We start from the raw sequence: 72,089 nt of genomic DNA, 5'->3' as shown, positions 1-72,089 counted from the left end.
TCCTACCATCTTGACCGGATCTTAAAAGACACCAGGCTAGGTTTCACTCTTTAAGATTCTTTATTTAGGCAGATCAATTTAAAAGGAATGGTTTTGATTTATTTCATACATATTAAAACAAAACTCATAACATACATTCCATAATCTCAATTACAATCACATATTGCCCTAAACGGGTCTTTTAAATAGTGCATACCTCCATAGGGGTATAAAATAAGTGACAAGTCCACGCAGGGACTAACATAAGATAAGTGTCCATGCAAGGACTAAAAGATAAGTCCACGTAGGGACTGAAATACGATAAATGTCCACGTAGGGACTTCTTTTAAAGTAGAAATTACATTAGTACAACTATTAAGGGCTAGTGGTCACGTTTCTTCTTTTTGCCCTTTAGTAGGTTCGCCAAGCCCTTGAGAAATCCTCGGTGGCTCTTTTTCTCTTCCTCAAACTCTCTCTCCACACGATCTAGTCGATGGAGTATCTCTTCCTGTTCAGGAGGAGAGAATCGTGGTTGTGGCGCTTGTTGCGGAACTGGAGGTCTGGGAGGTATTGGATACCCATGAGCTGAGTAGTCCGGTGGTCCCATGTTCCCATGAGCTCCGTCGGGGTAGCGCGCATTATATCTAGCCGACACCACATATGGGCCGCGCTCATAATTATAGTTGTATTGTGCTTGTGACGGTTCGAACGGGTTGTAAGCCGTTGGACCCGTGTAAGCAGGTATGGGTTGGTCATACCCAAATGGCGGCGAATTTGGTGCAGCTGGTGCGGAGTTCGCCTCCTGTATAGGACTTGAAGGTCCTTCTTCTTGTAGTGGCGGATAGTGGCTACTACTAGAGTGTCGAGGGGTGCTGAAGTGGATACCCCCTCCTCCTCGTGTGGACATACGAGCATTTGTCCTCCTACGCCTTGGCGGATCAGGCATTACTGGTTGCGCCGGTGGCGGAGGTGGTGGCGTAACTGCCTCAAAGCGTGAATCCTCAGAGGGATCCTATGGATGTCGCGGTTGTTGTGATGTCTGTTGAGGTGGCGTGTAGTACCACTCATGTCGGTCGAACAACGCTTGGAAACTGTCCGGTCCCTGATAGGGTGTGCCATGGAAGGATGACTCATCAGAGACTTCTATCGGATGCGTGGGCGTACCACGAGCAGGTTCAGTTGGATCAGTATCTTCATCCATATGGTCTTCGGAGAAGTGATCTTGTGGCCCTAATGGAACAAAGCCTGAAGGTTCCTGTATGTAGTCAGCTGGATTAAACTGACCTATGAAGTATGGAGTAGGGTCGTCATAATTCCGGTGCGATACCGAACGTTGTAGAGGTATGAAGGAAGGTTGTGGGTTGTTGGGATCATTTTCTGAGTTTGGCCCAAAGGAGTGCCGGTAAGATGGCGTCGAGCTGTGCGAGGTGGAATGCCTCGCAGGTTCGTAAAGATCTCTTCGTCGTTGTGGTTCTTCGCTCCTTGTCATCGAAGGATGTCTTGTACCTGATGGTCCAGCTTCGTTATCGTGATGTGTCACGACATCTCCTCTTCCTCGGAATATAACAGGTGGCATTTTCCTGCTTTATAAAACTTTAAATTCCAGTAATAAAAGAAAAAGACAAAATTGGAATAACAATTCGAATTTGTCCTAAGTTCTTGTCTAGACTCAAGTATGTGCAATTGTGTCATTGAGATTAAACACATTAGGATAGTGTTTAATTCACTCAATGTTGGCTCTGATACCAACCTGTCACACCCCGATTTCCACGTGTATCACCGGTGGGCCCGGTGGGGGATTACCGTGACGATGTTGGCAACAATATAGTCAAACCACACAATTATATAAATGCACAGCGGAAGCTTAAAGATAAATATATACTTCAACCTCTGGTTGTAATATCAAATGTATTACAGAAGTCGAATATATCCACAGCGGATTAAATAATAATAAAATATTGTTCATTCAGACACGGCATCGAGTTTGCGAGACTATTCGTGATGCTTTAGGAAGCTAATACCCGCCCATTTCGTATAGTACCTGCACTTAATCTTTTTGGGGAAAATACGTCAGTTTACACTGGTAAATACATTCAACTGACACATTTGAAAATGTTTATTAAAATTGATTTGAATGCACAAGGCACAAACTCTTTTATAACTTGGGAAAATTATTAAAATCTTGTGAACGTTTTACATGTTCTTTTATGCGTTCAGTAGCCCGGGTCGTGCCGGGTTAAAGATTTATAGACACACCACATTGTGTAAAACCGTAGTATAAAAACCAACGGCTACGTCTTTTTAATTTAATGTCGACAATATATACCGGGTGTACGCCTACACCGGGATGTCGATGGTCGTGGCCATTTCGTAAAATGATGCCAAGGATATCCGGGACAACGGTCATTAAACCCCCCAAAGGCTTTTAAGAAACAAAACTGTTTAAATGAGCCGATCATATTATTTAATTAACCACCTAAGCGATGGAAAAATATAATGCTCAATCAAGTGGTATTAACATACCGTAACCCAAGCCCGTATAGGGGAAATAAGTTAAAGTATTTACCTTTGCAAGTATATATCCTTAGTTCGATTAAATCGCCGATAGCTTTTACCGGGGCTCCTAATCTGGAACGAAGGTTTTAATTAACCTCTTAGAATCCTAACGGGTCCTTATATTAGCCGTAGCCTAGACCGGTTGGTTCCGATATATATAGATATGGTTTAATCGCGCGAAAAGGCGAAAACCGAGAATGGAGTGTGATTCTGACCCAACAAGTTCAGAGACTTGTTTTATATGGGTTTATGGTTCACACTCTGGATTTTGGGGTTCAAATAATATAATTTGACCCGTATCGGCTAAACTATGAAAACTAGTTTCATAAGCCGAACCGTGCGCGCAATAGGCGAAACGGTTAACCATGAGAGTCCTACGCTTATTTCCTAAGTCAATATGCCTTAAAGAGGTTGTGGTATCAGTAGGATACCTTCCGTGATGCCCGTAACGAGTTTAAGTTAATATTATGCCCCGTAGGGGCTTTTTGGTCATTTTAAAGACTTTTAAAGAGCTTTTCGAGTTCTACAGGAAATCTGAGTTTCCCGAACAGTTTATAAAGTCTAAAATACTTTATTTATTATTTAAAATCAGTAGCAACTGGAATCGGGTCAAAAGACCTTGTAGAACTCAAGTTGTGGCCGAAAAGGGCATATTCGGTATTTACCGAACCGTAGCCATAACCGCAGGTTATGAGCGAGGTAAAAATTATTAAAAATCTTTAAAATTCCCAAAATATTATTTTAATACAGTGGGTAAAAGTTTTGGTGACGAAATCTTGGTTTAGATAGGCGTTATGCTAATTGCGCCGTTTAATACAAAAGTTTACTTTAATTGCGCTATTTAGCATAACTCTCATTCTAGACCTCGGATTGACGTGAAACTTTAAGGACATGCTTATAATTTAATAAGCAAGGTTCTGGTCCGTTCACGTGTCCGGAATACTCGTTTTATTTTCAAAATGGCGTTACGGTCAACTTTTAGGCGATTAACGGAAATGTGCAAAAGACTCGGATAACTCATGAACCGATCACAGAGGTTTACACCATCATGTAACCTGGTCCTAAGAGAGTCCTAAGGTATATCTATACCTCACTAAAACGGGTCAGAACTGAAGTCAATGCAAAAGTCAAACTTTTGCGACATTCGGCTCCGAACCGGGTCAATATAGCAAATGGTCGATTCAAACGAGCGCAAATAAGTTTATATGCTTAATATCATGTTTTATGAACATCAAAACAGGTTTCATAACGTATACATTACAGATTATGTAGAAAACGGCAAAATAGCTTTCTGTTGACTTTTTAAGTGCGCGTTTGACTCGATATTTGACATAGTTAGAGTGGTGATCAGAGGGAACCCTTTTAGGGGTTTATTACCCATATAAATACCAACTCATAACCACTTTTGATTCGTCATAAGACTGAACCATCACTGATTTATTTTAAAGTCAAACCGTATTTACGACGGTTTGGTTTTTAGCTATTTACTAAGGAAATGTGAAACCACAAAGGGTTAGATCACTTACAGAAGCTTGAGGGCTGATTATAGAGCAGAGAAGAAGACTTGGAAGCTCTTGAAATAATCAGATAGAAGTGTTTTGTGTTGTGTGAATGTTATGAGCATAATGTGGCTATTTATAGTGAAATTTGGGCTCTAGGATCATTACAACACATGCTACACTGAGTATGGATGATGGGCAGGTGCCCCTAAGTGATATGGGTTGAGCATAGGGTGCCCATGCCTCATTTATTGGTTGTTGGTCGTTCAAAGGCTCCAAAAGGCATGTAGTTACAACTTTCTGCATCTGGGCGTCCCACGCGGCCCGCATGGGAGTTCCATGCGCTTTTAATGCGGGTCGCCTGAGTTTCAAATATCAGGCGCGTAAAAGAGGAGGCTCGCGGCCCGCCTCAACTTAAGCCTAACCTTCACGCGGGTCGCGAGAGGTCTGTTTTTCAGGTTTTTAAAATCTTTTGTAATGATTACGAAATCCTGGTAATTAATAACGAAATCTTTCGTAATGATTTACCTGACCTTTCGGGTTTGAAGGGGTAACTTTGTGGTTTGGCCCTCGGTTAATTACAACTAAGGACCTCATGTTATTTACCCGCGTTGTTAAGTCCCCGGTTAGTTTATTGATTATTCAGAAAGCCTTAACTTTCATTATTGACGCTTTTAACCCTTCTCATACGAGTTCGATCATATCTTTCTCGTTTTAAAACGGAACTTTGTGGAATTTATACAGTATATTCTACTGAGCGTATAATACTGTTACGAAGCCTTGGGAACGTTAAAGGGTCACTCAGAGGTATAATTAAACATGTTGACACAGTTAACCCCTGTAGCTCGTAATCTCTCACTTTCTTCCGCGTTTCGCTTCCGTACGATCTATGATTCATTCGTTTGAAGGTTCAAGCATTATTTAGGGTTACTATACAATATATTTACCCTTGTTGACATTCATAACCCTCGAATTTATATACTTTCAAGGTTTGTCAATATTAGTCCTTTATTTAATATCAATGCCATGTGTAAACCAATGACACGTGTTAACACATTATTGGACACAAAAATTCGAGGTGTTACACGAAACAAAAAAAAAACTGAAACCGAACCTAAACCGACCAAAACGAAACAAAAAACTGAAAAAATCAAAGAAAAAAAGCAACCAAAACGAAACAAAAAACCGAAAACTGAACTGAAACGAAACAACCAAAACGAAACAAAAAAACTGAAAAGATCGATACCGGTCCGAAAAAACCGATCAAAACGAAACAAAAAACCGAATCAAAACCGGCCAAAATGAAACAAAAAACTAAAAAAATCGAAACCAAACCGAAAAAAGCGACCAAAACGAAACAAAAAACTCAACCGAAACCGAAAATAACCAACCCAAACAAAACAAAAAAAACCGAAGTGAAACCCGTCTCGTGCTAAAATCCGTCCCGACTCAAAACTCGTCCTGTGCGAAAACTCATGTCGGCCCAAAACCCGTCCCGTGCGGAAACCCGTGCCGACCCGAAATCCGATCCGAACCATGTTAATCAGTTCTGTTTAAACATAAGGGAAAACATGTAAATAATACCTGATACAGCAAACAGGCCAGCAGAGAATCCAGTCAGAGACGCAGCCACGGAGTTCGACATAGTTGTCAGCTTGATCTGGTTCCCCTTTAGGATGTATCTTCTTGATGGTAGTACCGAGTTCTTTAGGGTTGAAGAACTCGTAGTAATGGAGAGAGGGGAGGGGCGATATTGAGTATGATGTTATGACAAGAATTAAAAATGGGGTGACAAGCAGGAAGAAGCTTTCCAACTGCTCAAAAATAAGCTATGCGATGCACCAATACTATCCTTGCCCGAAGGCACTGAAGACTTCGTGGTATACTGCGACGCTTCACGTCCAGGGTTGGGTTGCGTGCTCATGCAACGCCAGAAAGTCATCGCTTACGCTTCAGGACAGTTAAAGGTGCATGAAAGGAACTATACCACTCACGACCTAGAGCTAGGCGCAGTGGTATTCGCCTTGAAAATCTGGCGACACCATTTATATGGTACTCGATGTACAATCTTCACAGATCACAAAAGCCTGCAACACATATTTGATCAGAAGGAATTAAACATGCGTCAGCGACGATGGGTCGAGCTGCTAAACGATTATGACTGTGAGATTAAGTACCATCCTGGAAAAGCAAACGTTGTAGCAGATGCGCTAAGTCGAAAAGAAAGGGTTAAGACCCTAAGGGTTCGAGCATTGGAAATGACTATTCAAATGAACCTCACTGCACGTATTCGTGACGCACAACAAAAAGCCCTTAAGGGAGAGAATCGTAAAACTGAATACCTTCGAGGTATGCTGAAGAATATGGGGCCAAACAAAGAGGGAACCTTGTACTTTAAGGGGCGTATTTGGGTTCTGCTCTATGGCGGTATTCGAGAAGTCATCCTTGATGAAGCACACAAGTCGAGATACTCGATCCATTCAGGATCAGACAAAATGTATCAAGAGTTGAAGGATTACTATTGGTGGCCGAGACTCAAGAGTGACGTCGCTGTTTATGTTGGAAAGTGCCTAACCTGTGCTAAGGTTAAGGCTGAATATCAGAAACCGTCCGGTCTACTGCAACAACCAGAGATACCCACGTGGAAGTGGGAACAAATCTCGATGGACTTCATAACAAAATTACCCAGGACCCCTAGAGGGCACGATATGATATGGGTGATAGTTGATCGAATGACGAAATCTGCGCATTTCCTACCAATCCGAGAGAAGGATAACACTGGAAAGCTTGCGGAGATATACTTAAAAGAAATCGTGGCACGTCATGGAGTGCCTATCTCAATTATTTCAGACAGAGATGGACGATTTGTCTCAAGAATCTGGCAATCCTTTCAGGAAGCCTTTAGATCTCAGCTAGATCTAAGCACGACCTTCCATCCGCAAACAGACGGCCAGAGCGAACGGACCATACAAACGCTAAAAGATATGCTTCGCGCATGTGTTATGGACCTAGGCGGCAGCTGGGATACTCACCTACCTTTAGTCGAGTTTTCCTACAATAACAGTTATCATATGAGCATAAAAGCCGCACCGTTCGAAGCTCTGTATGGCCACAAGTGCCGCTCGCCCTTATGTTGGGCAAATGCTGGAGACAAACGTATGGTTGGTCCTGAACTTGTACAAGAGACAACCGACAAGATCATGCAGATCCGAGAGCGCATTAAGGCGGCTCGAGATCGACAAAAGAGCTACGCTGATCGAAGATGAAAACCATTAGAGTTCGAGGTGGGAGACAAAGTGCTGTTAAAGGTCTTACCTTGGAAGGGCGTAGTAAGATTCGGAAAACGTGGGAAGCTGTAACACCTCGAAAAATTTCATCCAATAATGTCTTGACACGTGTCATAAGGTTCCGTTATGTGAAAACATACTTTAGAGGGACTAAAAGTGACAAACAGTGAAAACTATGGAACGTAAGGGTCCAAAGTGTCAACAATGGATAAATAGACTCTATGATAACCCTACATAATGTTTATAACCTTAAACGGATGGTTCATGGATCATACGACGCGGAAATTTGCACAAAAGTGAAGTATTCCAAACTATAGGGGCCAAAAGTGTCAACATGTTTAATTTATACCTCTGAGTGAACTTTTTGGCAGACCCGAAGCTTTGTAAAGCTAAAATATACTCACTAGAATATGTGGTAAAAATTTCATGAAGTTTCGTCAACGTATGAGAAAGTTATGGCCAAAACCGTACTTGAAGGACTAAAAGCGTCAACGTCGAATTTCAGGGCTTTTCGGTTGAGCGCAAAATGTTCCGAGGACATTTCCATGTTGGTAAATGTCCTAAGGTTCTTAGAAACCAAGTTTGGGGGTTTACGGGTCGAGAAAAGTAGCCGAAACATCGCGTACAAGCTCAGGGACCAATTCTGCCAAAACTGAAACTTGTTTGGCTGAACCAGGGGTCAGGCGACCCGCCTGGTAAAGCCCAAGCGGGCCGCGTGGGTCTGCCAGCGACTGAATTCGCAAAAATGGCTGATTTGGGTCCGATTTCAAGTGCCAAACAGCTGGCCTTGCCTCCAAATGCTCCAATCAAGTGCTATGCATGGCTACTACAACAGTAACCTACTTCAAATGCTCTGGATCCTCCTTTAAATCAGATTATCATCTCATTTCTTGGACATTTTCATTGTGAACAAGAGCTCTCAAGACTTGCAAAGGTTCTCAAGACTTTCTGGAGATAATCAGATCATCAAGGCCGACTTCTAGTGTTCACTAAACACCTATAGGACCTTTGTAAGCTTTCAATTCGTTCTCTAATCCGTTCTTGTAGTGATTATTGCTAAAAGTCAAACTGGTTGTTCATAAGCTTTGACTTTCTGATTAAACGGATTTCTTTCAGTCATTTCTCGAATTGAAACCTGTTATAGATTGGTATTTATGTGGGAAACAAACCCTCTAAAGGGCACTATCTGAATCCCACTATATGCATGCTAATTGTCGAGTCAAACATGTTTCTAAAAAGTCAACAGAATTGATTTTCGCAAAAATAAGCTTGAATGTTAATATATTAGACATGCAATCTGATTGATCATTATAAATAACTTGTAACACATATAAGAATGTGTTTTAATCATCATCAACTCGACAATCTATAGTATAGCCACGAATCGGAACCGAAAGTCTTGTAAAACGATTATTTCGTAGACTATCGATTCGGATTCGTACATGCATGTTCGAGATCTGTATTGGAAAGTATTTTTGACTATTTTTATTTTAGTTAAACTTTCTGGAATTTTCTTTGATTGGGTCTATGCTTAGCCTATTCGAATGCATGTTTCCGATTTATGCATAAAGTTGACTATTTTGCCCTTTTTGATATAAAACGTGATTTTTGGAAAAGTGAAAGGATAGAAATCTTTATTTCTAATATATAAACTTGCACCGAAAATTTCGGATCAGTTGGTGGTCCAGATTGTGAGTTATGGCCATTAGCGTAAAACTATATTATAAATTTACATAAACGGTCCTTTTCGCGTAGAACCCGTTTCTGGCCACGTTTTGATACGAAACTTTTTACCAACTAATGTATTATAATATTCTGGGAATTTTTATGATTTTTAATTAATTTTTGGCTGAACGGATCCTAGATCGCCTAGTCATTTCGGCTTATGTCGGTTTTGACCGTTTTAGCCATAAAATGAGTTTTACACATCCTTTTGACCCGAAACTTTTTTCTACTGATTTTATATGATGAATAAATTATTTTAAGTATTCTGGAAATATAAAAATCTCAGATTTAATTTGAAAACCCGAAAACGCCCTTAAATCGCATATTTAGCATTTTAAGCGCATAGTAAGCGTTATACTTGTTTTAAACATATAAGACCTATACCTACTGATGTGTTTAGCATATTTTCATATAATAACAGTAAGTATAAGTATATGATCTCAGATTTCCAGTTTTGGCAGTTTTAGCCCTTGTGAAATTACTAAAATACCCCTACGGTGCATAGTTTGGTTTTAAATGATAAATTTGGTATATGGGTCATACCCTACTGATATAATATGTTATATTAAGTATATTTACTGTATGAACCAGACCCGAAACTCAGATTTCTAATTTTACTCTTTTATTATCTTTTAAAAAGACCAAAATGCCCTTCTAAGGCATAAATTGAGTTTAAAATTATTCCGGGCAATATAGAACATAACTTACTGATATTATATCATATTTAAAGCATATTATATCAGGGAACTTGCATTTGAATCATTTGTCTACCCGTATCGCCCTTTTCGCGTTCGGTTCGGTTTACGTAACTAGTTTGTGTAAATTGACCGAAACGGGTCAAACAATATCATTTTTATCTCAAAATCCAGAATGTATTTAATATACCCATATTATACAAGTATTCAAACTTGTCGGGTCTAAATAACGTTCTATCCGGTCTTCGCTTAATCGTGCGTAAACCGTATCATCCTTAAACTAACCGGTCAAAGCTTAGGCTTAAATTAAAGACCCGTTAGTATTCTAATTGGTTATTTATACCATCGTTCCAGACTAGAGCCTTCCGGTAAATTGTACCTACGCTTACTTAAGTGAATACGGCTGAGTTATTATAATTCTTGCTACTTAAGACAGGAGCTAGCTCAGGTAAATACTCTTAACTTATTTTCCCTATTACGGGCTTGGGATACGGTAATATAAATACCGCATGGTCAGGTATGGGATTCGAAGACCAATGTGTCGGGAAATTCAAATAACCTGTTTTAATTCGTATTGCTTGACTGAAACATTGGGGGTTAATGCGACCGTGTCCTGGATATCCTTGACTCATTAAATTGCAATGGCCACGACCTAAGCACGGGGTGTAGGCATACACCTGACAGATGCTTCATGCTTATTACTTGATTATACCCATTATGGGATTCCCAATAAGGGAATAGTGGTGTGTCGGTTAATCTTGAACCGGCATAGGACCGGGCCCCGTATGTAGAGCAAGTTATGTAAAACTGATAACATGAGATATAGTTTGTCCCAAGTATAAAAGATTAATATTGCCTTGTGCATCTTAATCAAGTGTCAAAATAGTTTTGTGCCTTGTGCGCCTAAACCAATTTTCATAAACTCTTTTCAAATGAGTCAGTTGAGTGTATTTACCAGTGAAAACTGACGTATTTTCCAAAGTCTAAGTGACAGGTACAAGTACGTAATAGGCTGGAAGCTGCTCAGGGCGTTAGTAAGGAATCTTGCAAGTTCTAGGCGTCTAAAGTCTGTTGAACATTTATCTTATTTTATTTGATCCGCCTGTGGATCCGTTTCAACTACTTGTGATATTAAATATTACGTTTATGTAAAGTTGAAATGAATCTATTTCTGCTTCCGCTGTGCATTTATATATTGTGTTGTTTGACTATGATGTTATCAACTACGTCACGTTACCCCCACCGGGCCCACCGGTGACACGTGGAAATTCGGGGTGTGACAGGTTGGTATCAGAGCCAACATTGAGTGAATTAAACACTAGCCTTTTGTGTTTAATCTCAATGACACAATAGCACATCCCTTAACCTTCTGAGTCTAGACTTAACATAGGAATACTCCCGATTCTAATCTGGAATTTACTGCTTCCAATTATTTTATATATTGGATACGTCGCCAAGCGAAGGAGCCGTAATAGGAGTTCTCCACACCCGGAGTCCCGAGATGCTGAGCTTCGTACCACGGCTAAAGTGAAATGAACATCCAAGGAGAAAGCATTCAGAAATAAAATGAAGAAGAAGCTCCTTTTACTGAAGATCGTTTCCTTATTAGTCCTTATAAGGACATATTTATCTTTCAGTCCCTGCGAGGACAACATTATTCCTTTCAAGTCCCGCTTAGGGCAACTTTATACTTTACTTTTATATAATGGAATGATTACGTTTGGACTTTCATTCTAAATAAGAAATATTAAATAAATGGAAAATATCAATTTTTATTTGATTTGCCATTAAACAAGAATCTTAGTAAGGTAAAACCTAGCTTGAATGTCTCAATAAAAGGCCTGGCCAATATGGTAAAACCTGGTTGAAAAGATTCAAATCTCTGTTAACATATGTAAACATGTTAACACTCCTGGCTAAGCGTGACCGTAAAATCACACAAGCCACTCTTTTTATAAATTATCTACAGATTATATCTGTATACAAGTCTGATAATGACTTGATGCCTACGGGTAATAAATTTGAAAATTGGGATTTATTTAAAATTCCCTGCAAGTAAAATAGCCATCCATTAAGGATGAAGTGCCTACGGGTAATAAATTTGAAAATTGGGATTTATTTAAAATTCCCTGCAAGTAAAATAATCATCCCTTAAGGATGAAGTGCCACGAGCTATAATACACTGTCCGATTGCGACATCGACAGTTGTGAATCTTTGGAGATTCCCCGTCCTAAGGGGGTGAGCTATGCTCAAAAGCCCTCTAGACGATAATCTGGTCGTCATGTCAATATTATGACCGCTGAACGACAATTGATTCAAATTAAAGTACTATTCCTGTCGTTATGTCATTATTATGACCGCTGAATGACAGATGATTTAAATTAAGTGCTAATCCTGCCGTCATGTCATCATTATGACCACTGAACGACAGTTGATTAAAATAATGACACAGATCATGGCGTCATGTCATTACTTTGACCGCTGAACGTATCATCAGTACAATGACTATATGTCTTAACATCTTACGAGATGTTAATTGATAGGCCCACGGGCCAGAAATTTTAATAAAGACAGTCGTAACCTATGACTCCCTGTCAAGAAAAAGGTAATGAACTAGGTTCAAACCTCAAGGCTTTGATTCTCTGAAATCCTAGCTTATGATTTATAAATGTCCTTGTGACTAGGCCTTGGTGCCACCTCAATATCCGTAATGTTTTATAACTAGGATAAATCGTAATGCCTCGATTCTCAGGAATCATGGCTTATAAATTAAACTTGTCTACGTGACTAGGCTTTTATGCCAAAGTTATATTTTCAATAAATTTGGGATAATTATAATCCTGAATAAAATAAATATCATTCCTTTCCTGCCTGTAATTATATTAAAAAGAGTCTCAAAAGGTACAACCTAGCTTGAATGTCGTTAGGGACCTGGCTACGATGGTAAGACCGCTTAAAGAGACTCAGGTCCTTGTTAAACACCTGAAAACGTGTTAACACTCCCGACAAAGTGATGCGATAAAATCACGATGGTCACCTCTATATTAGGAACTTCCAAATTCCTTAGTTAGCCTATATGATCGATAGAAATCATGGCTAATAAACGTCGAACATGATGTACACATCTAAACATCCACTGGGATGTATACCTACGGGCAAAGATGCATACATGAAAACGATAGTATTATTTCATAACTTCTTGTCAAGACAATGAATTATGAAATTTTCCGATCCAGAGGAATCATTGATTATGTATTAAAAATTTCCCTAGTGACAAGGCTTCTGTGCCATCGAAAAGTCCTATGGGACAAGCCGTTGTGCTATATAAGATGTCGCTATGACATTGACAGTCGTGACTTATGTCCCCTGTCTAGTAAGTATAAAGGATTTATTCCATTTAAAAACGCCAAAGATGGTTTATTTAAAATCTAGGCAAAACATGATCAAATAAACTAAATACTATCTATTAGCCTATATGGTTTGTTTTGCACCATGGCTATTTAAATTATCAAGTTCGGCAATTCCCTATAATTAAGTAAGCTATTACTTCATGGTTAGTTGGCCTTCAAGGCTTCACCATGGCTGACTCCTCTGGGGCTCACAATCATCTAGTTAGTCAGAATGATGTACATTGACTAGCCTTTGTGGCAAATAAATTATCTTTCAAAAGATGACGGTTGTAGTCTTTGACTCTCTGTCCAAAGGTGAAGAACTATGTTCGAACCTTAAGATCTCTGATCCAATAAGATTGCGGCTTATATATTAATGCCTTATGTACCATAATTTGTATGTCCTTTATGACAAGGCCTTCGGGCCTATGAATATTAATGTCCTTCATGACAAGCCTTCCAACTATCTAAAGATTGTCGTTATGACAAGGACAGTTGTGACATTGTGATCCTCAGTCAAAAGGTGATGGACTCGGTCCAAACCATAAACTCAATTGATGGTCCTTTTGACCTAGGCTAAATATAATTGACATACTTTCTAGTAGCATACTATAAGGAAGTTATAAACCAAACAGCCATTAAGGTTTAGTAATACCATGACTTTATAAATCATCCATTACGATGATCTCATAATAACTTGCATCTAAGCATACGTTATTTTTGGTGTTAGTACCAAAGCTCTAGAATGGAGGTTTCCGACGAAGCGCACAGCAGTGCAGCGGCTAAAAACAAGAATGCAAGTATAAATATAAATGTTAATGGCACTACTCTTCAGGCCTTGATTAGCGCAGCAATTAGTGAAGTTGTGGATAAGGTGCTTGAGAACAAAAAGGAACCGAGTGTCACTCACTCAAAGATCCATACGGAAACGCATACATCAGCTCGAAAGGAGAGCTCCGTTCACTCTTCAGATGAAAAGAGCGAACCTCAGGAGTTAGTACTCTATGATAAGCCCCGTTCAACTGAGGGCGGGTGCACCTACAAATATTTCATCTCATGCAAACCCAGAGATTTCAATGGCGAAAAAGGAGCAATTGATGCTATGGGATGGCTTGAGGAAATGGAAACGGTTGTGGACATCAGCGATTGTGCTGATAAGGACGTAGTAAAATTTGTTTCACAATCTTTTAAAGGAGAGGCTCTTGTATGGTGGAAAGCCATGATGCAGTCCACGGGGAAAATTCCCCTATACCTTATGGGATGGTCCAAGTTTGCGGACCTTATCAAAGAGAACTACTGTCCACAGCACGAAGTAGAAAAGGTGGAGACAGATTTTCTGAATCTCACAATGAAAAACCTAAATTGTCAGCAATATGTTACCGACTTCAACTCCCTATCTAGACTGGTACCCTACTTAATTACCCCGGAACCAAAACGCATTGCGCGTTTCATCGGTGGTTTAGCACCAGAAATAAAAGGAAATGTTAAGGCTTCAAGGCCAATCAACTACAGATCAGCTGTAGATCTATCCTTGTCTCTCACTCTAGATGTAGTGAGACAAAAGTCGTTCATGAAGGAAACTAATGACAAAAGACAAAGGGAGGAGGATAACTCTCAGAATCCTAAGAAGAGCAAATCCAAGCCCAACAATAACCAACAGGATTCCAACAAAAAGCCTACATGCAAAACCTGTAAAAGAAGACATTGAGGGCAGTGTCGATTAAGCCAAAAGATAAAGCAATGTGGCATCTGTAAAAGAACTGGCCACCAGTCCCACGAATGTAGGGACATGAAGGATGCAAACTGTTTCAGCTGTGGTGAAAAGGGGCACATCAGTACTAATTGCCCTAAGGCTGCCAAGAAAGGAGCAGCTAGGTCGGGAAAGGATAAGAAAGGAACCGCCTAGACTACCGGTTGAATTCCTGAGACAGTGCACATCGATAATAGCAATAGGTACGTCCTTTACCGTTTAGCATTGATAGCGACTGACAAGTATTTTTACATTGATGCAAGGGATAATGAACCTTTAGCAAACCATAAGCTTAGCAAACTATGGATTACACTCATAAGGACTTCATATATTAAATATAAGGTATAAATTACCAATGGAATCTTTAATGACCTCTCTCCCATCCTCGGAGAAAATCCTTTCATAAGAATCTGGAGTACTCTTCCCCAGAAAGAGTACGACAATATATTATTTATTTTATTTTATTATTTTTCTCATTGTTTTCTATCGTCTGCGAATGCCAAACTATGTTTGATAAGAGTACCATATGAGGATTTGTGTATCCTAGTGTGTCCCATAGATTGCTTCCATGCCTGATCAGTATGGAGGTTTAATGCATGGGATCCCCGAAGATATCCCAATGGTCATATTGTACTAAAGTCGACTAGTAGTATTCAAAGGATATATCCAATATAAAAATGTCCTTATAAGTGTCTCTACTTAGGGCATCCTTGTAATGGTAAAGGGAATATGTCATTTATCTGACACCGAAAGCGATAGATAAGCTAAAGCCTGAGAATGCAGAAATCTCTGGCATCTCTATGTGTCATAATTAGCTTCCTTATAAGAATTACCATGGTTACCTTCTGAAATGCAAGAGGATGTTAGGACAAACATCCCGCTTAGGGCTGCAGTTATTGTAAGAATCTTATATCTGTTATTACCAGCGAAATAGGAAGAACTAAGAGCCAAATCCATAAGTTTTGGATAAGGTTTCGAAAAGCTAAAATTCAAGGTTCTAAGAACTCCGATTTTTTTTGTAAATAAGAAAGACGGTTCATCTTGCTTATGCATTGATTACCGCAACCCTATTTAGGCAATAACTAGAAATCCCCAAATCGCTGCCAGGATCGTCGATTTATTCGACTAGCTGTAAGGAACAACTATTCTTTAAGGTTAGTTTTAAGCAATGATTGGAATAACCATCTCACCCTAAGATTAGCTTGTCTATAATAGTTGTTATATAAGTATCAGGGCTGCTCCTTTGGGAGACCTTGTATAGATAGATGTTAAACATCTATTGCTAGACAGAAAATTGGTAAGTCCAATTATCGGGATCTAAAAAGTTGCCTTGGAAACAACGAATAAGATCGAGCAAATCCATAACCATCTATAAGTTGCCAGTATTCGGCAGAGAATCAAGGATTCATGGAATTAGCAAACCTCCTAAGTTCTTGTTAAGAGATAAGGTTCAACAAAAGATATCACCCTGGAAAGGTGTGCCAATCTGTTAATTGTCAAGCTAGTAAGCTCAGAATATATGAAATCATTCGAAGTAATCGAATATATCAGGATCAAATAACTTATGAGCTAAAACCTATTTAAGGAGCTTGGTGGAGCTCGCGATGTATGGCACCCTAAGGATTTAAGGATATGTTCCGTCAATAAGTCAAGGAGCACTATCACATAACGGTTGGCAGACGGACGGACAGAGTGAGCGTACCGTCCAAACATTGGAAGACATGCTTCGAGCATGTGTGATTAATTTAGGTGGCAGTTGGGATAACCGCCTACCCTTGATAGAATTCTCCTATAAAAATAGCTACCATACTAGTACTAGGGCCGCGCCTTTTGAGGCCCTATACGGTAGGAAGTGTAGATCGCCCATTTGTTGGGTAGAAGTTAGAGATGTCCAGTTGTCTGGACCAGATATCGTCTTTGAGACGACAGACAAGATCGTTCAGGTTCGCGATCGTTTGAAAGCTGCCAGGGATAGGCAGAAAAGTTATGCGGACCCAAAGCGCAAAGATTTTCACTGCAATATAGGTGAAAAAGTATTGCTTAAAGTATCGCCCTGGAAGGGTGTGATGAGATTTGGAAAGAAAGGCAAGCTGAGCCCGAGATACATAGGACCTTTCGAGATTATCGAACGTGTCGGGTCAGTCGCTTACAAGTTAAACTTGCCTGAAGAGCTTAGTGCTATTCATAATGTGTTCCATATCTGTAATTTGAAGAAGTGTTTCGCTGACGATTCACTGGTTATACCGCATACAGATATACACATAGACGAAAGTCTAAAAATTGTGGAAAAACCTTTGTCGATTGAGGATCGACAGGTAAAGAAGCTTCGAGGGAAGCACGTGCCTATTGTTAAGGTCAAGTGGGATGCCCGTAGAGGACCCGAATACACGTGGGAAGTAGAATCCACGATGAAAGAAAAAATATCCCCATTTGTTTGAATAAATCTCGGGGTCGAGATTTCTTTTAAGGGGGTGAGGATGTAACACCTCGAAAAATTTCATCCAATAATGTCTTGACACGTGTCATAAGGTTCCGTTATGTGAAAACATACTTTAGAGGGACTAAAAGTGACAAACAGTGAAAACTATGGAACGTAAGGGTCCAAAGTGTCAACAATGGATAAATAGACTCTATGATAACCCTACATAATGTTTATAACCTTAAACGGATGGTTCATGGATCATACGACGCGGAAATTTGCACAAAAGTGAAGTATTCCAAACTATAGGGGCCAAAAGTGTCAACATGTTTAATTTATACCTCTGAGTGAACTTTTTGGCAGACCCGAAGCTTTGTAAAGCTAAAATATACTCACTAGAATATGTGGTAAAAATTTCATGAAGTTTCGTCAACGTATGAGAAAGTTATGGCCAAAACCGTACTTGAAGGACTAAAAGCGTCAACGTCGAATTTCAGGGCTTTTCGGTTGAGCGCAAAATGTTCCGAGGACATTTCCATGTTGGTAAATGTCCTAAGGTTCTTAGAAACCAAGTTTGGGGGTTTACGGGTCGAGAAAAGTAGCCGAAACATCACGTACAAGCTCAGGGACCAATTCTGCCAAAACTGAAACTTGTTTGGCTGAACCAGGGGTCAGGCGACCCGCCTGGTAAAGCCCAAGCGGGCCGCGTGGGTCTGCCAGCGACTGAATTCGCAAAAATGGCTGATTTGGGTCCGATTTCAAGTGCCAAACAGCTGGCCTTGCCTCCAAATGCTCCAATCAAGTGCTATGCATGGCTACTACAACAGTAACCTACTTCAAATGCTCTGGATCCTCCTTTAAATCAGATTATCATCTCATTTCTTGGACATTTTCATTGTGAACAAGAGCTCTCAAGACTTGCAAAGGTTCTCAAGACTTTCTGGAGATAATCAGATCATCAAGGCCGACTTCTAGTGTTCACTAAACACCTATAGGACCTTTGTAAGCTTTCAATTCGTTCTCTAATCCGTTCTTGTAGTGATTATTGCTAAAAGTCAAACTGGTTGTTCATAAGCTTTGACTTTCTGATTAAACGGATTTCTTTCAGTCATTTCTCGAATTGAAACCTGTTATAGATTGGTATTTATGTGGGAAACAAACCCTCTAAAGGGCACTATCTGAATCCCACTATATGCATGCTAATTGTCGAGTCAAACATGTTTCTAAAAAGTCAACAGAATTGATTTTCGCAAAAATAAGCTTGAATGTTAATATATTAGACATGCAATCTGATTGATCATTATAAATAACTTGTAACACATATAAGAATGTGTTTTAATCATCATCAACTCGACAATCTATAGTATAGCCACGAATCGGAACCGAAAGTCTTGTAAAACGATTATTTCGTAGACTATCGATTCGGATTCGTACATGCATGTTCGAGATCTGTATTGGAAAGTATTTTTGACTATTTTTATTTTAGTTAAACTTTCTGGAATTTTCTTTGATTGGGTCTATGCTTAGCCTATTCGAATGCATGTTTCCGATTTATGCATAAAGTTGACTATTTTGCCCTTTTTGATATAAAACGTGATTTTTGGAAAAGTGAAAGGATAGAAATCTTTATTTCTAATATATAAACTTGCACCGAAAATTTCGGATCAGTTGGTGGTCCAGATTGTGAGTTATGGCCATTAGCGTAAAACTATATTATAAATTTACATAAACGGTCCTTTTCGCGTAGAACCCGTTTCTGGCCACGTTTTGATACGAAACTTTTTACCAACTAATGTATTATAATATTCTGGGAATTTTGATGATTTTTAATTAATTTTTGGCTGAACGGATCCTAGATCGCCTAGTCATTTCGGCTTATGTCGGTTTTGACCGTTTTAGCCATAAAATGAGTTTTACACATCCTTTTGACCCGAAACTTTTTTCTACTGATTTTATATGATGAATAAATTATTTTAAGTATTCTGGAAATATAAAAATCTCAGATTTAATTTGAAAACCCGAAAACGCCCTTAAATCGCATATTTAGCATTTTAAGCGCATAGTAAGCGTTATACTTGTTTTAAACATATAAGACCTATACCTACTGATGTGTTTAGCATATTTTCATATAATAACAGTAAGTATAAGTATATGATCTCAGATTTCCAGTTTTGGCAGTTTTAGCCCTTGTGAAATTACTAAAATACCCCTACGGTGCATAGTTTGGTTTTAAATGATAAATTTGGTATATGGGTCATACCCTACTGATATAATATGTTATATTAAGTATATTTACTGTATGAACCAGACCCGAAACTCAGATTTCTAATTTTACTCTTTTATTATCTTTTAAAAAGACCAAAATGCCCTTCTAAGGCATAAATTGAGTTTAAAATTATTCCGGGCAATATAGAACATAACTTACTGATATTATATCATATTTAAAGCATATTATATCAGGGAACTTGCATTTGAATCATTTGTCTACCCGTATCGCCCTTTTCGCGTTCGGTTCGGTTTACGTAACTAGTTTGTGTAAATTGACCGAAACGGGTCAAACAATATCATTTTTATCTCAAAATCCAGAATGTATTTAATATACCCATATTATACAAGTATTCAAACTTGTCGGGTCTAAATAACGTTCTATCCGGTCTTCGCTTAATCGTGCGTAAACCGTATCATCCTTAAACTAACCGGTCAAAGCTTAGGCTTAAATTAAAGACCCGTTAGTATTCTAATTGGTTATTTATACCATCGTTCCAGACTAGAGCCTTCCGGTAAATTGTACCTACGCTTACTTAAGTGAATACGGCTGAGTTATTATAATTCTTGCTACTTAAGACAGGAGCTAGCTCAGGTAAATACTCTTAACTTATTTTCCCTATTACGGGCTTGGGATACGGTAATATAAATACCGCATGGTCAGGTATGGGATTCGAAGACCAATGTGTCGGGAAATTCAAATAACCTGTTTTAATTCGTATTGCTTGACTGAAACATTGGGGGTTAATGCGACCGTGTCCTGGATATCCTTGACTCATTAAATTGCAATGGCCACGACCTAAGCACGGGGTGTAGGCATACACCTGACAGATGCTTCATGCTTATTACTTGATTATACCCATTATGGGATTCCCAATAAGGGAATAGTGGTGTGTCGGTTAATCTTGAACCGGCATAGGACCGGGCCCCGTATGTAGAGCAAGTTATGTAAAACTGATAACATGAGATATAGTTTGTCCCAAGTATAAAAGATTAATATTGCCTTGTGCATCTTAATCAAGTGTCAAAATAGTTTTGTGCCTTGTGCGCCTAAACCAATTTTCATAAACTCTTTTCAAATGAGTCAGTTGAGTGTATTTACCAGTGAAAACTGACGTATTTTCCAAAGTCTAAGTGACAGGTACAAGTACGTAATAGGCTGGAAGCTGCTCAGGGCGTTAGTAAGGAATCTTGCAAGTTCTAGGCGTCTAAAGTCTGTTGAACATTTATCTTATTTTATTTGATCCGCCTGTGGATCCGTTTCAACTACTTGTGATATTAAATATTACGTTTATGTAAAGTTGAAATGAATCTATTTCTGCTTCCGCTGTGCATTTATATATTGTGTTGTTTGACTATGATGTTATCAACTACGTCACGTTACCCCCACCGGGCCCACCGGTGACACGTGGAAATTCGGGGTGTGACAGAAGCTAAATCCCCGATACATCGGACCATTCAAGATCTTGGAAAGAATTGGTACCGTGGCATACAAGTTGGAATTACCGGAAGAACTTAATGGAGTACATGATACGTTCCATGTATCCAACCTCAAGAAGAGTCCAACACAAGAAACAGTGATCATCCCTGCGGATGAAGTGCATATTGACGACACCCTCCGATTTACAGAACAACCCGTTGAGGTTACAGACAGGAAAGTCAACAAGACCAGGAGGAGCAGTGTCAAACTTGTCAAAGTACGTTGGAACTCTAAGCACGGACTCGAGTACACGTGGGAACGTGAAGACCAGTTTAAAGTAAAGTACCCCCATCTGTTCAAGAAAACTCATGTGAGAGATAGATCAGCCTGAATTTCGGGACGAAATTATTTTAACGGGGGGAGACTGTGACAACTGGCACCAAACCGGTAATTTCCGTACACTTTAATTATTATTTAATGACTGCAATTATGTGCTTAAATATCAACAATGTCTGATTGTATACTATACAAGAGAATTCATGCACGTTTTATACTGCAAATATTGCTTTATGCATTAATGATAGCGTTGCGTCAGAAATACTAGTAAACTCACCGGTAAGACACATTGTGTCAACAATTCTGCAGAAAGCAGTCAGACAATAAAATTAGGGCCTAGGTGTAGGTCCAACGTCAAGAATACATTAAAAACCCAAGAGTACATACAAGGGTTAGCATATAGATTTTTCCAGAAGCTAAAATACGCACTGAAAAGCACCCGAAACACACTTTAAATGTTGAATTTCACATATTTCAGCAAAATTCAGCATTGTAACAAGATTGTACCATGCAAAAACATGACTAAATGGTCCTGAATACTTTCCTAAGGTGGTGTTTGTTTTTTGTCAGAAGTACTTCACAACCTCTTATGTCTGCACCACGCAGACCACGCGCAGACGTTTGAGTCTGCAGCGTGTTTGGTTTTTGGAAGTGCTTTCACTAAAAAACCTCTTCTAGAGGTCTTCCCCGCGCAGATGTGGTCTTGCCTCTTCAAAACTCTTCAAGCTCCACTTCTCCACTTCTCAACCTGCACATCTTCAAACCACTTCAAGCTCCACTTCTCAACCTCCACTTCAAAACTCTTCACCTCCTCCGCTTCCCCCTCCACCTCCGCCTCCCCTCCGCTACCCCCTCTCCAAACCCTAGCATACTTCTCCTAGCCACACCTCACCTCCTCCGCCACCACCTCCACTTCCTCCGCCTCTGACTTCCGCCTCCGCTCTGCTGCGTCATCGACCTGCTGCCTCCGACTTCCGCCTCCGACTTGCTGCCTCCGACCTCCGCCTCCGACCTCCTGCCTCCGCCCTCGGCCTCCGACCTGCTGCCTCCCCCTCTGACCTGCTGCCTCCGCCTCCGACCTGGTATGTTCATTTTTGTTAATGGTTTGTTTTTTTTATGTTAAATGCTTATCACGATTGTTCTTTTTATTGTTTAGATTTTGTTTAAGCATTGTTTTTTTTGTTGGTTCAATTCTCATTTATTGTTTAACTAGGTTATTTGTCCGCACGTTGCCGCGGTACGTCATCATGGGCATTCAATCGGTCGGTTCGGTTCATTACAATACTGGTACAATACATGCACTTTGTATAGAAAATAACAGGTGTTTTATACCAATCGGAAACGATAAATACGAACACCAGTACTGGAAACGATGTTGCTCAAATGGTACGATTGGTTCAAATCGTCGCGATATTGGTACCGATATTCGTTTATCATCACAGACAAAATTGTATTAAAATGAATACATGTACTAATACCAATGTTGTTCGGTAAGGTACGGTAGCGATACGATGTTAATTTATCGAAAGAAGAAACAATAAAAATAAAAATAAATATCAATATCAAGGTTCGGTCGGTTTCGGTTCACTACGATAGTGGCACAGAATCTGTTATCAAACAATAATCCATAAAAAATGAATACAGGTACAAGTACCGATGTTATTTCGTACGGTATGGTAGTGAAACCGTGTGATCTTATCGAATGCAAAAACAATATAATAAATACCAGCACCGATACATATATTGTTCGGTCGGTTTCAGTTTGATTTGGTTTGGTATGATAGCGGCGTAATATACGTTCTTAATAACATTTATATCGCAATGTTGAAAACAACAATCGACCTCGGTTCGATTTGGTATGATAGCAAGTTAGTGACATGGTATCTTTATTTAATAAAATTACAGAACGCAAGTTGTTAGGAAAAAAAGCAAATTACATAACGAATAAGATATAATTTGTTAAGTCAAAACAATTGTTCAAAAAATACAATCACTGTTCATGGCCACTTGAAATTCATATGTATAATGTTAGTTGATAATTGTTATTTTGGTTAATGTTAGTGCATAAGTTAATTACTGGTGTTTATATTCTGATTTCGTTTATGATTAATGTTATTTTTTTGTGTTTGTTATGGTATATAGATGTTCATCTTGATGAATTGTTTGACTAAAGATTTTGTTTGTTTGATTACAATTGTTGTTCATGTTGATAGATTGTTTGATCAGAGTTTTTGTGTTCGTTATGGATTAATCAGTTTATTTATATTTTTGTTTATTTCAGTTTGCAGAAGTAAAAAACAAACAGTCTTCTTCTTGCAGACTGCAGAGGTTTGGTCCAGCTCTTCTGCTACAGATGTCTACAGATGTGGTCCGCAGACTGCAGATGTTTTACCTCAGAAAAAACAAACAGCACCTAAGTGTCGGGAATTGAAAGCGTCACAAAAGGATACATAACGGACACTAAACGGAATAGTGTAGCGCTTTAACGAACCGGTATTTAACCGAACAACCGGACATTACCCGGAACACCAAAATATTGCTAAAAGCATTGTTTTATTATTTCTTGGCTAGTTATGGTCCCCGAACACCTTAACACACTACATAATACATCCTACACTTAAAACACTAGACTTTTACCCTTAACTTTTGTTGGTGCATCCGTCTGTCGCCTACGTCTTGTATCGAGTCTTGTTTAGTGTTAGCTAGTCTAAGGCTCAGAATCCAAGAAAATTGTATTTAGGAGTGATTCCGCTTGAAATGACATCTTGTCATTTCAAGCGAAATCACATATCTTACTGATTCCGCTTGAACTTGTAATAGCTGATTTCGCTTGAGTTGTTACGATGTGATTCCGCTTGAACTAAATGTGTGATGTTCAAGCGGAATAAGAAGTCTATATATAGGGGTCTTTGGAGCGAAATCAGTAGTATGATCTTCCGGTTTGCAACGAAGTGCTGCCGAAGTGTTGTCGTGCATGTAAAAGGCTTTTATATCAATAAAAACAACAGATTAAAGTGAATACGGCTGGAATGACGCTAATTCATTAGTTTCCGCCTCTTGAATTGGTGAAAAACTCTTCTGATCGACTCGTTTGGGTCAGAAAACGATCCTACAAGTGGTATCAGAGCTCAAGAGGAAGAGTTCTTGCCATTTCAGCTTTATTTTCTGATTTTCTTCACCTTCTTCTTCTAAATTGAAATTTTTTCACGGTAAAATCGGCTCAATTTCATTCATAACACACGCAATCATGTTTTGATAAATCCTTCAAAGTTTCAAAAGTAAAATCAATCTAAAACTTGCGATTTTTGATATTTCGCTTAAAATCATTTTCGGAAAAGATGACATCACTGTGATTCCGCTTGGATTTTGTCTTGATTTCGCTTGAAAACTTTGATTTCGCTTGAAGATTTTATCTGATCCCGCTCGAAACAGAGGTTCCGCTTGAAATTCGACTTGATTTCGCTTTAGCTGGTTATTCCGCTTCAAATCATCATAGGAGATTCCGCTTGAACTTCCTCTATGATTCCGCTTCAAGGCTGTTTCCGCTTGAATCAACTTGATTGTTGATTCCGCTTGGAAAATAGTTGTTGATTCCGCTTCAAAGATTTCAAAAGAGATTTCGCTTGAACATTCAGTGGTATTCCGCTTAAAACAGAGTTCTTGGTATTTCGCTTGAAAGTTTACACTTGCTATTTCGCTTGAACTTGGGAAGTTGTGAACTTCTGAAGATTGAATCATGGACAACGAGTTCTACAATGCCATTGCTAGTCCTATCACAATTACTCAGAATGCTTTGCTTGAAAATGAAACCGGAACAACTCAAAAACCGTCTAAGCTTATGGACATTGATGATTATAACGGTTGGTCTGAACGCTTTGGTAACTGGGTCGAAGCATATCATTTGGATGCTTGGGATCATACTGAAGAGCCATATTTCAGACCTCTTGGCAGTGATCGGAAGATGATACCAATTAGAGAATTAAGTCCTGATGAGAAAAAGAAATACAAAGATGAGAAGCTGATGGTTAGTTTGTTGCAACAGGCAATTAAAGAAGACATCTTGATCTTACTTCAACATGACGGTAGTGCATATTCGATCTGGAAAGAATTAGAAGCAAAGTCTCTTGGTAATGAAGATTTGGTCAGAAACAAAGTGTCTCTAATGAAGAAAGAAGTTGATTTATTTCGTGGTTTGAAATCAGAAAACACCAAGCAGATTATTGAAAGATATTGTAACTTGGTGAGAAATATGACGAAATTAGGCATCAAAAAGGATACAGATGAGCTGATTGAGAAACTAGCAGATGCGTTACCACATGATATTTGAGGAACGTATCTGATGATGTTGAGAAACAACAGAAAAGAATATAAAAAGCTAACACTGGGTGAATTTATCAAACATCTGGAAGCTCAAGAGATGGAGCAGAGAAAGATTGCCAGAATGAAGAACTATGATGGAGAACAGGACATTGGTTTGTATTTTAAAAGTGGTGTTAGTGAAAAGACAAATCTCTCTCCAAAGATTGAAACTGCTTGTAATGCAAAAGGTTCTTCTGAAAATTCATCTCAGGGATCAAGCAGCACAACAAGATTCTCTTCATTTCCAACATATGATCCACAGTTTTCTACAACAAAGAGTGGCAAAGTTCTTCAATGCAACATTGCCTTAAAGCTTGAAAATGATCAGAATTATACTGAGGAAGTTGCTAAAAGTCACATGTCTTTGTTGGTGACAGTGCTTGAATCTTATGCAGGCTTAGTTGCAGGAAGGATCGGGAATCCAATGCTCACGAAAGAGGATTACGATCAAATTGATGCCGAGGAAATGGAATTGATGGATATTAAATGGTGCATGGCTAGTGTGTTGAGACGGGCTGAAAAGTTTAAACAAATTACAGGCAGAGATGATTTTTGCGAGGCACATATTTCAACTTTAGGTTTTGATAAATCTAAATTTACTTGTTTTCGTTGCAGGGAAAAGGGGCATTTCAAGAGAGAATGCACAAATCGAGAAGCAAGTGGAGCTCAAAACCCTTTCGGAAACAACGACTACTACAAAAAAGCGATTTATCATCAAGTCACACAACAGCCATATCAACAACAGGCACCGCATCAGGCACAAACTGCACATGGTAGAAATGTGATTGAAGATTCAAAGAGAGCTTGTCTGGTTAATCAGGGAAAAGAGAGTGGTTTTAGTTGGGATAAATACATTCCAACTGATAGCAAAGTATGCTTGGCAGATCAAGACGATGAAAAGTTGGCTGAAGGTTTCAGTTGGGACAATTATTGCCCAGACCAAGAATTCATGGCCAAAGAGATGTCAAATGTTAAAGCTTTTGTTGCCAATGCTTTTGATGAGTGTTGGGCAGAAAAATATAGAAAAATTAGGCAAGCTGAAGAGGAGAAATGGAGAAGAATTGAAGAAGAGGAAGAAGAAGAAGAAAGGAGAAAAGTTGAAGCTGAGAAGAAGAAAAGAAAAGAAGAAGTTCAAGTGAGAATAGTCAAAGAAGTTCTAGAATTTGAAATCAAAGCTGATACTGAAGTAGTCAAAGTTCCAGAGAAGTGTTTGAATTGTGATTCTTTGATCAAGCAAAACAATGAGTTGCTACACAACATTAAAAGGTTAAAAGAATCATATGATACATTGAACAGAGAAATGAACAAATACACCGGTATGAACAGTGAACAAGCTGTTGCAATGAATACACTCAAAGGAGCTTACATGAGACAACTTGATGACATCAACTTCTACACAGAGAAGTGTGCTGAGCTTGAATTGAAGTTGGCAACCCAAAGAATCGAAACTGAAAGAGTTAACAATTTATTGAAAAGTTACTCATGTTCTACTTTTGTTGTTGACAGGATTAATCCGATTATGGAAAGATTAAAGACGTTTGAGGAAGAAAAGACTTTGGAAGAAAAGAAGTCCAAGACAAAAGAAGATGATGAAGTGAAAATTTCTGGTGAGAAACCAAGTGTGGTCTACAATAAATGTCCACCCCTGGTCGAAAATGGATATTCTCCTCGAAATCCAAATTTCGAATGAGTAAAAAAGGCAACTAATTTACAGTGGGAGTCTGTGTCGTCAGATAACTTACCAGAATATATTGATGTCACGTGTAACATTTGTGCCTGTAATCATCATGAACAGTTCAATTATCAATAAAATAATGTTATTTGATCCCAATGTTTGTTTGGTTGTGTTTTACATTTTTCATGTTTTGACTTTTGTTCAAATTCAAACTCTACATCGCTTTCTGGAGAATTATACGCAAACTGGTGCGAAAACGTACTTAGTTTAATGCGACAAATACTCCGGAACATCAACATATACTCAACATACCTTAAATAACCTTTACATAACTTAGAAATAAGTTTTGAAGGCTTTGGTATAGCAAAAACAAGTTAATTCGCTTACAGGGACTAAACTTGACAAACTGCGAAAGTATGCCAATTTGAACTGTAACGGACATTCCGGAACATGTCCATAAGTTAAACATACCATAAATATCCTTTACATAGCTTAGAAATAGGCTTTGAGGGGTTTGGTATGCTAAAACAAACTTTTGGATCATTCAGGGACTAAAAGTGTCAAAAAGTGCACAAGTTTGCACTTTCGCGCATAACTTACGTTCTGAATACATCCGGACACCCAAAAATTTATGTAAGCATCCTTATATTATGCCTTAGTGTTTGGCATGAGAAAAATCCATTCGTCGCGTCATTTGGATCGTCTTTCACGCTTATGCGCATTTCGTCGTAATTAAGCGAACATCGCGATCGTACGGCCAAACGAACTGACATCCGACATATTTTTGGGCATGTTTCATGTCCCCAATGTTTAGGCATCATTTTAGGGCCTTAAAGATGGCTTTACAGGTCTTAGAAGGGCTGGAAATAGCTTAAACACGCAACAGGGACCAAATGCGTAAATTCTGCAAGTGGTGCAGATCAGAGAGGGCCAGGCGGCCCGCGTGAGTTCTGCCCAAATGTGAGGCGGGCCGCGTGGGGATGTCTGACAGAAAGATTTCGCATTAAATGCAGAATCTGGCCTTTCGTTCGATCAAGGGGCAATGCCTTTTCACCCAATGAAGAGCCAAGGGTCAAGTTCACTGAACCTATCCACTGGACACATGTACGCAGGAGATCAAGGCACGATATTCGATAAAACGATCCTAACGGTTCCACCTTTCCTATAAATACCCCCCACCTTTGTTGTAAAAATCACAAAAATCAGATCTTGAAGCTCTAAGTTGAAACCATTGTTTCATACCTGAGCTATTTGGTCTTGATTTGCACTCGGGGACCCTCCGTAAGTCTTCTTTCGCTCTTTTATTCGCTTTTCGAGTCCGAAAGTCAACGTTTAGTTGACTTTCTGCATTGACCAGCTTATGGTCGATGCGAAGTTCATGGAACTTCATAACGTGAGCGTGATCACGATGGTCATGGTCCGTAGTGACCATACCTACTGATTACCCCGTTATCTAGGCTCAGTGACGAGTCGTAGTTTCGGCCAAAATGTGCATTCTTTCATATTTTGTAACCAAACTACTCGTGAGCATCAAAGCCATTTGTTTTGATGTCAAACCTGTTTCTAAACTTAGTTATGTATGTTCTAACATGCTTAGCTCGTCACTTTTAGTTTAGTGCTTATATAGGGTCGTAAGGTAAGCGATCTAAACCATCGCTTATGCTTTCGAACCCGACCCATTTTGTCGGTCATTAGGACCTGACCAAACACATTAGGTGACCATAGCTATAACCTTCCGAGGTTATACCTTGTGGTCAAGATGTTAGGCGTTCCAGACGCGTTCTACGCGAACGACGCGTAAGGCAGCTTAAGCTACCTAAACGGGTCGTGATGGACCGTAAGCACTTAGGTTAAGTTTCATTTTAGTATGTAGGCTTTGTTGAACCATATTACACGAGTCTCCATACTCGTTTGGTTTACGAACCCGCGTACTATCCGATCTTCCGATTTGGTCCGGTATATTAACATAGCTACCTATTAGGTGCCGTTGATATTCCGTGACCTCTCGCATTATCTGGTTATTATACAAGGAACTCAAAGCAATCTCAGGTGAGTACATAGAACCCCATCTTTTACTGTTTTCCAAACTGTTTTGGGGTGAAACACATGTGCCTATCTGTTACTTTCATGCTTTCCATGTTTTCACATCGTATATCTGCTATGCTCATTAGTACATTTTAGTACATGATTTCTTTACATTTTATGCTACGTATGCCCATTATGTGCGTACTTAGTACATTTGATTTACATTACATTTCTGTTGCATATGTTTACTCAGCATATGGACACATTGATTTACATTACATTTCTGTTGCATATGTTTACTCAGCATATGGACACATTGATTTACATGAACATTTCTGTTGCATATGTTTACTCAGCATATGGACGCATTGATTTACATGAACATTTCTGCTGCATATGTTTACTCAGCATATGGGCACATTGATTTACATGAACATTTCTGCTTCGTATGTTTACTTAGCATACTTAGTACAATTGTTTACATCACATGCCTTCATTTTGTTATGACATTTGGTTTGTTTAACATGGGACAATACATTCATTAACATTAGCTACGCCGTTCGTTAGTAGGTAGTGGTACCATAGGAATTGACAACTCCCATTCCTGAAGTCCTGGGTTTGATAGGACTGGAAGGAATGACCGAATTCGATATACATAACTTAGATAAACCTTTAATTTGTTTAAGGGTTTATCGCCGCAGTCTCAAGGCTTGGATGTATGCATAGTTTACAATACCACATAAATGTTAATATCAATAGAGCATGCATTTTCCCGCAGAACATAACGTTGATTTAAACCACGTTTTACTTCAACAAATTGTTTTGTGCATATGGTTTAAGTTGATACATTTCGCTTACCATACATAATACATTTTGGGATTTCACATTACATGATTTACATCGAACATAAACACGTTGACATTGACATACACATTTGGTGGTTTACATTTGAACATATACATTTGACATGGTTTACACAATAACACTTGACATTTGGTTCCCACATGAACAATTTACATGGTGGATTGGTTTGGGTAAATGATTTAAGTAACGTGGCGTATGTAATATGATACGAACATGGTGGATACGCCGCTGGTACTTCCTATATATAAATGTTTGTATAATATTACATATCGTGGCGTTATCTAAGTCATTTCAGTTTAGACACATTACACTTTACATAAGTAACATATTCTTCACAAGACATTATTTTCACAAACAACTTATCTTATTTAACTCATTTTACTTGGTTATTCGTTTAACCTTGCACTTAGCTATACATATCGTTTGATGTTATCGTTTTTCAAATGATTTACAAAGCAAAACAAATTACAAGGCTCATGACTGACTGTTATTAAACATTTCTTTAACGTAAGTCATGAACCCCATTTTCACAAAACCTATGTATCTCACAGGCATTTTATGCTGACGTACCTACTTTCACATGTGTTTTCAGGAGCTATTCCATAGGACGATGATCATGATTCTAGGGCGGACCTGTGCCTTAGAGCCTAAAAATGAAGTTTGAACTAGCTTAATTATGTTTTGATTTCCGTACTCTCTTTCCAAGACAATGTAACACCTTTGTTTATAAATAAAATACAACTTGTATGCCATGGTTATGAAACAATTTAATTCTGTTCACGACACTCCCCGGCGTTTCCGCCGCGGTTGCATGTTATACGCGGCCGGGGTGTGACATCACGTTCACATCGTCCGATACTGATCATGAGTCCAAGTTGATAAAAAGTGTGGTCGATCAGGTGTTGGATAAAGATGATATTGAGGAGTCAAAACCGGAGTCCAAATCCGAGTCAAAGTCTGGGTCCGATACGTCAAAGTCAACAATCAAAAAGGACAAACGGGTTTATGATAAGGAATTTTTGCTATCAAAATCTAATTTGAATGATGAACCGGTCAAAGTAGCATATACTTTGAAAGATTCTAACAAATTATATTTTGATGAGATATTTCCAATAAGAAGTGTTAAAATCGAAATGATAAAAAAGGTTTTCAAAATCACAGAACTTAAAATTTCTGAAATAAAAGATTTAAATCTTACTGGAAAACCTAAACAATACACTTCAAGAGATCAACAAATAATTAACAAGAAAATGGGTTACAATTGTGGTTATAGGTTTCAAAAGAAACCAAACTATAATGGTAATTTCAAAAAGAAAGGTCTTGGATTTAATCAACCGAAAAATTATAAAAATGAAAAAGTTTATAAACCAAAAACTGTGTTTGTTTCAGGAAAAACTTCAGAAGCTGAGAAAGAGCAAGCATTCAGAAAGTAGACAAATCAAGAATTCCTTGCCAAGAAGCAAGAGGACATGAAGAAAAATGGTGCTCGGAAGACTTCAGAGACGAGAACCTGTTTTCAGTGTAAAACAGTTGGTCATATTGCTAGGAATTGTCCGAAGGAAATACAGACAAAACAACCAAAAAATTTACAGGCTTTGAAAATTCAACCTTTGAGATTGGTGAATATTCAAAGAATGTAGTAAAAAGAAAAGAAAATCTGAAAAATCAAAAATGGGTTGTTAAGGGTTCAGGAAACAGTTCTGGTGATGAATTTGATTCCACAAAATCAAAGGAGCCACGTGTTGAGAAATCAGTCCTGACAGTGGATGATGTGAATTTTCCACCACTGAATGCTAAAAATTTGAAATCTAAAATTGGGAAAGTTGAAATTTCAAATCAATTTTTTCCTAAAAAGAAAGAATTAGATATTGAAAAAGCCATTAACCCTGTAGTGAAAAACATTTTTGGAAAAATGATTGAGGGGAAGGCTAAAGGGGTAAAGGAGTTTTATCAATCAAAAAGGAAAGATACAACCCCAAATGAGATTGAAAAGGTTACACCCAAGGCTGGTCAGGCTTGGGTGGATATATTCTTCAAAGAATAGAAACCTGACTTGCCGGAGCTCCCAAGTTGGTAATCGCGGAGCATGAATCGACATCATTCTTGAAAATGTGTTTGAAAATTGAAATTGATAAGTGTAAAATTGCCGGAACTCCCAGGTTGGTAAGTGTGGAGTAGGAATCAGCATCTTGAGAATTCAACCAACAAGTGGTAATTGGTTGATAAGCATGTTTATATGTGATTGATTTTTTTGATCTTACAAGTGGTTAATCAAGGTCATTAAATTGAACTTGATTTAACTATCATTCAAAATATTGGCAAACAATGTGATGATTTGATCCCCTAACCTACAAGTGGTTGATAAACAAACTTATTTTCCAGAAAAACCATTTTGATTAAAACAAACTTAAGTGTTTTGAAATCATATTGGGAAAATAGTTTATTGAGAGGGGGAGTTCTGATCGTTTATGCCAAGTGGATGATGATCTGAAGCTTGATACATCAGTTTGTCATGTTCTTGTACAGTTTGTTTTCTTTTTCATTAAATGTTTTTGAATTTTAGGGGGAGTAAGAAATTTTCAGAAAAATCCAAAAACATTAGAAAATTTAAAAAGCCAAAAACATGATAAAATGAAAAATGAGTTTTTGTTGCATAAAAGAGGAAGTGATAGTACATCAGTGGACTATCATAACACGCTAAAGATATGAAATGTTTAAATGCGATAAACAATCTTGCTGTGGATATGTCAGTAGGTTTTTACACATTTAGTAGATTGTGACGAGATATAAACCTAAATTCAAACTTGCTTATCTCGTGGGGAATATTTCTTGGATATATGGGTAACCCCCGAAATCTTGTTTGAAAGGTCCCTCTTTCTGAGATACTAGGTCTTTATACTTAGTGATATCTGGGGTATTATCCCGGGACTTCTGCTGAATGGAAATTCTGACCTAATCCCCGTATAATACTTTCTTCAAATGCTTGAAATATAGCGCAACCCTCAGCAAAAATGATTAAACAATAAAATTGATAATCATTGCTGTTGAAGAAAAGATCCTCTAAAGGGGACACACCAAAAGTCGAAGCCGTCATCTCTCTACGTATACGGAAGTATCGACCTGAGCTCTCACGGCCCTCGCAATTTAACCCCTTTACAGATATCATCTATGGTATACTCACCTGTAAGACTGAATATTTGGATCTAGATATGGGAGTATACTCAAGTGGTGGGACACGCGGATAAGTTTAAAGTTCTTAAGACATTAATTTCATATCTCGAAACAGTTGAAATTTGTGTGAAAATTTAAGTGGACCATTATACTGACAATATAGGTGAATTGTTTAGAACTTAAAATGTTTAAAGCTTAACGGTGTTAGTGATTTGTCTCAAAACTGATATGATCCTCTTGCACGAACTCACAAAAATATTGTCTATAAATATTTTCTTTACTGCATTTATGTTCATTAAAAAGTCCAAAAAGATTTTAGGAGTGTTTTAGCATAAAATTTTGATAAATCCAAAAGATTTTCGACAACTGATGTTGAAAAGTTGAAGTTCAAAATTCCAAGTGCTAAACATGAAGAACAGGGTTGGATAAAAAGTGTGTGAAAGTGATTGTATTTGGTAAAATGGTTTTCAAAGAATAAATCATTTTTGAATATTTCTTGCAATTGGTTTCTAAATTTTAAAGATTTAATCTTTGAGAAACTTATGTGTGTGGTAGAGAATATGTAGGTATGAAGAATTGACCAAAGCCAGATTCCGATATCTGAGCAGATGGTGATTTCTAGACTACGATCCCAGCATATTGAGAGGGGGAGTCTGAAGGCATCAAGAGAAAATTTCAAAGATGCAGATTGCCAGGTTGAGATTCTAAAATGGAAAAGATAGAGATTGAGTAAGGATGCTTACAATGGAGAATACTTCGGAGAGAAACACAAAGACTGATAAAGACTGAAGGTTTAACAATCGAAGACTCGACACTGAAGACTCCGTCAACATCCGAGGTTGAGTTTGTTGGTGCATCCGTCTGTCGCCTACGTCTTGTATCGAGTCTTGTTTAGAGTTAGCTAGTCTAGGGCTCGGAATCCAAGAAAATTGTATTTAGGAGTGATTCCGCTTGAAATGACATCTTGTCATTTCAAGCGAAATCACATATCTTGCTGATTCCGCTCGAACTTGTAATAGCTGATTTCGCTTGAGTTGTTACGATGTGATTCCGCTTGAACTAAATGTGTGATGTTCAAGCGGAATAAGAAGTCTATATATAGGGGTCTTTGGAGCGAAATCAGTAGTCTGATCTTCCGGTTTGCAACGAAGTGCTGCCGAAGTGTTGTCGTGCATGTAAAAGGCTTTTATATCAATAAAAACAACAGATTAAAGTGAATACGGCTGGAATAACGCTAATTCATTAGTTTCCGCCTCTTGAATTGGTGAAAAACTCTTCTGATCGACTCGTTTGGGTCAAAAAATGATCCTACAGCTTCCACCAATTACCTACCTACCATCAAAACTTACAATTAACCCCCCTCCCCCTCATAATTTACGGCCCAAGTATGGCCCCACCTCCAAAGATCTCACAAGATTGCTTATGATATTCCTTGGAATCACAAAGATTGGTGTAAGATTTGTAATGTACTTTCAAGACACAAGATCCTTTGGTTAAAAGGTTTAGTTGGTTATAAGAAGGCTTAGAGGATCATAATCACCAACATACTCAACACTTCACCTCTCTCTCCCTTGCCCTCTTGCTCTCGGCCGAAGTAAACACCACCACCATCACCATTTGCTTTTATCAACTCCATTCTCATCAAGAGTTCTTCCCTAGCCTTTGAGCTGTTAAGAATGTTAGATCAGGGCACGTAGTTCGAGATAAATGTAATTTCGCTTGAAACCCTTTCAAACGGAATTAAGAGCCTATAAATACTGTTCAAGCGAAATCATTTGTAGTTTTTCCAGTTTCAGTGCCGAACTGCTGCCGAAGTGTCGTCTCGCTGTAAATCGTTGTCAAATCAATCAAATCGACAGTTAAAGTGATATTCTTGTTGAATTGACCTCAATACGACTGTTTCCACATTTCATATTGAGCATAAACTCTTCTGAACAACTCGTTTAGGTCCATAAACGATCCTACAAGTAGTATCAGAGCTCAGGAGGAAGAGTTCATACCAATTCAGCTGCAAATTCTGATTTCTACACCTTCTTTTTCAAATTAAACAAGTTTTCACGGTCAAAATGCTTTGATTTTCAAATATCATGTGCGCAATTGTGTTTTAATAAACCCTTGAAAGTTTCAAATCTAAAATCGGGTTAAAACTTGATAAATTTGACAATTTTCAGTTCGAGATGATGACATCAGCATAATTCTGCATGAAACTAAGGGTAATCTCGCTTGAAAAAGTTAATTCCGTTTGAAAATTCATACGGAATTAGCTAATTCCGTTCCAGATTGTGATTCCGTTTGAGCAGTTTCAAACGAAATTAGTGATTCCGTTTCAGAGGTGTAATTCCGTTTGAGTGGTTCGCGCGGAATTAGTAATTCCGCTTGAAATTTCTGATCGTGTTTGATAATCTCGCACGGAATTATAATTCCGTTTGAAAGAAGTGCAACTTCAAACGAAATTAGGGTATTTCGTTTGAGAGGAAGTAATCTCGTTTAAATTGTGTAATTCCGTTTGAAGAGAATTCCGTGTGAAAGTTAATCTCGTTTGAACAGAACTGTTCTGTGAACTTTGAAAAACCGAAACATGGAAGAGGAATTTTATAACGCCTTTGCTACCCCGATTACTGTTACTCAGCAGACAATGTTGGAAAATGAAACAGGGACTATGCAAAAACTGCATAAGCTCATGAACATTGAGGAGTATAAAGGTTGGGAAGGACATTTTGAAAACAGGGTTCAAGCAAATTATTTAGATGCTTGGGAATGCGTTGAGACGAAATATGTTAGACCGACAAATGACGATGAAGAGGAAATTGCAATTAAAGATATGAGTGCTGATGATAAAAAGAAATACAAAAATGAAAAAATGATGTTAAGTCTACTACAACAAGCTGTGAAAGAAGATATCTTGGTTTTACTGCAACATAATGGAAGTGCTTATTCGATTTGGAAAGCATTAAAATCAAAATTTGTAGGTAGTCAAGAGATGGTTAATGATGTGCTGAATGTGGTCTAATAAAAGCTAACCTAATCTAGACACCCTGGTTTTAAATTTATAAACTAAGACTCTCTAAATGCTAGACCACTGACAGGCAAGTGTACCTATCGTACGTAGTAAAGCCTAATGAAGTCCGAGTATCGAACCCACAAGAAACTAGCGACGCTAACTAGACTCTGACTCAACTAATTACTTAATTGATTTTAATTTGTGATTTGGATTTGAGGTTTTAACTTATTAAACTAAAAATCTAATTAAATAAGAAAATGTGGCAAACAAGACAAGCAACGTAAAACAAACACAAACTCGGGAGTTAGGTGTAAATAAAATATGATGAGAAAAGACTACCTAGGTGTCGAATCCCTAGAATCATGCAACGCTATCTTGACTATGGCAATGGTTAAATATCCTACTCCCTCGATTAACCCCCCACTAGAGATGTATCAAACGAAAGATAAAGACGAAATGTGAAGTGCTAGAACGAACCGGCTCGACCTATCGATACCAAATCCTACGAGAATCAAGCAATGAAAGTAACTCTACCCCCAAAACTCTCAAAACGCAAAGCAAACCAAACCTTGAAGATTGATATCCTAGGAAACCTTAACCACGATGTAATAAACGAGCCCGACACCCAATCTACCCACCAATGATTAGCTAATAACCTAGCTCACCTTAATCGTCTTTCGAGTCAAAAGATGAGGATGCAAGTTTTAGTAAATTGATTTTAATTATTAATCGAATTGGTCAATTTCTCAACTCAATATTCAAACCGAAAACCCTAAGATCAACGATTCAAATTAAACTCTAAGTCTAGGGGATATTTCTATGTGCCTAAACCGTTGAATTCATCAACCAATAATCAATCAAAACACACCAACATGCAATATCAAGATCAATCACAAGGCAAAGTTATGTAAATCGCATAAAATAACCAAAACCAAGTCAAAACAACGTAACAATCACTAGTTCATCTTAACCTAAGTAGTTTCAACGTTTAGCTACTCATATTTGTCAAAAGCATAATAAATTCAGTTGTGAAAATCAAACAAAACATAGTTTCGATGCAAAGGATTAGAAAAATAAGCGCAATATCGAACCCGTAATGCTCCAAACTCGAACCGAATATTTCTTCTTTATCACGCCAAAAGAAACAGCCCTCCTTATTTGCGTATGCCTTCTGCCTCCTCCAAATTTGCTTGCTGCCGTCTAGGGATGGCAAAAATACCCAGGCCCGACGGGTATACCCGATACCCGACGGGTATTGGGCCGGGTATGGTTTAGTTTTAAAAAAATTCGCGGGTATGGGTCGGGTATGGGATTAGGTGATACCTGACCCGATTACCCGAAACTACATACCCGTTTACCCGAACTATATACCCGATCATATACCCGAAGTTTTTAATATATATTTTTATTTTCCATTAACCCTTATCTATTAGTGATTTATTTTAGTATGTTTATAATGTGAAAAAAAAATTTCTTTTAGCATATGTATTTGATGATAGTATTTATATTTTATATGTTGTGAAGTATATACATATAAGTGTATAAATATTATAAAGTTATTATTAATTTATGCTAAAACTTATATCTGTGTAATGTATATTTTAATTTATAATAGTTGTTGCATAAATAAAATTATATAATAATTATAATAGTAAAAAATGTATTTGGAAATCCCAATGTGTTACGTATCTTATTTATTTTAGTTTTATTACTATTGTTAAGTCAAGGGATTAGGATGTTATTTTGGTTTAGTTTGGGGGTGTCTTATGTAAGTTTCTTATCTATTTATTTGGATGTTACGTATGGAATGGAATCAAGCAGAATTTGAGTCAAATATCTCTCTATCTCTTAGTTTTCTTTCTCCCCAAGGTTTTAACCCTATCAAGGGTATCAGAGCCGTTCCGATCTCCGGTCGGAATTACTTTCGATTACCATGACTAACACTCACAATCAAGAAATTGACAGCACTCTCAAGGAACATGGCAAGGCAATCTCAAATCTCCAAGAAACCCTAGCCACCATGTTGAAACAACAAGAACAGTCGATGAAACAACAAGAAGAGATCTTACGAGCACTCAAGGAGCATTCAAGCGGTGGCAGTTTTAGCGGCGGCGGAGGCGGCTTCAGCGGCGGCGGATTTAGCGATGAATCGCAGACGGGTACTCGGCCTATGCGGGTCGGGAAGGTTGAGTTTCCTCGGTTTCCAGGTGAAGATGTGGAGGATGGGCTGCAACCCGAAGATGTCAAAATAACACATTCGGTTAACGCTTCAAAACTTCCATTGCTTCCAGATCCAATGGGAGTCCCTGGGCCACCAGCTTATAAACCAGCAACTATTAACGCGAAGCGTTTGTCAGGTGAGGAACTAGAGTTAAAAAAGTCAAAAGGAGAATGCTTTTGGTGCACTGAAAAGTTCGTTCCAGGACACAAGTGCAAAAAGAAACAACTTTTTGTGATTAACGTGGAAGGCGATGAGGAAACTGAACAAGACGACAAGGGTTAAGGATTGAATTGAAGAGCTTACTTTTTGAGGGCAAAAAGTAGGTTAAGGGGGGAGTATTGTTACGTATCTTATTTATTTTAGTTTTATTACTATTGTTAAGTCAAGGGATTAGGATGTTATTTTGGTTTAGTTTGGGGGTGTCTTATGTAAGTTTCTTATCTATTTATTTGGATGTTACGTATGGAATGGAATCAAGCAGAATTTGAGTCAAATATCTCTTTATCTCTTAGTTTTCTTTCTCCCCAAGGTTTTAACCCTATCACAATGTATATTTTTTAACAAACTAATGGGTATACCCGATACCCGTGGGTATACCCGGTACCCGACGGGTAATTACCCGACATACCCGACGGGTATTTGGTCGGGTATGGGACACGATTTTACAACCGGGTATGGGTATGGGATTGCCAATACCCGAACCCGACCCATTGCCATTCCTACTGCGGCCCCTGTTGTCTGCCGCCAATATTGTTGCCTGTTGCTCTCGAAAACAACAACAATTCCCCACTAATTTTTTTCTTTACGCTCACATATATCATGTATATAATCTTTCTAGGGTTTTTTTCTATTATAATATTCAACCCACTAGGTTGTTGCCAAAACCCAAAAGAAACAAAACCAATTCCCATGTTCGAAATATGCATGGATTGGAAATGGCGGCCCACTGTTGTTATGCAATTTGTTGAATATATCTTTCATGGCCCAATAATCATCATTCACTTCAAAATTAACATGGCACCCTTTGTTAGATAACATAGAGATAGTGGAATCGGCCCACTCACAGAAAATAGCTGTGATTTTTATTCGGTCACTGGTATTCTACTCTGCCCAACTGGCTAGTTATTTACTTCTTACTCGTTTTCGCTCCATTTGCACCAGGACCTGCCAAAACACCAAATAATGTAATATAATACTAAAAACTAAATAAAACAAATAAAAACTATACAAAAATTATACATTTTACATGGGACAAATATGTGTATTTTACCACACATCAAATATCCCCACACTTAAACCTTTTTCGTCCCTGAAAAAGACTTATGCAAACGGAATCAGAGATGGATAAATACTCGGGTCAAAAACTTATTTATACTTGTTAAGATCAAAACTTGTGTTAGCCGCGATTGCAAATATGCTTGTCCCTTTAAACCCAAACTCAGCTCTAAGCCCCTTATCATGCAAATTTAGTTCAAGTGAGGTCAATCTACCTAGGGTCTCATGCTAGAAGCCACGGTCCATCTAATCCCGCCTCAAGCTTGTAGAACAAAATGAACAATCACTGGACCAATTCCCAACCGTCTTATATCAAAACCAAGAGAATTTAAAATCAAATAGTTTTTTTCTTTTTTTTTTCAGCATTATTTTTTTCTTTCTTTTCATTCCTTTTTTTTCTTTTAATGGACGTTGTTTTCCCTAACCCAGAGGCATTCCGACTGTAGAGTCACTATCCCCAACACGGATTACTTAGGCTTCGGTACTTTTTTATTTGCAAGTTCGATTTCACACATGCTAGAGGTATTCCGGTTGTAAAGTCACTATCCCCAACCAAGATTACATAGGCCTGCGCTACTTTCATTCAGTTTCTAGCTCATTTTTTTTCTATTTTTTTCATGATTACAAATTCTAATGGTTTTAACTTATAACGGCATTCTTTATACTTTTATTGGCGGTTTCAATTTCCCATTTTCCCTAGATGAAAACCCACTAGTAGACCGACAATTAAGGTAATATTAACTTAAAGGGAACTAAAACCAAACCGGGCCTATTCACATATCCCAAACTAGACACAAGCTCGACTTAATTAATCTCATATTATCATTATTTGAACCCGAACAAAAACCCATATTTTCTATCATTTTCCATATTAATTTTGCAAACTTCTTTATTCAAAAGACATTTTTTGACTTTTTTTATTTTTTTATTTTTTAAATTTTTATGACTCAAGACTCACTAACTAAGACCTAAACGACAGTTTCCCATCCCCACACTTAAACTCTACATTGCCCTCAGTGTTGGATGGAAACCGACTCAAAAGACTAAAAATAAATAAGAAATAAAAAGACTAAGGGCATAATTGGAAAGGACTTAGCTGGTTTAAAAACGCATAAGCTTTAGAACTCTCGTCCAATCCAGCTCGATCGTATAGCATTTCATTCGCGATCGGCTTTGACTCTGACAAGTAAACTTGGTAAATGCCTTGAAATTTGAAAAGCAGCTCCAAAATCACCCGTATGGAGATTGAGTACGGGTGGTACGATTCAAACCTACATAAACAAAAACAAGCAAAACCAAAGTAGTACCGACAAAAAAAAAAAAAAAAAAAAAACGACTCAAACGATACTAACTTAGACTCATGGTACAAAATAATTAAATAAATGACTAAATATACAAACTCTACAAACTACCAAATATATAAAATTACAAAACTTTACAAAACCTCCCCACACTTGAATTTAACCAGGAGGTTTCTCTTTTATCCAACCTCTATCCAACCCATTTAATTCCACCCGTTCCTTATTATTAATTAAAATTTTAAGGGTGGAATTTATAAACCTTTTAACATTTTCAAACGGGCCAGGCCACCAATACTTAAACTTACCTGGACCAAACCTGATTCGTGGCATGTAATGAGAAGGATGGTGTTGTGCAAACGGTTCCGCTTCTTCCTTCTTCGGTACCATCCTTGAATCCTCGGCAGGTGTTGATCCAAGCTCTTTATCGTCCTCTCTCGTGTTCTTGATCGTGGTGGCAGTCCATCTTCTAACTTCTCCACGGGTCGGCTATCAAACTCCTCAGCCACTATCTCTTCTTCTACGTTTGGTGCATATTTGATCTCCATGGTCGGTTCCTTTTCAAGTAATGTCTCTAAATAGGCGAGATCACCGACCGGGTCAAATTCTTCATCTTCAAGAGTTGGCAAACCTACCAACTCATCACCAAACTCCTCCTCCCAATATGGTACATGCTCACCTTTCTCATCCTCCATCTTGTCAAGTAGCTCCTTTTCAACTTCTTCAACTGCGGTGTAGTCTGGCACCTCTAACTCTGCCTCTTCTACTACCACCTCATCATCACTCCAAAAGCCATCATCGATATTCCATGGCGTGGGACACCAATAGATGGAATTAACAACTTGTTGAACCGGAGGTGGGACTTCAACGTCTATTATCGTCTCCGGTTCTACATTTGATAACTCTGGATCACCAGGTGGCTCTTCTTCAATCTCTTCTTCCGTTAATCTCCTATATTCAGCCAGTTGCGCATCTATCTTCTCATCACCACAGGAAAAATCAATTATAAACTTACCATTCTTCTCTTCTCGTTCTTCCCGCTCTACCTTATCATTTTCATTTGTACTCTCAGTATCCTCCAATGGCGTCTCCTTTGAATCTGAAGGCATCGCCCCTTGAAAAGCGACCGGACAATCTTCATACTTGTGCGGTCCAGCGCAACCCCGACAAAATGGATCCATGAGTTAATTGTTGCTTTCCCTCAACATCTGTTCTAGTGCTGCTGTCGACTGAGCGAAGACTTGTGTTGGTGCATGCATCTGTCGACTTCGTCTTGTATCGAGTATTGTATAGAACTAGTTAGATCAGGGCACGAAAATCAAGAAAGTGAGAATTAGTAGTGATTCCGCTTGAAATGACATTAGGTTAATTTCAAGCGAAATCAAATAGCTTTTAATTCCGCTTGAGTTTATCCTGATGATTTCGCTTGAATCAATGTTGCTTATTCCGCTTGAAATGAACATGTCATGTTCAAGCGGAATCTGATGCCTATTGTTGGATCATTCCGGTGACCCTTAACAGTCAAGTTGAGTAGTTCATCATCATTTACAAAGGCGAAATCAATGCAAACAATGTCAAACAACTTGTTTCCTTTTCAATTCTTTTCTATTAATAATTTCTGAGCTTTACAAAGATTTCTGACAAAAATCCGGCAGCACCTCGACTCAGAACTAATAGTCAGATTCCGCTCCAAATGACACACACTATGCCTATTTATAATTGAGCTGATTCCACTTGAAACATGTTCAAGCAAGATCTGATTTCGCTTCAAACTGTTCAAGCGAAATCACCCATGTATGTTTCGAGCGGAATAACAAACAATTGATTTCGCTTGAAATGACACACTTGTCATTTCAAGCGGAATTACATCAAATTACCACTTTCTAGAAATCCATGCCCTAATTTATCCTATCTAGACATAAGACTCGATTAAGATGAAGTTAACAGACACTAGATGCACCAACGGACTCCCCCTTGGATGTTGACGAAGTCTTCGGCATCGAGTCTTCAGTCTTTGTCTCTTTTCAAATTGTCTTGATCTTGTAAAAGCTTTCTTCAATCTTCAATCTTCAATCTTTAATCTCCCCTTTGACTGTTGATCCAGAATTCTAACTCCCCCTTTCACAGACTCCCCTTCTCGGTATGTTGGGACTCGAATTTCTGGTTCAAACTTTAATATTTTGATGCCGTGGAGATTTTTCACGTCCTGTTACTCAAACATATAACATTACAAACTATAGAATTCCAACAAAAATCACATAATCTATCAGTTTAGAAATCCACTTAAGTATTTAGGTCCAAGTTAATGACCCTGATTACTCAATTAATCTACCAAGTCCAACTTAATGACCTTAGTTGATTTCAGACAAATCAAACTGATTTTCGTTTCAAGTATTTTTAAACATTTTCTGAAAATTACAAGTTTCAAATTAATGAACTTGTTTTTGACTTTTCATCAATCAGATTTTAACAAGATAAGCTCTCCTTATCCTCCAGTCCAGAAACTTCCTGCATCTGCTTCAACTTTGAGAATCATACAATCAACTATCTACTCTGGTTTGTCGGAAAATAAAGCAGAAATGAAAAATCTTTTTGAATTTTCAATAAAGTTTCTAAACTTAGAAATGAAATACAAAAACTTAAATGCAAAATGTAACGAAAGTAAACTATTTACAAACATATTTTTGGTGAGCGTGTTAGGGAATCATATCAGCTATCAGACTAGTCACTAGTACCGTTAAGCTTTAATTTCATACTCAGAATTAAACAATTCACCTAGATTGTCGATATACTGATTCACTTAAATTCTCACACAATTTTCAATCTGTTCAGGATACGAATTAGGTGAATTAAGAACTTAAACTCATTCATGTGTCCCACCTCTTGAATATACTCCCGTATCCAGATCCCAATATTCAGTCTTACAGGTGAGTATACCACAGATGATATCTGTAAGGGGTTAGATGCGAAACCGTGAGAGCTCAGGTCAGAACTTCCCTTCAGCAGAGAGATGACAGTTCAACTTTCGGTGTGTCCCCTTTAGAGGATCTTTTTTTACAACAGCACACGATTATCATTTTGCAATGTTTCATCGTTTTTTATGTTGAGGGTGAGCTATATTTCAAGCAATGCGGAAAGTATTATTCGGGGACTAGGTCAGAACTTCCATTCAGCAGAAGTCCCGGAATAATACCCCAGATATCACTGAGTATAAAGACCTAGTATTTCAGAAAGAGGGACCTTTCAAACGATATTTCAGGGGTTACCTATATATCCAAGTAGAGTTCCCCACGAAATAAGCAAGTTTGAATTTTTATGTTTATATCCCGAACAAACCTACTAAATGTGTAAAAACCTATCGACACATCATCAGCAAGACTGTTTAACGCTTTATACTTTACAAATCTTTAGCGTACAGTAACTGTCAAGCCAATGTACTATCATTTTCCCTTTTTACACAAGCTCTTTTTCAGTTTTTATTGTTTTTGGATTTTGAAATTTTCTCATGTTTTTGGATTTTTGAATTTTTTACTGTTTTTGTATTTTCTAACAATATTTACTCCCCCTAAATACCAAAACAAGTAAAAGATCGACAAACCATTGCAGATTGTTTCTCATCGTCATCTACAACAGTACCTTCATCAACGCCAATAATTCCATCCGACACCGAGAAAAGCATCATACCATTCAGTTTTAAAAGGTATTTAAAACGTGTTTTATCAAAAGCTTTGGTATGTAAATCAGCTTTCTGATTGTCAGTGTGGATTTTCTCAATTCGTATCAACTTCTTCTCGAAGCAATCTCGGATGAAGTGATGTCGAATTTCTATGTGTTTAGTTTTAGCATGATGTACTGGATTTTTCGTTATATTTATTGCGGCCTCATTATCAACAAATATAGGGGTGTTAAGAAATTGCAAACCGTAGTCGCGCATCTGTTGCTGAATCCACAAGATCTGAGAGCAGCAACTGCTAGCAGATGCATACTCCGCTTCACATGTGGATAGAGCCACAGAGGTTTGCTTCTTGCATTGCCAGGTGACCAAACGAGGTCCAAAGAACTGACAACCCGCTGTTGTTGATTTAGCATTGACTTTGCAGCATCCAAAATCAGAATCGGAATAACCTTTGAGCGTGAAATCACCTTTTCTATGATACCACAACCCCAACGATGGAGTTCCTTTCAGGTAGCGTAATATCCTCTTCACAATAATCGTGTGCGAAGCTCTTGGGTTAGATTGAAATCTTGCTGCGAGGCACGTTGGGTACATGATATCGGGTCTTGAAGCAGTTAAATACATCAACGAACCGATCATGGAACGATAAAGCGTCTCATCTACCCTGTCTCCGGTGAGATCTGGGTGTATCACATGATTCGTTGCTAACGGGGTTGACGCTGGAGTAGAACCTGACATCCCAAATTTCTCTAGAATATCATGAACATACTTCGTCTGGTGTATGAAAATTCCCTCAGGTAGTTGATCAACTTGTAGACCCAAAAAGAATTTCATCTCCCCCATCGATGACATTTCGAATTTCTGCTTCATCACTGATTCAAAATCTTTGCACAAACTTTCATTTGTTGACCCAAATATTATGTCATCCATATATATCTGCACAATCAGAAGATGTCCGTCGACCTCTTTGGTGAAGAGAGTGGCATCCACTTTTCCATGAATGAAACTGTTGGCTAGTAAGTGTTGAGACAATGTCTCGTACCAAGCTCTCGGGGCCTGGTGTAAACCATACAACGCTTTGTCCAGCAGGTAAACCTTGTCTTTGTGGATTGGATCGGTAAAGCCCGGTGGCTGTCCGACATATACCTCCTTTTTTACCTTCCCATAGAGAAATGCCGATTTCACATCTAGCTGATATACTTTGAAGTTTTTCCACGATGCAAATGCCAGGAAGATTCTGATTGCTTCTAGTCGAGCTACAGGAGCATACACTTCAGTAAAATCTATACCCTCCTGTTGACTAAAGCCCTGGACTACGAGACGAGCTTTGTTTCGCACAATAACTCCTCTATCATCTCTCTTACACTTAAACACCCATTTGGTGTTGATCTTCCTGTGACCATCAGGCAAATCTACTAACTTCCACACTCCCAACTTTTCGAATTGACTCAACTCTTCTTGCATAGCATTGACCCAAGAATCTTCAGTTAGCGCCTCTTTGTATGTTCGCGGTTCGATCTGCGAAATAAAACAACTTAGTGAAAACTCAGTTTGTAAAGGTGCTACTGTAGAATAAAAACAAGTAAGGCCTTGGTCAATTTGACGTCTAGTGCGAACGCCTGATTGTAGTTCTCCAATGATAAGCTCCTCTGGATGGTATGAAAGAGTTCTTGGCATCACTTCGCCTGGAACATCTACCTCGCCTTCTAGATTAGTAACATTCTGATTTGCACCTTGTTCACTGACTGGGTTTGTTTGACTTGAAATCTGGATTTTCTCCCCCTAAGAATCTGAATCACCATGATCGAATATCAACATGTTCTCAGATTCTTGATTATCATTCTCAACCGTCTGATTATTATGAGCAACTTCATCTTGTTGGACATCATCATGTTCTCCAGCATTGCTTGGACCTGCTTCATTATCATTTGAAGTTTGTCGTGGTCACCTTGAATACTCAGCTGGGAACCTTTCCTACGATGACTCATATTCTCTCAAAATATCCAACTCATCAAAGAAATCTACTTCTTCTTCTGGTTCTTCCATCATGTCAAACGAATCCCACAAAGTGTCATAATGATAACGCCATGAATCTCCAGGATTCTGCGGCGGCATTGTATTACCTTGACATTCAACATTGTGAGCTTCAATAATCCGCTTCAAGCTTGGAACGAAGACACGTCGTAATGGACTTGCATAACCGATGAATATTCCCTCAATACTCTTCGGACCAAACTTTCCAAAAGGCTCTAGAACAGTACAAGGTGACCCAAACGGTTCAAGATACTTAAGATTTGGTTTGCGGTTATTGATCAACTCAAAGCACGTTTTGTTGAATTTCTTGACGGTGAGAACTCTGTTGAGCGTATAGCATGCGGCGGAAACTGCTTCTGCCCAAAAATTTATCGGTAGCTTTGAATCAACAAGCATTGTTCTGGCCGTTTCGATTAGTGTCCTATTCTTTCTTTCAGTGACTCCATTCTGCTGCAGAGTGTACGGAGCACTAAACTCATGCAATATACCTCTTTCATCACAAAATTCTTCCATCTTGTTGTTCTTGAATTCAGTACCATTATCACTTCTGATTCTTCTGATTCGCCTTTGGTACAAATTTTCAATTTTTCTGAACAACGCCATCAAACTTTAAACGTTTCATCTTTCGACTTTAAGAAAGAAACCCACGAAAATCTAGAATAATTGTCAGTAACTACAAGACAGTAGAGATCTCATGTAATACTTTTAACATTCACAGGACCGAAAAGATCCATGTGAAGTCTCTCCAGAGGTCTTGAAACTGAATTGACTTGCTTTTTAGGATGTGACTTTTTCTTCTGCTTGCCTTTGACGCAACTAATGCACTCCCCTTCCAGATGAAAACCTTTAATGCGAACACCCGTAACTAAATCATTGTGCACCAGGTGATTCATTTTCCTCAGATGTATATGCCCCATCTTGCGGTGCCACAACTGTGATTCTTTCTCCGTTGCTCTAGACACAAAACAATGAGCCTGGCCCGTGGTTGTAGTAGCTACGCTCATGTCCAACACGTACAAATCATTGACTCTTGGTGCCCTCATGAAAATCCATTCCTCAGGGATAACAAATCCTGGCTTTAAGATCAAACATTCTTTGTCAGTAAAGTGAGTGGTATACATCCTGTCACAGATCTGCGAAATACTTAGCAGATTATTCTCCAGCTCAGCAATGTAATTAACTCTTTCAAACGTAACAATCCCATTGGATAACGTTCCTTCACCAACAATTCTACCACCTTGATTACCCACAAACCCTACATAACCTCCATTGAAATTTCTAACATCGTACAGCAAAGCTGTCTTCCCTGTCATGTGCCGAGAAGCTCCACTATCCATAATCCATCGCGAAACGGATCTCGGAAGCTCCTGCACAAACCACAAACACTTTAGTTAGATTTTGGTGTTACCCAAGCCTTTATCGACTCAGGTAACTGAACATTAATGTGAGATTTTGTAGTGTAAAGTGGCAGAAAATTTTTGTCATTCATTTTTAGGCTTTCATCAGACCCAACCTCAACCTTTTTATATAAGAAAAACTCATCTTTTTTAGGTTGACCAGATGGTTGGTCTTTCTTTGAAACTTCTTTCTTTTCAGAATCCGTCTCTCTTGGTTCAAGTTTCTCATAATAATCCAAAGGAACATTCATCTTAACCGGTGTGGTAGAAGATGATTGTTTTTCCGTCTCAGAAACCTTTGGTTTTGGAACATTTGCTTTCTTTTCAACCACTTTTGGCTTCCATGTTTGTTGAGGTGACGCAACCCACTTGTAAAACTTGTCGTTTTTAGTTACCACATTTTTAGCAGGTTCTGTTTTGACTTTGATATTTTCATTTTTCAAAATCTTTTTCTCAACAATCAATGGAGCTTTTCCTTTAGCATCATCTTTCTTTCTTGAATTCGTCACAACTTTAGTCTTAGGCTTCAAGTTGGTACACTTTCGTGCAATATGTCCAACCTGATTGCATTTAAAGCATGTTCGAGTGTCAACTACCCGACTTGTGCCTTCAGACTGAGGCTGTGAAGCTTTCTTTTCAAAGAACTCTTCATTTGTTTTCAAAAAAATCTTTGATTCTTCATCAGAAAGTGAACTCGAACTTGACACAAACACTTTCTTCTCAACAAACTTCTTGTTTTGAACATTTTTCTTTTGATAATTCTTACCACCCTGATAACCACTCGACCATCTGTTTCGATTGTTGTTATAAAAACGCGGTGGAACAATAGGCTTCTTGTAGTAAGCTTTATCTTTTTCAAAATTCATTTGCCTTTTTGTTTGGTTTAAACTTTTCACTTCAGACAGATCAATTTCAATCAATTTAAACACATTTGTCAATTTAGCAACATTTACATTCTCCAGGGGAAAATCAGAATCCGAATACAACTTATCCGATCCCAACATCTTCCTCAGTAGTGTCACTTTCAGATTTTAGAACATTCTCAACCACACTTTTTACCACTTCAGTTTGGACACTATCGTCATCGGAAGATGAAGTGAATGTGACATCAATCGTGTCCGAAAGTTTCACTTCATTATCATCTTCAAGATTAACCAACCCTGATTGTTTTTTCGAATAATTGTTTAGAACTGGTGGTGGAACTTGATGAAAACCCACCCTAGTTCCATCAGAGTATACATCTTCGCCTGCTTTGTTTTTCCCAATAGGTTTGGGAACAATGTGCTGTAAAACAAAGCTTGCGGAGTTGTAACTGGTTAATTTCAGATTGATGCGCTCATTCTCAATCTTAGCTTCTTCAAATTGAAGCTTCAACTTAGCAATCTCATCAAGTTGCTTGTTGATTAACTCTTCTTTTACCCGAAGAACTCCCGACAAATGATTATTTTCATTAGTTGTCTTACCATTTCTATCATCAGCATCTTTAACCGTTCGTTTAAGCTTCTCAATTTTTTCTGAAATCTGACGATTTTCAAGAACTAACTGGTCATTTTCTTTCCTAACTTTCTCTTTGTCAATTTTATCATTTTCAATTTTATCAGTTAATTCTTTTAATCTGTCGTTTGAAGCTTTCAACATTTTATCACGGCTAAGGATCTGATCCTCAACACTTCGGACTCTAGCAGTCAGATCATCAACTTTCTTACCATTGAGGTAACCTGACTCACTCGTTGACGCATTTGAACTGACCTGGCTTTTAGACTTAGATACAGACTTAGAGTCTACCTCAAGTTCCTTAGCAGCTAGCACCTTGTCAGCCATCTTTCCCAAGTTTTCAGCTGTAGGATCGCGATCTGACCCGAATGAGTCGTTCAGAGAAGCTCTACTCTGTTTCAGGTGCGGAATAACAAGAAACAAAGCTAGAAACAGCTGATTCTTCACTTTAACTACTGATTGTATTGATATAATCACAATTACAAGCAGTCTTCACACCGGCAGCACTTCGGTATGGAAATCGTACAACTGATCTTGTGATTTCGCCAATGTGACCCTATATATAGGGTTAGTGATTTCGCCCCAGTGTACATATTCACAAAAGCGAAACCCCTACATGACCAAATAAGCAAAACCCTATGTCTAAGTCCCTATGAGCGAAATCATCATCTAAGGCACATACATTCTCCTATTTTCTCGTAAAACGTGCCCTAATATATACAATGCAATCTAAGACTCGATCCAAGACGAAGTCGACAGATATAGTGCACCAACAAACTCCCCCTCAGATGTTGACGAGTCGTTCATCGAGTCTTTGACAACTTCATGTCTGCACTTCTTCAGTCTTGATCAGTCTCTGGGCTTCTCTCTCTTTCTATCTTCATCAACAGACTCCCCTTTAACAATTTGCTGGCATTTCTTTGTTCTTCAGCAACATCTGCTTCAGGATCGTTGTCTGGCTTTCACAGGTCCAAGATTGTTTCCTGGCTTTAACTTTCACCACAGAATCTGAAACCTGGCACTAGCTCTGTTCACAGCATCTTCAGAATCGATCAGCCTGGCTTTCCTCAATTAGAGTCCTCAGGTATCGTAACCTGGCACTCTATCTTCAGGTTCAAAATCGAAACCTGGCTATTCCTGCACATTCTTAACCCAAAAGTAAATTTTCTAAATTTAACAATTTGTATGCACCAACACTGACTCCCTCTCATAAACAACTTCCTCTTTGATGAACCACTTGTTGATTTAGAAGAAATACATTTGATGTTCAAGACATACTCCCCTTCACAACAATGTCATCATGTTTAGCACTCGGAATTTTGAAAATCAGCTTTCCAACATCAGTTGTCGAAAATCTTTTTGACTTTTTCAAAAGTTTATGCTAAAACACACACAAAATCTTTTTGGATTTTTCTGAAAGAAAGTAACTAACACCACTTGTAGAAACAACAAAATACAAAAAAAATATTTACAAACAATATTTTTGTGAGTTCGCGTAAGAGGATCATATCAGTTTATGAGACATGTCACTAACACCATTAAGCTTGATTTCATTTTCAGTTCTAAACAATTCACCTAGATTGTCAGTATATCGGTCCACTAAAATTTTCACACAAAGTTCAATTGATCCGAGATACGATATTAATGTCTTAGATACTAACTTATTCGTGTGTCCCACTACTTGAATATACTCCCGTATCCAGATCCCAATATTCAGTCTTACAGGTGAGTATACCACAGCTGATATCCTTTTAGGGGTTAGATGCGAAGGCCGTGAGAGCTCAGGTCGATACTTCCGTATACGCAGAGAGATGACGGTTTCGACTTTTGGTGTGTCCCCTTTAGAGGATCTTTTTGATTTCAACAGCAGCGACTATCAATTTTATTGTTTCATCAGCATGCTGAGGGCGAAGCTATGTTTCAAGCTTTTGCGGAAAGCATTATCCGGGGACTAGGTCAGTACTTCCATACAGCAGAAGTCCCGGGATAATACCCCAGATATCACTGAGCATAAAGACCTAGTATCTCAGAATAAGGGACCTTTCAAACAAGATTTCAGGGGTTACCTATATATCCAAGAAGTTGTTAACCCACAGAACAAGCAAGTTTGAATTTTTATGTTTATATCTCATCACAATTTACTAAATGTGTAAAAACCTACTGACATATCCACAGTGAGATTGTTTATCACATTTTATCTTTACATTTCTTTAGCATGTTGTGACAGTCTACTGATGTACTATCATTTCCTCTTTTCTCAACAAAACTCAATTTTGATTTTATCATGTTTTTGTATTTTTCAAATTTTCTAATGTTTTTGGATTTTCAGAAATATTTACTCCCCCTAAAATGCAAACACATTAACGAAAAATTGAAAACAACTAAGCTCTTGACCCACTTGAAAACATAGAATGCAACACAAACTATACAGAAACTTGACAACTGACATCGGATCACATCAAATCTCCATCCACTCAGGTGTAAACAATCTGAACCCCCCCTTCAACAAACCATTTTCTCATTTAGATTGCAAAACACTTAAGTTTGTTTTAATCAAAATGATTTTTTCCGGAAAATGAGTTTGTTTTTACCACTTGTAAGCTAGCACTAGATTTGGGGATATGGTTCATCATCTTGTTTATCAGACACATATGTAGTAAATCAAGTACAACTTAATGTCCCTGATTTACCATTTACAGTTCAGCAACCACTGAACCACTTGTAAGTATATCTGAAACAGTACCACTTGTAAACAAACACATAAGCTCTAATTGTAGGAATATACGTCTACATAACCATTTTACCAACTTAGGATGCCGATTCCTGCTTCGCAATTACCAACCTGGAAGCTCCGGCATAGTCATTCAACCTGTAAAATTAAACTCATTCAAAAATCTTTCAAGCAAACTTTTCAAACACTAGAATGATGCCGATTCCTGATCCACGATATAAACTTGGGATCTCCGGCATAGTCCTAAGACTTTACGGGAAACAAACTTCCATCCAAGTCTTTTCAGACTTGATGGTTTTCAGCTCTTGCGTAGTAGGTTTGTAAGTTTCCTTTTTAGTTGCATAAAAATCTTTAACCCCCTTTGCTTTCCCATTCAACATTTTCCCAAAAATTTTCTTAACACTTCCATTGAATGTTTTCTCGACATCAAACTTAGTTTTCTCGGTATAAAACTGATTCGAGATTTCAACCTTCCCAAACTTTTGTTTAACCTCTTCAAACCTCAGTGATGGAAACTCATCATCATTCACTGAAATTTTCACCTCAACCTGTGGCTCTTCTGGCTTTGTGGAACCAGATTCATTGCCGACTTTTTCATCAACTGTTTTAACAGCCCACACTTGGTTGTCTTTCTCTTTCTTTTTGTAAAAATTCTTTTGAACACTCACCAACCTCATAAGTTGAATTTTCAAAAATCTTAATTTTTTCGATTGGTGGTTCAACATCAACAACTTTTTCTTTCAATTTCTTAGAAACTCCCTGTTTTGTTGTGGCATTTTTCGGACAGTTCCATGCAATGTGACCAGCTTCATTGCACTTGTAACAGGTTCGAGTTTCCTTTGAGTGAAACACTCTGGCTCCATTCCTTCTCTTCTCAGCAAGAAACTCCTGGTTTGACTGTCTCCAGAATGGTTTCTTCTGTTCCTCCTCAGCACTTCCACCTGACACAAATTCTGTTTTTGTTTTAGAATTTTTCATATTTTAATGATTTTCTGGTGGAACAAATCCTACACCTTTCTTTTTGTAGCTACGATTTTGATTAGGTTTCTTTTGAAAACCAGAACCAGAATTGTAACCTTTTTTCTTGTTTAAACGTTGTTGAACTCTTGAAGTGTATTTTTTAGGTTTTTCAGAAAGATTTAAATCTTTTATTTTAGAAATATTAATTTCTGTCATTTTGAAAACCATTTTGATCATGTCAAAACAAACACTTCTTATTGGAAATTCTTTGTCATAGTATAATTTGTCCAAATCATTTAAAGTGTATGCAACTTCAAATGTTTCATCATCCAAATTTGCTTTCGATAACAAAAATTCTTTACTATAAGACCGTTTAACCGACGACTTTGGACTGTTGACTGACGAATTTGACACTCCAGACTCAGACTTTGACTCGGACTCCTCCTGAGTATCCAACACCTGATCGACCACCTTTTTGATTAACTTAGACTCATGATCAGTATTGGACGAGGTAAACGTGACGTCAATGTTATCTGGTAAAACGTCAGTTGTGTCGGTTTTTAGCTTTATATTGACTGCTTTTTCAAGTTGCTCCTCGTTTGGTTTTCTAGGAGAATACACTTCCCAAATTGGAGGCGGACACTTGTTATAGCTAACAGTCGGTTTCTTACCACTATCTTTCTTCTTTGGCTTCTCATCTTAAAAAGCTTCCATACCTGCAACAGTTGGTAAATACGATCAATGAGATAATCAGAACTAGAATAACTTTGCAATAAACGTCTAATTCTCTCATTCTCAATTTTCTCTGTCTCCAACTCTTGCTTCCATTTAGCACTCTCTTCGATGTAGAAATTTATAGCTTTTTGCTTTGTCATCATGACTGCATTCATCATCGTTAGTGCTTGTTCTCTTTCTGAATTTGTCTTTTGGAGACCAGTTACTGTTGTGTTCAAGACATCATAAGATTCTTTCACATAGTTGAGATTGAACAGCAACTGCTCCTTCTTCTTCTCATACTCAGCAATTATGTCATCTTTTGCTGCACATTCCTTGCATACTTCCAAACACTTCGTGCAAGGCTTGATGACTTCAACAATCTTTTCAACTTCGATTGTCTTCACCACTTCTACCACCTTTTCTTCTTCTTTCACCTTTTCTGTTTCAATCACTTTCTCATCTTCAGCAATCTCCTCAGCAACACTTTCAACATTCACATTCTGAACAACATCTTCAGTTTTTATTTGTTGTTGTTCTCTAGCAGCTCGTTTCTCCTTCAGTTTCTCCAAGCGATCTGCAAAGTAGAAATGAAAATTTTCAGGAGAAAGATGAGATTTTGCAACATTAATATGTTTTTCCTCCTCATCAACACTACTGCTATCATCTGGAGGTGATTGATCAAACTGTACAGATTTTTCAGAACTAGCATCTGATAAACCAGAATCAGATGGTGTTTGATCAAAAACAACTTCTTTTTCTGAACTAACAACATTTTGTACACTCTCATCTGAAATCTGTGAGTTTTCATCAGCACTTTCTGAACTTTCATCAGATGTAACAGACTCTTCTTCCACATTCTTCACAGTCTCACCAATAGACTTCATCCACGTGGCAAACATATCTGGTTCTCTGACAATCTTAGCTATGAAGGCTTTGTATTCTCCTTTTTCATCAACAAACATATCCCAGCTGAAGCCTTCAGGTAGTCTTTCATCACCTTGATCAACTAAACATGCTTTGCTTTCAGGTGATATGTAGTTGTTCCAGTTAAAGTTTACCAAACACGCTCTTTTTGAATCTTCAATCTTTCTACCATGAGTTGTTCCAGTTAAAGTCTGTGAATCTTGTGATATGTAGTTGTTACAGTTAAAGTCTGTGAATCTTGTGACTGACCAACCTGCTGATAAATGGCTTTTCGGTAGTAGTCATCTTTTCCAAAAGGATTATGAGCACCACTGGCTTCCCTGTTCTTGCATCCCTGTCTGAAATGGTCTTTTTCCCTGCAACGAAAACAAGTAACTTTAGATTTATCAAAACCTAAAGTAGAAACATGTGCATCAAGAAAGTCATTTCTCCCGGTAATCGTTTTGAACTTTTCCGCACGTCTAAGAACACTAGCAAGACACCATTTGATATCCATTAATTCCATCTCTTCGGCATCTATCTGATCGTAATCCTCTTTGGTGAGCATAGGATTTCCGATCCGACCTGCAACTAGACCTTCATAAGATAACAACACGGAACCAAGTAGAGCCATGTGGTCTTTAGTAGTTTCTTCCGAAAAACTTTGACCTTCTGGAAGATTTAGAGCGATGTTGCACTGAATCACATAACCATTTGTTGTCTTTGTGCTTTGAGACTGAAAGCTTGTATTTGACTCTTTAGGATTGACACTTGGAAATGATGAAATTCCACTGCTGCTTTTGTTTGAACCCTGATCAACCTTTTCTGTTGAATCCCCAGCACTAAATGCAGTTTGGATTTTCGGACTTCTCTCAGCTTCTGGAACTGGAATACTACCTTTGTAGTACATCTTTATGTCCTGTTGACCACCTGGACTATTCATCCTAGCGATCTTCTGCTGTTCCAAATCCTGACTCTCGATCTTTTCAATAAACTGAGAAATCGTTAACCCATCATAAACACCCGTATTTTTCAGAATCATCAAATACGTTCCCCACTCTTTTTGCGGTAACGCATCAGCTAACTTGTCTACTCACTCTTCACGATCTTTTGTAATACTCAACATTGACATGGATCGCACCAGGTGGCAGTAACGTTCTATCAGCTTCTTCGTATCCTCTCTCGGTAAGCTATTGAACAGATCAAACTCTTTCTTTAGCAGCGCCTTCTTGCTTTTAATCATATTCTCGCTACCCTCAAACTTGACTTTAAGTGCATCCCAGATTGATTTTGCAGTTTTGTCGTGCTGAAGCAATATGAATATGTCTTCTTTGATTGCTTGCTGAAGTAGACTTATCATCATTTTCTCAGCTTTGTACATAACCCGTTCTTGATCTGTGAACTCTGATAACTCTTTGAGAACTTGCAAATCTGTTCAAGGCAACACATATTTCTTCAGTATACATTCCCACGACCTAAGATGGTTTGCCTGAACCCAGTTCTCGAATCTGTCTTTCCACCCGTAATATTCTTCGATACTCATCAATTTCGGGGGCTTTTGGGTGGTTCCCGTCTCATTTTCCAAACTCATGGCTTGAACAATAGCAGCTGGACCAGACGGTGTTGCAAACGCATTATAGAACTCGGTATCCATGATGACTTAGCACTTTTTTCAAAATCAGTGACTGATGAGCGAAATTAGATGTTTGTGCATAAAGAGCGAAATCCCAGAAAGTACTTAAAAGCGAAATCAGATGATCACAAAAGCGAAATTAGGGTTTTAGAGACTCAAGAGCGAAATCTGATGTTCATATGAGCGAAATTAGGGTTTTGTGTGGACATATGAGCGAAATCAGGTGTTCTTGGGTGGACATATGAGCGAAATCAGTGTTCTTGGTGGTTCACAAAAGCGAAATCAGGGTACTTGGGTTGACCTTGGAGCGAAACTAGGGTTCTATGAGCGAAATCTGATGTTCCAAAAAGCGAAATCATATAATGTCCATATGAGCGAAATCAAGTCCGAGGTCAATTTTGTCCATTTTTACTTTGAATTTAGGTCTCAAACTCTCAGGGATTTATCTATGTCCAATAACACACAGTCTGTGAAATTTTGAGCGAATTTTGACTGGTAAATCTCTCTGAAATGATGAAAGAAGATGTAGAAGTAAGAAAACTCGATGAATTCCAGCTAATCTCTACAGAACTCCTCCTCCTGAGCTCTGATACCACTTGTAGGATTGCGATCTGACCCGAATGAGTCGTTCAGAGAAGCTCTACTCTGTTTCAGGTGCAGAATAACAAGAAACAAAGCTAGAAACAGCTGATTCTTCACTTTAACTACTGATTGTATTGATATAATCACAATTACAAGCAGTCTTCACACCGGCAGCACTTCGGTATGGAAATCGTACAACTGATCTTGTGATTTCGCCAATGTGACCCTATATATAGGGTTAGTGATTTCGCCCCAGTGTACATGTTCACAAAAGCGAAACCCCTACATGACCAAATAAGCGAAACCCCATGTCTAAGTCCCTATGAGCGAAATCATCATCTAAGACACATACATTCTCCTATTTTCTCGTAAAACGTGCCCTAATCTATACAATGCAATCTAAGACTCGATCCAAGATGAAGTCGACAGATGTAGTACACCAACATCAGCATTCAACTCTTGTGATGTGTCAATGATCCCATCATCAACCTTCTTTGGCTTTTCTTCTTTTTCTTTCTCCTCTCCACTTCCCCACCATTTTTTCTGCCAACCCTCTTCTTCTTCAACAATTTGTTAAATTATGGTTTCAAGATCAAGGGTCCTTGAATCAATAGCAATGTTTCCCATGGGGTCAAGATAGCATTCTTTGTCTGGATCCCATCTCTTTGCTCTTTTTGCTTCAGTGTATATACCAGATATTCTGATCATTCTGTTTTGAGCTTTCATCTTTCTGTTGACATACTTCTCTTGTTCATTTCTGTTGTCTTTAAAAGGAACAGGCTCAACAGTCTTTGCCATAAAAACATATCCAACCGCATCCTCCTCTAGTAATAACTCGCTCCAGTCAAAACCTTCATCGTCATGAATCACAGCAAGAGCTCTAGATTTCTCTTTGGATGTATCCTCAAGCTGCTTCATTCTTGGCGGTTCTGATTTATTCTGATGATAAATCACTCTCTTGTAGTAGTCTTCTCTGAACGGATTTTCAGAATCATCAGCATAAGCATTTCGGCACTCTCTTTTAAAATGACCTTTCTGTTTACACTTGAAACAGGTCCCTTTTGACTTGTCAAAGCCTAACTTGGTAGATGGTCCACCAATAGACTTTCTTCCTGTTATCTCCATGAAACGTTGTGCCCTTCTCACTACACTAGCCATACACCACCTTATGTCGATCAATTCCATCTCCTCAGGATCTATTTGATCATAGTCTTCCTTTGTTAGGTTGGTGTTGCCTATTTTGCCTACCACAAGGCTCTCATACGACTCTAGCACAGAAGCTAAGAAAACCATCTGCTGCTTTGCAGATTCCTCGCTGAAGTTTTGAGCGTTCTTTAAATCCACAGCGATATTGCATGGAAATAAGTTCTTTGCAGCTGATTGGTTTGAAGTTGATGAAGAACCACTGTGAAATCCACTGCTTGAACTCTCTTTGCTAGATATGTTGGAATTTTCAGCAGAAAAGGCTGTCTTAGGTGACGCATTCTTGGGAATCATGCTTTTTGGATAATACAAATCCAAATTCTGCTGATATGATGAATGATTGACTTTGTAAGATTTCTTTATCTCTACCTCGTGACTCTCCAGTCTTTCATTAAGCAAATCTACAGTCAACACTTCTGGCGGCTTGATGGTATTCTTCAACATTAATGCAAAGTATTGCTAATCCATCTCATCTGGCAACGAGTCAAACAATTTGTCGACTAACTCTTCTTGAGAGTATATAATCCCATGTCTCGCCAGCTCCAACTTCAAGTGCCCGAACCTCTCAATCATTTTAGAAACAAATTCATTTTTAAACATCTAAATAAATCAAACTCTTTTCTCAATAGTTTCTTTTTGTTTTTTACTATTTCAGCACTTCCAAACATTTCACTTCTAACTTTTTCCAGAGATCTTTAGCATTATTATACTCAATCAGAGATATTATGTCTTCCCTGACAGACTGAAACAGCAATGCGATGCACTTTTGCTCGGTAACAAAACTCTCTATATCTTCAGTTGATGTCAAATTTTCACCATTTTGCCCTCCATCACTATATCCATTCTTTAGACTTTTCCAGCTGGGATACGCAAATGCCTTTAACCATTCTTCAAATTTCTTGGCCTACCAACTGTACTCTTCGATTGCCGTCAACTTTGGAGGTTTATTATATGTTCCGTATGCACTCTCCACGCCTAAGGTGTCAAACACAGTTTTCTTCATATTCGGAGTGTTCTCATTGGTGTTGCTAGAAGTATCATATCCAGAGTTTCCAGCAAAGGCATACATATCGCTAAAAGGATTCATGAATTCGTCCATCTTTCACGTACCTGAAAAATCAACAAACAGTTAGAAAATTTTTGAAAATTTGAAAAACAGCAAATTCAAGCGGAATCAGTTTGAAGCGGAATAGCTTCAAGCGGAATCAGTTGGATTTTTCAAGCGAAAATAGCTTTTTCAAGCGAAATCTCTTATTTCGCTTGAAATTCCAAGCGGAATCTGTTTTCACGCGAAATCACACAAAATTTTCAAGCGGAATATGATTTTAATCTGGTTTCGCTTGAAATTACACAACCATTTCAAGCGGAATAAGATGATGACATCAACAAATTCGAATGAATTGCAAGCGGAATCTATCAATTTTGTTAGAAATTGTTTGAATTAAGGTCCAAAAATCTCAGGGATTAGTTAACACAATGTTTCGCTTGATATATGTCAAAATCAGGCCATTTTAACCGTAAAATATCGTTCAAATCAGAAAAGAAGGTGTAGGAGTGTGAGAATCCGGCAAAATCAAGCTGAATTGGTATGAACTCCTCGTCCTGAGCTCTGATACCACTTGTTGGATCGTTCCGGTGACCCTAAACAGTCAAGTTGAGTAGTTCATCATCATTTACAAAGGCGGAATCAATGCAAACAATGTCAAACAGCTTGTTTCCTTTTCTATTAACAATTTCTGAGCTTTACAAAGATTTCTGACAAAAATCCGGCAGCACCTCGACTCAGAACTAATGGTCAGATTCCGCTCCAAATGACACACACTATGCCTATTTATAATTGAGTTGATTCCGCTTGAAACGTGTTCAAGCAAGATCTGATTTCGCTTCAAACTGTTCAAGCGAAATCACCCATGTATGGTTCAAGCGGAATAACAAACAATTGATTTCGCTTGAAATGACACACTTGTCATTTCAAGCGGAATTACATCAAATTACCACTTTTTAGAAATCCGTGCCCTAATTTATCCTATCTAGACATAAGACTCGGTTAAGACGAAGTTAACAGAAACTAGATGCACCAACACCTATATATAGGTTCATTCAAGTGAAATCACATAAGAATTTTCCAGTTTTGCAACGAAGTGCTGCCGAAGTGTCGTCTTGCTGTATAACGTCATTATATCAATCAAGTCGACATTTTAAAGTGATATTTTTGCTGAATTGACTTCAATATGTCTGTTTCCGCCTTTCATATTGAGTAAAACTCTTCTGATCGACTCGTTCGGGTCTGAAAACGATCCTTCAAGTGGTATCAGAGCTCAGGAAGAAGAGTTCTTACCAATTCAGCTGAAAATTCTGATTTCTACACCTTCTATTTCAAAATTCAAAATTTTCACAGTTAAAATCGGCTAAATTTCTCACATGTTGTGCGCAATACTTTTTTTAAACAAACCTTGAAAGTTTCAGGCTAAAATTCGATCTAAAACTGACAAATTTTGTTATTCCGCTTGAAAATCAGCGAGAGTATGATGACGTCAGCAGCATTTCAAGCGAAATTAGGTTGTTGATTTCGCTTGAAAGATCTGTTGATTCCGCTTGAAACAGTATTCCGCTTGAAAAGTTCTGCTGATTCCTCTCGAATCTGGTATTTCGCTTGAGAAATTGTGTTGATTCCGCTCGAAACTTGCTATTCCGCTTCAAGTTGTGATTTCGCTTGAGTGATAGTGTTTGAAACCTGTGATTCCGCTTCAGCATGGGATTTCGCTTGAACAATCATTTTTGTGATCTTTGATATTCCGAAACATGGACGAGGAATTTTATAACGCGTTTGCTACCCCGATCACAGTTGCTCAGCAGACGATGTTGGAAAACGAAACGGGAACTATGCAAAAACCACCCAAACTCATGAACATTGAGGAGTATAAGAGTTGGGACGAACGTTTTGAGAACTGGGTGCAGGCAAACTATCTAGATGCTTGGGAATGTATTGAAACGAAATATGTTAGACCAACAAATGATGATGATGAGTTGATTGCTATCAAAGATCTTGGTGCCGAGGAGAAAAAGAAATACAAAAACGAAAAGATGATGATCAGCTTACTGCAACAGGCAGTCAAAGAGGATATCTTGGTCTTATTACAACACACGGGAGTGCATATTCGATTTGGAAAGCATTACGATCTAAGTTTGTTGGAAGCCAAGAGATGATTAAATACAAGAAATCACTTCTGAAAAAAGAGTTTGATTTATTCCGTGGTTTGAAAAATGAAAGCACAAAGCAGATAATTGAAAGATACTGCAATTTATTGGTGAACATGAAGAGAGCTAGCATTATCAAAGAGAATGAAGAGTTGATAGAAAAATTAGCTGATGCGTTGCTACATGAGACTTGGGGCACATACTTGATGATGCTAAGAAACAAGAAAGGGTTCAACAACCTAACACTGAGCAAGTTTATTGAAAAGATTGAGGCTCAGGAAATGGAACAGATAAAAATCTCAAGAATGAAAGTGTTTGATGGTGAACAAGATATAAGTTTGTACTATAAAGCAGGGTTGAATGATAAAACAATCAACATGTCACCAAAAGTTGAAACTGCATTCAATGCAAAGAACTCATCTGGAAGTTCATCCAAAGGATCAAACAGTAACACAAGTTTTTCATCATTTCCATCATTTAATCCAAATGTTTCAGCAACAAGGAATGGCAAGAAGCTTCAATGCAACATTGTGTTGAATCTTGAAAATGATCAGGAATATTATGAAGTATTAGCAAAAAGCCATACGTCTTTGTTGGGAACTGTTTTAGAATCTTATGGTAGTTTTGTTGCAGGTCGGATCGGGAATCCAATGCTTACTAAGGAGGATTACGATCAGATCGATGCTGAAGAAATGGAGCTAATGGACATAAAATGGTGTTTGGTAAGTGTGTTGAGGAGAGCTGAGAAATTCAAGCAAATCACAGGAAGAGATGATCTTCGTGAGGCTAATGTTTCTACTTTAGGATTTGACAAATCTAAAGTCACTTGTTTTCGTTGCAGGGAAAAAGGACACTTCAAGAGGGGTGCACTAATCGTGAAGCAAGTGGAGTTCAAAATCCATTCAACAACAATGATTACTATCGGAAGGCTATCTACCATCAAGTTGCTCAACAACCAACTCAACACTAGGCACAAACAGCACATGGAAGAAATGTGATTGAAGATTCTTCAAAGAGAGCTTGTGTGGTGAATCAAATTGAAAAGAAGCCATCAACAGGATTCAACTGGGACAAATATATACCAGCTGATGGAAAAGCATGTGTGATTGATCAAGATGATGAAAAATTACCTGAAGGTGTTAGCTGGGATAATTTCAATTGGGATGATTATGATCCTAACAAAACTCCAGTTCACACAGCTTTTGTTGCTCGGATTGAAGAAGATAGTGATGATGACACTGAATACTATGCTAAAAAGATGAGAGATCATTTGAAAATGATGGCAGAAAGCGACAGTGAGGATGAAAAAGTTAAAAAGAAAAAGAAAAAGATCAAAACACCGGTTAGTAGTGATGATGAGGAAGCTTCAGTGGTGAAAAGAAAAGTTAAAGAAGTTCAAAAGTTCAAAATTAGTGAAGATGTTATTGCGAAAGAGATTTATGTGAATTGTGAAACCTGTGAGATCATGAAGAAGAAAAATAGTGAGTTGATTAACAACATGAACAGGTTGAAGGAATCATATGGTGTGCTCAACAAAGCAATGAATATGTACAATGATTCCAGTGAAGTGAAGAACATGCAACTGCTATGAAAACTCTTCAAGGAGCATTCATGACAAAGCAGAAAGTGGTGAACGACTACATCGAGAAGTGTGATGTTCTTGAACAGAAACTGGAGTTGCAAAGAATTGAGACTGAAAGAGTAAATCGTTTGTTGAAAAGTTACTCATGTACTTCCTATGTCATTGACATGATTTATCCAACTGTTGAAGGCATGAAGGCATTTGAGGATGATGAAGTAACTGAAGAACAGATAGTTTCTGAAGAAAAGACTCCTGAGAAGAAGACTGAAAAGAAGAATGACACAAAGAAAAAGACTGACAAGAAGAATTCTGTTAAGAAACAAGGTGTCAGTTTCAACAAGTGTCCACCCCCACTGGAAAATGGATTTTTACCCAGAAATCCAAATTCTGAAAGAGTAAAAAAGGCAACAAATTTGCAATGGGAGTCGGAGTCTACAGTAAATTTGCCAGAAAGTATTGATGTTACTTTCACATCGTCTGACACTGATCAACAATCTCAATTGATGAAGAAAGTGGTGGATCATGTGTTAGATAACGATGAAACAGAGGAATCAAAGTCGGAGTCTATGTCCGAGTCAAAGTCTGATTCCAGCAATATTGGTCAAACAGAAAAACAGGGCAAAAGAGTTTATAATAAAGAATTCCTGTTATCAAAATCTAATTTGAATGATGAAACATTTAAAGTGGCTTATACTTTGAATGATTCTGACAAATTATATTCGGATGAGGAATTTCCAATAAGAGGTGTCAAAACTGAGATGATAAACAAGGTTTTCAAACTAACAGATATTAATATTTCTGAAATAAAAGATGTATATCTTCCTGGAAAACCTAAATCTTACACCTCAAGAGTTAAACAAAGAGAAAACAAGAAAAAAGGTTATAGTTCTAGTTTTGGTTTTCAAAAGAAACCTAATCATAACGGTAATTTTAAAAAGAAAGGATTGGGATTTATTCCAACAGAAAAACAGAAAAATGAAAAATATGTTCGAGATTTTAAATCAAAGATGACATTTGTTTCAGGTACATCTTCTGAAGAACAGAAAGAAAAGATATTCAGAAATCAGTTGAACAAAGATTTCCTTGCCAAGAAGCAAGATGAGATGAAGATTGCTGATCAGATGAAAGATACGAGAACCTATTTCCAATGCAACAATGTTGGACATCTTGCCAGAAATTGTCCTCAGGCAATATAATCTAAACAGGGAGTGTCTCGTAAGCTGAAAGATAAAGAGGTTACGTTTGAACCACCAATTGAGAGAACTAAATTGTTCAAAAACTCAACGTTTAAAATTGGTGAATGTTCTAACAGATTTTATAAGAAACGAGCTAAGTCTGACAACCAGAAATGGGTTGTTAAGAAGACTGGTGGTAGTTCTAGCGATGATTCTGATATTTCAAAATCAGAGGAGCTATCTTATGGCGATGAATCTGATTCCACAAAATCAGATGAGCCACAGGTTGTTTCAAAAAGTGAAGAATCAGTTCCGACTGTGGATGATGTGAATTTTCCACCACTTCGAGCTGAAAATTTTAAAAAGAAAATTGGAAAGGTTGAGATTTCAAATCAATTCTTTTCTGAAAAGAAAGGTTTTGATGTTGAAAAAGCCTTTAACCCCACTGTAAAACGTATTTTTGGAAAAATGGTTGACAGGAAGGTCAAGAGGGCTAAAGAGTTCTATGAAAAGAAAATTGGAGGTAAGAAACCGAGTGTTGATAGCTCGGTAATACCCAAGGCTGGTCAGGCTTGGGTGGATATATTCTTTGATTAGAAAAACCTGACTTGCCGGAGCTCCAAGTTGGTAATCGCGGAGCATGAATCGGCATCTTTTAATTGTTTGTTTAAAAATGGATAAGTGTGACTTGCCGGAGTTCCCAGGTTGGTAAGAGTGCAACATGAATCGTCATCATTCTTGGTATTTGGATTCGTAATTTTACATGTGGTAAATTAGGGACATTAAGTTGTACTTGATTTTCAACAAATGGTTAAAAATGGGGTTCATCATTGTAAAAAATGAACAAAGTGAGGAAGTTTACCCCGAACATACAAATGGTCTGTAAAATCAACAAAACTAATTTTCCGGAAAAACCATTTTGATTAAAACAAACTTAAGTTTTTTGAAATCTTAATGGGAAAATAGTTTGTTGATATGGGGAGTTCTGATTGTTTATGCCAAAAGGAATTGTTGTGAATTGCTTGAAACAACAGTTGTCAAATTCTTGTACAGTTTGTTTTCAAATTTCTTTAAATGTGTTTGCATTTTAGGGGGAGTAAGAATTTCAGAAAATCCAAAAACATTAGAAAATTTGAAAAAGCCAAAAACATGATAAAATTCAAAATGAGTTTTGTTGTAAAAAGAGGAAATGATAGTACATCAGTGGACTATCACAACATGCTAAAGCAATGTATAGTCAAAATTGTGATAAACGGTCTCACTGATGATGTGTCAGTAGGTTTTTACACATTCAATAGATTGTGACGAGATATAAAACTAAATTTCAAACTTGCTTATCTCGTGGGGAACATTTCGTGGATATATGGGTAACCCCCGAAATCTTGTTTGAAAGGTCCCTCTTTCTGAGATACTAGGTCTTTATACTCAGTGATATCCGGGGTATTATCCCGGACTTCTGATTTTACGGAAGCAATGGCCTAGTCCCCGTATAATACTTTCCGCTTGCTTGAAATATAGAACCGCCCTCAACAAAAATGATGAAACAATAAAATTGATAATCTTTGCTGTTGAAGAAAAGATCCTCTAAAGGGGACACACCAAAAGTCGAACCGTCATCTCTCTGCTGAACGGAAGTTCTGACCTGAGCTCTCACGGTTTCGCATCTAACCCCTTACAGATATCATCTAGGTATACTCACCTGTAAGACTGAATATTGGGATCTGGATACGGGAGTATATTCAAGTGGTGGGACACGCGAATAAGTTTAAGTCTCTAAAACATTAATCTCGTATCTCGAAACAGTTGAAATTTATGTGAAAATTTAAGTGGACCAATATAGTGACAATCTAGGTGAATTGTTTAGAACTTAAAATGATTAAAGCTTAACGGTGTTGGTGATTTGTCTCAAAAACTGATATGATCCTCTTACACAAACTCACAAAAATATTGTTTGTAAATATTTCATTATTGCATTTCATACTATTCAAAAATCCAAAAAGATTTTATGTGTGTTTTAGCATAAATTTTGAAAAATCCAAAAAGATTTTCGTCAACTGTTGTTGGAAAGCTGATGTTCAAAATTCCAAGTGCTAAACATGATGAACAAACGGTTTGGGTGAAATTGGTTGAGATGTTTTGAAATGAAATGAGAAAAGTTATTTGAAATGAAAATTGTATTCTTGCTAGTGGTTCATCAAAGATTAACATTGTAAAATCATTGTTTGAATATTTATTTTTGGGTAGAGATTTGTGCAGGATAAGAGCTAGGTGTTCTTAGGATAAAAGATTGAAAGCCAGGTCTTGATCCAGAGCAGGATGAGAGTGTTGGTGCATCCGTCTGTCGACTTCGTCTTGTATCGAGTCTTGTATAGAACTAGATAGATTAGGGCTCGGAAATCTAGAAAGTGGAATTTAGTGGTGATTCCGCTTGAAATGACATCAAGTCATTTCAAGCGGCTTGAAATCTAAATGTTTCTGATTCCTCTCGAGTGGTCCTGTTGATTTCGCTTGAAGTTTATTGTTCTTATTCCGCTTGAAATTAACATATTCATGTTCAAGCGGAATCTCATCACCTATAAATAGGTATCTTCAAGCGAAATCACATAGAATTTTTCCGGTTTTGCAACGAAGTGCTGCCGAAGTGTCGTCACGCTGTAAAACATCATTATATCAATCAAATCGACAGTTTAAAGTGATATTCTTGCTGAATTGACCTCAATATGTCTGTTTCTGCCTTTCATATTGAGTAAAACTCTTCTGATCGACTCGTTCGGGTCTGAAAACGATCCTACAAGTGGTATCAGAGCTCAGGAGGAAGAGTTCTTACCATTTCAGCTGCATTTTTTGTTTTCTACATCATCTTTTTCAAATTAAAAAGTTTTTCACGGTTAAAATCGGCTCAAATTCTCACATATCAAGCGCCATTATGTTTTGACAAATCCTGGAAAGTTTCAGAATTAAAATCTATCTAAAACTTGATTTTTTAGTTATTCCGCTTGAATTTCTATTCGAAATGATGATGTCATCCTGATTCCGCTTCAAGGCTAATTCCGCTTGGACAGTTCTTGTGATTCCGTTTCAAAGTTCTTATTCCGCTTGAAAGTGCTTATTGCGCTTAAATTTTTGATTCCGCTTCAAAGGATATTTCACTTGAAATTGTATTGTTGCTGATTTCGCTTGAGTTGAGTATTTCGCTTGAAATTGGAAGATTGTGAATTTTTGAAAACCGAAACATGGAGAACAAGTTTTATAATGCCTTTGTTGGTCCAATGAATGTTACTCAAAGTACATTGCTTGAAAATGAAACGGGGACATCACAAAAACCACCTAAGCTTTTGGATATTGATGATTATAATGGTTGGTCCGAACGTTTTGGTAACTGGGTTGAAGCTTATCATTTGGATGCTTGGGAACATACTGAAGTTCAATATGAAAGACCAACAAAGAACAATAATCAGATAATGCCAATTAGAGAAATGAGTGCTGATGAGAAAAATAAGTATAGAGATGAGAAACTGATGGTTAGTCTGTTACAGCAAGCGATTAAAGAGGACATATTGGTTCTTCTTCAACATGATGGAAATGCATATTCAATTTGGAATGAATTAGAAGCAAAATTTCTGGGAAGTGATGATATGCTCAAGAACAAAATGTCACTTATAAAGAAAGAATTTGATCTATTCCGTGGTTTGAAAACAGAAAACACCAAGCAGATTATTGAAAGATATTGTAATTTGGTGAAAAATATGACAAAACTAGGCATAAAAAAGGATACAGATGAGTTGATTGAGAAACTAACCGATGCGTTACCACATGATATTTGGGGAACGTATCTGATGATGTTGAGAAATAATAGAAAAAAATATAAAAAGTTAACACTGGGTGAGTTTATTAAACATCTTGAAGCTCAAGAGATAGAACAAAGAAAGATTGCTAGGATGAAGAACTATGATGGAGAACAAGACATCGGATTGTACTTCAAAAGTGGTGTTAATGATAAGATCAATTTTTCTCCAAAAGTTGAAACTGCTTTTAATGCAAAAGGTTCTTCTGAAAGTTCATCTCAGGGATCAAGCAGTAAAACGGGATTTTCTTCATTTACAACATTTGATCCACATTTCTCTACAACAAAGAGTGGCAAAGTTCTTCAATGCAACATTGCGTTAAATCTTGAAAATGATCAGAATTATACTGAGGAAGTTGCTAAAAGTCACATGTCTTTGTTGGTGACTGTGCTTGAATCCTATGGAGGTTTAGTTGCAGGGAGGATCGGGAATCCAATGCTCACGAAGGAGGATTACGATCAAATTGACACTGAGGAGATGGAATTGATGGATATAAAATGGTGTATAGCTAGTGTGTTGAGACGTGCTGAAAAATTTAAACAAATAACAGGCAAAGATGATTTTCGCTATGCAAATGTTTCAACTTTAGGTTTTGATAAGTCTAAAGTCACTTGTTTTCGTTGCAGGGAAAGGGGCATTTCAAAAGAGAGTGTATAAATCGAGAAGCAAACGGAGCTCAAAATCCTTTCGGAAACAACGACTACTATAAAAAGGCGATTTATCATCAAGTTACACAACAGCCACATCAACAACAACAGGCACAAACTGCACATGGTAGAAAAGAAATTGAAGATTCAAAGAGAGCATGTCTGGTTAATCAAGGCAAGGAAAGTGGATTCAGTTGGGATAAATACATTCCAACGGATAGTAAAGTATGTTTGGCAGATCAAGAAGATGAAAAATTGCCAGAAGGTTTCAGTTGGGACCATTATTGCCCAGACAAGGAATTCATGGCCAAAGAGATTTTGAACGCTAAAGCTTTTGTTGCTAATGCTTCTGATGAATATTGGGCAGAAAAATACAGAAAAATTGCAATAGCCGAAGAAGAGAAATGGAAGAAATATGAAGAAGAAGAACAGGAACAAGCTGAATCTGAGAAAAAGAAAAAGACTAAAGAAGAAGTTCAAGTAAGAATAGTCAAAGAAGTTCCAGAATTTGAAATCAAAACAGATGCTGAGGCAGTCAAAGTTCATGAGAAGTGCATGAATTGTGATTCTCTGATAAAGCAAAACAATGAGTTGCTACATGTCATAAAAAGGTTGAAAGAATCATATGATACCTTGAACAGAGAAATGAATAAGTACAACGTTTCAAGTAGTGAGCAAGCTGTAGCAATGAATACACTCAAAGGAGCATACATGAGACAGCTTGACAATGTCAACTACTACACAGAGAAGTGTGCTGAGCTGGAATTGAAGTTGGCAACACAAAGAATTGAAACTGAAAGAGTTAACAATTTATTGAAAAGTTACTCATGTTCTACTTTTTTTGTTGACGGGATTTACCCAATTGTGGAAAGATTGAAGACGTTTGAGAAAGAGAAGACTTCGGAAGAAAAGAAGTCTGATACAAAAGAAGATGATGAAGTGGAAATTTCTGGTAAGAAACCAAGTGTTGTCTACAATAAATGTCCACCCCCGGTTGAAAATGGATATTCTCCTCGAAATCCAAATTCCGAAAGAGTCAAAAAGGCAACTAACTTACAGTGGGAGTCGGGGTCGTCAGATAATTTGCCAGAAAATATTGATGTTACGTTCACATCGTCCGACACTGATCATGAGTCCAAGTTGATAAAAAGTGTGGTTAATCAGGTGTTGGATAAAGATGACATTGAGGAGTCAAAAATGGAGTTCAAATCCGAGTCAAAGTCTGAGTCCGACAAGTCAAAGTCAACAATCAAAAAGGACAAACATGTTTATGATAAAGAATTTTTACTATCAAAATCAAATTTGAATGATGAACCGGTCAAAGTAGCATATACTTTGAAAGATTCTGACAAATTATATTCTGATGAGTTTTTTCCAATAAGAAGTGCTAAAATCGAAATGATTAAAAAGGTTTTCAAAATCACAGAAATTAATATTTCTAAAATAAAAGATTTAAATCTTTCTGAAAACCTAAACATTACACTTCAAGAGATCAACAAAGAATAAACAAGAAAATGGGTTACAATTATGGTTACAGTTTTCAAAAGAAACCAAACCATAATGGTAATTTCAAAAAGAAAGGTTTAGGATTTAATCAACCAAAAAATTATAAAAATGAAAAGATTTATAGACCAAAAACTGTGTTTGTTTCAGGAAAAACTTTAGAAGCTGAAAAGGAGCAAGCATTCAGAAAGCAGACAAACAAAGAATTCCTTGCAAAGAAGCAAGAGGACATGAAGAAAAGTGTTGCTCAGAAGAAGATAGAGACAAGAACCTGTTTTCAATGTAAAACAGTCAGTCATATTGCCAGAAATTGTCCAAAGGCAATAGAGACAAAACAGGGAGTCTCTGGTAAACTAAAAGAAAAAGTTGTTGAAAATACTGAACTTACAACCAGAAAATTTACAGGTTTTGAAAATTCAAAATTTGAGGTTGGTGAATGTTCAAGGAATGTTTTAAAAGAAAAAGAAAATCTGAAAAATCAGAAATGGGTAGTTAAGGGTTCAGGAAGTAGTTCTAGCGATGAATCTGATTTATCAAAATCAGAGAAGCTATCTGCTGGTGATGAATCTGTCTCCACAAAGACAGAGGAGCCACATGTTGTCAAAGATGAGAAGAAAGTTCCACCAGTGGATGATGAAAATTTTCCACTACTGAAGGCTGAGAATCTAAGATCCAAAATCGGCAAAGTTGAAATTTCAAATCAATTTTATTCTGGGAAAAATAAATTTGATGTTGAAAAAACTTTCAACGGAAATGTGAAACACATTTTTGGAAAAATGGTCGATGGTAAGGCCAAAGGTGTTAAAGAATTTTATGCTTCCAAAAGGAGTGTTCACAAGTCTGTTGAAAGGAACGGTGAAGAAGATGTAGTTACACCCAAGGATGGTCAGGCCTGGGTGTCAATATTTTTCAAAGAATAAAAACCTGAATTGCCGGAGCTCCCCAGTTGGTAATCGCGGCGCATGAATCGGCATCATTCTTGATGATGTTTTTGAAAGTTTAAAATTGAGAAGTGTGAATTGCCGGAACTCCCAGGTTGGTAAGTGTGGAGTAGGAATCTGCATCTTGAGAATTCAACCAACAAGTTGTATTTTGGTTGAAAAGCATTTTTACAAGTGTCTAGTTGTTAATATTACTAAGTGATAAATTAAGGTCATTAAGTTGAACTTGATTTAACTATCATTATAAAGAAGAAAGAAACAATGTGATGATCTTACCCCATTTCCTACAAGTGGTAAATTCAACAAAACTAATTTTCCAGAAAAATCATTTTGATTAAAACAAACTTAAGTGTTTTGAAATCATAATGGGAAAATATTTGTTGTAAGGGGGAGTTCTGATTGTTTATGCCAAGTGGATGGAGAATTGAGGCGGTTCAATATCAGTTGTCATGTTCTTGTACAGTTTGTTTTAAATTTTCTTTATATGTGTTTGAATTTTAGGGGGAGTAAAATTTTAGAAATTTCAAAAAATCCAAAAACATTAGAAAATTTGAAAAAGCCAAAAAACATGATAAAATTCAAAATGAGTTTTTGTTGTAAAAAGAGGAAATGATAGTAAATCAGTGGACTATCACAACATGCTAAAGAAATGGAAAGT

The 72,089-nt window shown here is 37.8% G+C and overlaps 1 protein-coding gene across 1 annotated transcript; it reads left to right on the top strand.

Moving 5' to 3' along the window:
• Positions 1-25,057: 25,057 nt before the first annotated feature.
• Positions 25,058-31,717, top strand: LOC110943529 (golgin subfamily A member 6-like protein 6). The gene is made up of 4 exons (XM_022185272.1): positions 25,058-25,462; positions 26,501-27,105; positions 27,187-27,274; positions 31,634-31,717. Exons 1-4 carry the CDS (start codon positions 25,058-25,060, stop codon positions 31,715-31,717), a joined length of 1,182 nt encoding a protein of 393 aa, XP_022040964.1.
• Positions 31,718-72,089: the final 40,372 nt, after the last annotated feature.

This window comes from Helianthus annuus, chromosome 5 (assembly GCF_002127325.2).
Source record: "Helianthus annuus cultivar XRQ/B chromosome 5, HanXRQr2.0-SUNRISE, whole genome shotgun sequence".
In the NCBI taxonomy this organism is placed as follows: domain Eukaryota; kingdom Viridiplantae; phylum Streptophyta; class Magnoliopsida; order Asterales; family Asteraceae; genus Helianthus; species Helianthus annuus.
Note: the sequence above shows the minus strand (reverse complement) of the source record. Positions and strands in the feature narration are given on the sequence as shown.

Coding starts and splice junctions, on each gene's coding strand:
- LOC110943529 (XM_022185272.1), top strand. CDS start 25,058: ATGGACAACGAGTTCTACAATGCCATTGCTAGTCCTATCACAATTACT. Junction 25,463..26,500: donor CTCTTGGTAATGAAGATTTG/GTCAGAAACAAA, acceptor CTGGTTAATCAG/GGAAAAGAGAGTGGTTTTAG. Junction 27,106..27,186: donor TGTGCTGAGCTTGAATTGAA/GTTGGCAACCCA, acceptor TGTTGTTGACAG/GATTAATCCGATTATGGAAA.